Below are 60,948 nucleotides of genomic sequence, written 5' to 3'. Positions count from 1 at the left end.
GTCTCCCAGGGAAGCAATAATAGACATCCCCAGCCTCTTCTCTCCATCCCCTTCTCTAAGGGAGACTATTTTCTGCCAGGAGAAGCAGAGGGTTGGAGGCAGAAATGACCACTTTGTTCTTCTCAGAGAGAGGGACTAGCAGGTTAAAATTGTATCTATCTGCTCTCTTAAGTAGAGAGCATCTAGAGGATGTGATTTTCAGGTTCAAGCTAAATTCCTGATCCTTCTTCATTCATAGGGAAAGGAGGATTCCCTTCCCACCAAATACCAGTTCTACAATGAACACACACAGCAAATAGCAAAGAAACCCATTTGTCAAAGTTGATAGGGGCAGCGAGGTGGCACAGTATATAGAGCATTGGCCCTGGAGTCAAGAGGACCTGAGTTCAAATCCAGCCTCAGACACTTGACACTAGCTGTATGACCTTGGGCAAGTCACTTAACCCCATTGTCTAGCCAAAAAGAAAGAAAATGAAAAGAAAAAAAGAGTTGATAGCAAGAAATCAGAGAAAGTTTACATAGAATACATGCCAGATAATAGATTGAAGAAACTCTCCTGTAGAGAACAAGGTAACTCAGCTCAACCAATAGAGTGTCCCAGATCTCACCCAAGAGGAAATTTCCCCAAGTCTCAGTGTGACAAGCTGGGGGTAGGGACATGATGGAGACTCCTGGCTTCTTTCGCATCAGCTTCTTCCCAGTCTTACTCTCCCTTCAGACAAGCTGAAGTAGGGTCAGAATAGTCCATCTTCTCTCTCAAAGCTGGAAGCCAGAAATCCCCAAAGCAACTGCCAAGCTCGGAAGAGACTGAAGCAAAGTCAATGAATCTCTCACCTCTCCAACTCCACCCTACCCCCTCACCCATGTGCAGGGCGTTGATCTCCACCAGTGAGAAGAGAGTCCCAAAACAATGAGCTTTGGGACCCGGTCACACTGTCAGCAAGGGAAGGGTGAAGCTGCCACTTCTTGGAGAAAGAATTGGCACACCTGGGGCTTCTCATAGACAGTGCCAGGCCCTGGTTCTTGCAGCACTAGCCAAATGAGGCCAAGGACAGTCATATATGTTGAGGAAAGTCATGGTGGGGCAGGCAAGGCTGGCCCCCAGAAACCCTGTGAAAGAGCCTTAGGAAGCCCCCAAATGCCCCACTACACATGCACCAGCTACCGCTCCTGATAATCTCCCCCGCTCCCATTGCAATATCCTCCCTTTTGGATCAGCCCTGTCCTCTCCAGACTCCCTGATCCCAAAACCTGTCCTCATGATGGGTCTCATCATGGAATCTACAGCCTGGGTTAAAGGGGAAGAATCTTGTCAGAGACTTTTTTTTTTTCAGACAAGGGGCCTTAAGGGAGAACAGAGGAGAGAGGGAATTCAAAGCAAGAAAACAAGAACAGGACTTCACAACTTTGCCCCAAGCTAGCCCTAGAGACACACAAAGGTGCAGACCCATACTTAACACAGCATACGCAAATGCATATGGTATATTCCCTGCTCCTTTATGTGCACATACACAAACCCCTACAAATACACTTCTGCAGTGGTCCACTTGTGACCCTGTAGCTCTGGTCTAGGTGTCCATCTCAGGCTACCAATAAGCCCCCCAGTTAGATCGGGTTCAGACCAATATAATCAAGGAAAAGCACAAGGAGATGGACAGTAATCATCAAATACTGAACCCTGGCATGAAATCCTTGGCCTTACTCAAATCCATTCACTCATTCACTTATTTATTCACTCTTTCATCTCTTTATTCATTCATTCAACTAATCTTTATTTAGGGTCTTCTGTGTGCCAGGCACTCGATGAGACTATTTCTGCCACTGTCTCAAGGTCAATTTTATTTAAGGAAAAAATACATTTTGAGGGGGAAAGGAGATCCTTCTTAGCCTAATTGAGAGGGATTATTGGGCAGGGGCTACAGCTTAAGAGATGCCCAGCAATAAACTGGCACTGGGCACAGCATAGCTTGAAGAAAGGCTATCAAATTATTTAAGCAGGCCCCTTCTACTCCTGTCCTGTAATCACGAGGAGGAGGGAGGAAAGGACTCAAGGTGAGGTGGGAAAGGGGAAGGGCAGGATCAGTCCTTCACATCCACGATCAGTGGAGTGAGGTGAGGTGAGTGTTTGATGCCCATCGAGAAGGAAGGTGCCTGGGGCTTATGAAGGGTGACTGTTTGCACCTCATGGGAACCAGGACCTGGGTAGTTTGTCTGGTCATGCGGGTACCCAAAGAGCTTGCCCATGGAGTAGAGAGGGCTCCGGTTCTGGTAAACTGATGGCTCAGGCCTGGTATACGTGGCCGGGCCAGGGCTTCTGTAGATATCCTTGTTGAAATGCCACAGGTCAGAAGTGGTAGCAAAGCTGTAGCATGGGGCAGAATGGTTAACAGGGGTGCCATACCCCAGCCGTCGGGGCTGTGGGTAATAGTTAGGGGCTGGGTTAGGATCAGATACACGATATGGACAGCGGTAGCCTATAGAATACTGAGGTGACCGGCGCTCCCCGGGAGGATGAACCTTCTCCCAGAAGTACGTAGGAGGTTCCGGTGTAGACCACAAACCTAGAAGTCAAAGGGGACACCATTGAGGCAGGCAGGGTTAGCAGTAGGGCCTGAGATGGGAACAAACAGCTGCCTTTATGAAGGGATTCCCAGTTTGCTTTTGTTATTTGTCCCCAGTTCCCAGCCGGGCAGCCTTCTTAGGAGGGAAGTGTGGTCTCAGCTGGACACACAGCTGTCTGCCGATCCTGACACCCAGGTTGTCTCAAACCCTTCCCCAGGTGTAACATGCCTGGCTCTAGAGGAAAGAAATGGCATGGCCACTGTCACAGATTGACATGATCCCTGAGGAGCACCCAGGCCACACTCCCTCTGCCCCCTCCTGCCATTCTCAGCAGGTAGGGTGACCAGCCAAAACACAGACAAAAGGAATGCACAGAGGCTTGCTAAGGCTTCTCAGCTAGCTTAGAGTCCTTATTGACTTTTTTGCTAATCTTAGGACTCCTCAAACAGTTCCCGAGATCATTCCAAGACACCCCTATGTGGGAGACACGTGAAGAATCACTGGGCTTTGGGGAAGGACACCAGAGAGATGCCAGAGACCAGTAAGGGAATATGCTGAGACGGCACCTGGCCATCTCACCTCTGGTGACCAGTCTGTGAATGATTCATCAGCGACTTCATCTATCTGGGAGTTAAAAGGACCCTAAAGAATTTAAGAGGGCAGCAAGTGGCACTTATTCCAGGAGCAAATGGTGGTAAGAAAGAGACCACCCCACGCCTGTTATCTTTAAGACAAAAATGCCTTATTGGGGGGAGTGAGGCGTGTGGTTGTGATCCCCTACCAAGAGAGTCTGTGGTAATGTCTGAAAAACAACACAGGTAGAAAACTGGGCAGCAGAAACTGAAGTTTCAGACCTTGCTGGGAACAAGACATGACCCACTTCTCTGAAGTTTTAAAGCTGATGCCGTTGATGTCTTCTTCACTGTGACAAGAATCCATTTAAACTAAATGTAAATAAGTAACCCTTTCAGGACTCATGCAAAAGGGGAGAGGGTATTTGAATCTCAGTGGAAAAGGGCCTGAGCCATGAGATATTTATGAGTAATTATATTCATGTCCCAATTTGATAGCCAAGGAAAGCCCTGGGAAAAACCAAGGCATTGGGGAACTGGCATTTCATGAAGGCACCAAGAAGGAAAGATTATGGCAGCCCAGGTTTTGAGCCCAGCTCAGTATTCTGACCAGATAATGTGACTCAGTAATTTAACCAGTGACTGAAATAGCTACTTCATTTAGCAAGGCCCAGTGACCAAGCTGGGGAAGCTTAAATGTGCAGGAGCTGTCTCAAGCCATGTCTCCTAGTATTCATACATGAAATACTAATCCTCCTTGTATCAAAGTAAAGCTACTATGTACAATCCAAGACATGAAGGTCCTCCTAATTCTTCATGCAACCCCACACAAATGGGAGCTTGTCATTCATATCATCATACAAAGGTTGGCTTAAGGCAGGAGATGTGAAACAATGAATAGTTTTCAATGCTTGGTGGTCATTAATGAGCCTAAGGACCTATTGTCCTGACCCTGTGAGGGTCTCCATACTAAGATACACATGTGGACCTGGCCCTCAGGGTCCAATAAATGGCCTTTATTCTTTGCCTGTTCCCTTGCTGTTTTTTCCAGTCTCATGATCACAGCAGAATGCTCTGGATTTGGGGCCATAGAATGTGCACGTCTCCTCTGCCAAGGCAGGCAGTCACTAGGGCTTCAGAACGCTGACAAGACAAAGATATGAGCTATACCCTAAAGCCTGCCTGAAATGAGAACTTCCCTGGGGCAACGAGAATGACATCCTTCTTTTAAAAAAAAACTATCAAATAGGTATATATCAAAGTTCTGCTGCAAATGCGCCATAGAAAAGTAACAAATGCAGACCTCCTCCACATGTCCCCCGGCCTATTAAGTGGTAGATGGTTGCAAGGAGCACTTACATTTTTTTTCTTTTCTTTTTTGTAGGCAGTGAGGTTAGGTGACTTGTCCAGGGTCACAAAGCTAGTACATGTCAAGTGTCTGAGGCCAGATTTGAACTCAGGTCCTCCTGACTCCAGGGCCAGTGCTCTATCCACTGCACCACCCAACTGCTCCTTAAATTTCTGGTTACCATTTGGGGGTGGGGCTAGGCAATGGGGGTAAGTGACTTGCCCAGGGTCACATACCTAATGAGTGTCAAGTGTCTGAGGCTGGATTTGAACTCAGGTCTTCCTGAATCCAGGGCCAGTACTCTATCCACTGTACCATCTAACTGCCCCGAGCACCTACATTTCTAACAGAATCTGGAGGGCCTTCCAAAACTTAGCCGTGAAATGCAACCTCTAATTGGAAACAACCTCTGCCAGGAAAAATCACAGCCAGATTTACTCCTTCAAGAACAAGACTCCTATACACATTGCAGGCAATTTCAGGTAAGAAATCAGCGGCACGTATTTGAAAAGTGGCACCTAGTACTATTTCTATGAGACTAGGTCAAAGCTGCCCCCAAATTTAGGCCTGGATGACAATATGGCCATATGGGGCATTGCCAAATGCAGAAGAATTCGAGTCTTCATGTTACCAATTTCAATCACGTTCACACAGAGCATACCAATCATGTATCCAATCCAGTCTCCAATAATGTAGGCAGATCAAGTTGTTCTAACCTCACTCCAAGATGACCTGCACTCAAGACATGATGATGGCTTCTTTTCAACCTTACTTTCTGACTTCGGGCTTTGTGTGAGAGCCAGAGCCCTTCTGGAGGTAATGACTGGGCTGTTCTCAGTTCTATTTTGGTCTCTTGGCTCCTGCTACTTTCTCTGGGTAATAATGAATGTTGTATTATACTAGAATCTCAGGGAAAGCTCAGGCTGGGGACCTGCAGGCCTTCAGTGCACTGCCCTCCTGGTGTGAGCTCTGCAAGTTCCTGGCCTGGCTATGGATCTGAGCAAACACAACTGCAGACTTGCCCCTGGCTGGAGCTCCAGTAGACTGCTTCCAGACTCCATCACCCAGCTGGAAAGTTCTGCATGTTCAAAGTGGCAAAACAGAAGGCTCCCCTATGATTTAGGCTTCGCGACCTGGTTATTCTGCTGCAGGATTCAGATCGGACTAGGGGCTGGATCTGAGACCTTGCACTGCCCTGGAATCAGAGTCATATAGCTTCTATTCACTTCTGTACTTGCCCCTAGCTCAGTAAAAAGCCCGTGACTATTTCATTTCTCGATTTTCACCCCTCAGCAAAAGCCCTTTAATCAGTCCACACTGAATCTATGACCTAGGACTGAGTAATAAATGACAGCTGCCATTTGATACCTGTTACTGCTTCTGGTAATGTCAAGCCCCTTTGTTCCAGATCTTCTCAATTCTTCTTATTCTGGTACACAGCTTCAGCCCTCTTTCAGTCTCTGTACTGGAATGCTCCTCAGTGCCACTCCTGGCTAGACCCCATTTTTAGTGTCTACAGGAACTCTTTTGAGTCTCCCTATGCTGACCTGAGCTGGGAAAAAAAATGACTCACCATGATTTTTTTCTCTTACATTTCTCAATTACAGTCTGGTGTAGTCTCGGTCTGGTGTAATTTTCAAAATCTTTTTGAAATAGTTATGTAGACAGAACTTGGCTCTGCTTCTTCTTGCTACTCCATTATCTTGCCTGGTCCCTAACCATGCTTTCTTATCACTACTCAACAATGCTGACATCATAATAGGACGCCAGGACCTCCAACAGAGAAAAACAAACCACTGCATGCCCTTAAACTCACACTGCATCCCTATAGACCAGCTGAGCTTCCAACCCCAAGCCTCACATGTACTAATTTTTTCATCTCAATGGAACAAGGCTCTAAGCCCCCAAACAACTCTCATTCATACAGATTTATTCTCCTCACTCTATGTTATTTACCAAAACTCCTTCCACACACCAAGGAGCCTCAGCTGCACAGCTGTCTCTCCTTTGCCAGTATCCAAACCACTAAATAAAGCCAACATATTCTTTACTCTAAGCACAAGGATCTCTTCAAAGAAAAATCTCAAAAATAAGAGCATCCTCTGAGCATGGAACCCCAAAGGAACACAGGTCTACTTCAAACAAATTGAATTATTGCAATCAGTAATGATCATAACCAGGGACACGCTAGTAAATGTTTAACAACTGGCTCCAATTTTTAAGTTTCATCTGAATTGTTAACATTTGCTTCATCACTTTAAGTCTAATATAATCAACAAGACAATAAATCAACAAGACCTTGATTTGTAGTATTTCCCAGTTTCCAAGGTATAAATGACCCCAGTAAAAGATTAACAACTGACTCCCGAGAGCTGGTCAGAGCTGGCTCCAGCACACTCCTGAAAGTGACATATCCCCTCTCCAAGTAGTATTGTCAGGGTTCCCAGGGCAGATTTGATGGCCAGCTGTTCCCTGCTTAGCCTAGCGCAATTTCTCTCCACCAGCATTAATTAACAGAAGTCATAAGAAGTTACACATGTTCCCAATTTAGTCCTTCCTCCCTCCCTGACACATCAATGCCACATTCTTGGTCTTGAGCCTCTCCCTCGTCTCCTCCCACCAATCTGTCAAACAGACTATTATCACATCCATTATTTCTTGTCAGATATTTGGAGACCAAAGGCTAGGCTGATATAGTCATTGGTTTCCACAAAGTACAAACCTGGAGGATTTGGGCGATCATAGCTGCTGGGCTTTCACAACTGCCTCCTTCAATGACCAAAGAGCCTTTTCCTATTCAGTTCCCCATTAAGAATTTCTGTCTCTCAATGTCCCATAATCTCTAGTACAGACATGCCAAAGAATAGGAAAGAGGTCAGGAAGCACTGTCAAAAACATAGCTATGATAGTCCTTATGACAGAGTCATCACTGACCAAACCTTCCAATGTTCTCTGAGCCCCAAACCTCAGGCGGGCTACTTATATGATCCATTGCGCAAGACATAATCAGAAATGAAAACAATACAGGGGAACATAAACACAGACAGAAAGAAAAACCTCCCTGGAGCACTATAGTCTGTGAAACCATACCACTGCACCATGAATAAATCTCACTTCTCATGCTCTCAACATCTGTGAACACAAAGATCCTGGCTCTCTCTGCCTATAGACAGCCTCAGAACAGGAAGGATGCTGGTGTCCTCTTAGGATGACTGGCAGCAGGGGCTGCCTTCCTGGTCCCATGGCTCAATTTCACTGACTCCCTGATTCAATCATCAATCATTGAGAATCAAGGAGCAAATGCACGGTAAAAGTTTACAGCACCTCCAATATGCCTTCAATTCTTGACCTCCAGCGATGAATGCTTAGACCTAGGTCTTCTGTCCCAAGGATGAATTTCCAAAATGCCACCTGTTCCTGATAGAAGGCACACTTCTCTAATTTGCATCATAAGCCATGATGAAGTAGACAGGCTATTACTTCTCATACCCGTGGTACATATTCCTATTTCTGATATGAGACAGGAAGGATATCATCCTAACATACTATACAGTTTGATCCAGGAATTCAGCAAGAACATAATTAATTAAATGCTAAAGTATTGCTGGGACATTCACCAATACCCCAGCATTTATCATGCCCAGAATGTTTGTAGAAGACCCATCTTCTGCTGGCTGAAGACATGATTCAGATGAGATTAGAGGACTCCCACAAACCCAATTTGGTACAAATTCATATCCCTCCCACCCTGATCTCCTTCTAAAATGTCAGCAGGTAATGGCTATGAACCATAATTTCATTCTAGCCCCAGTGCCACTGTGAATCTCTCCCTCCCTTCAGGCACCAGTCTCAGGGGTCAGATGAATATATTCCACAGGTAAATTCACCTGAATTTACTCCCTCAGTATCTTGTCTTTTGAGCCCACTTAGTATAAAACCTGCTTATGGAGTTTCAAGGTACCAGCTAGAGATCAGTGAGACAGTCTCAATCGCATTGTAGAGCTAAGTGGTCTGTCCTTCCCTGCTAAGAAATAAACCAAGATGGTTTCCATCTCTTTCCTCCCAATGCCAAGGTGACTGTGCTCAAGAAGGGGCTTCCATGTGTCCTGCCCGGGTGATTCCTGTTTGGGCAAGCTGAATTGATACCAGCACCACTTGATAAAACACTTATACTGGTGCAAAAAAGCCCAAAACACCATGCTAGTAATGGCCACCTTGCACGCACTACCTGTCCCCTATATCTGCCTGCCATAGTAGGAGAAGGGCCTCCTAACCAACCAAACCCCATTCCTCAAGATTGGCCTTCCACTATAACCATTCAACCGTTCATTCAAGGATGTATTTCCGCCAAGAGACACTCGCGAATCTCCTAACCTGCTATTAAACAACACAATCTTCTGAAGCCCTTGTGGACGGGCCCCAGACCCTATGTTGACTTTTACCACGAGAGTCATCATAACAAGAGACTTGATCCTTCATTGTCACTTAAGTCTCCAGTCCTCATCTATTGAACCTCAGTCTGAAAGGACTTCCCGACTCTCCTGGATGACCCTCTTTCCCACTGACTTAACCATGGAAGTTGCTCCCACTAATCCCTGTGCAGGATTAATCCCCATTGGCTAAATCTACTTCCCACTAGCCTGACAAAGATGATGCAAGGTTCCATGTAGGAGAGACCATGAAGATAAATTGGATAACCTCTCCCCCAGGTGGCTGAGATCTCCTCCAGGCTGCCAGCAATCTGGGGTCTAGAGCAGCCTGAGCTCTTGGTCTTCAATGCACCACTTCCTCTTCCTCTCCCATCAATCTCTCAAATGGGCTACCATGTCCACGACTCCCGCCAGACCTCTGAAGACCAAATGTCCTGCTTGGCAGTTTTGGGGTTCCTTTCTCAGACCTCAAGATACATCTACCCCGAGATGGCCTCCTCCCAGATCAAAGTAGCCATTGGCTGATTAAATTTGATGTACAAGCTACCAGTGCCTTCTTGACTCTTTCCCAACATGGTGTTTGATTGTGCCGGGTGCCTCAGATGTAGAAGAACTCAGAAACTCCTGCTTTGAAATGCTACTAACTCTCCAGCAGGGTATCTCTCTTCCTCCATAAAAAAGAATGGAATCACAGACTGTTGGAAAGGACCTCAACAATCCTGAGAAAGAAGCCTAACCCCAACAGACTTAACAAGTGGTCACTCAGCCTGGGCTTAACCACCTCCAGGGAGGGCAAAATGATATTCTCTCAAGCTAGCCCATTCCCCCAGGAGTCAGCTCCAGCCTCAGTTGGCCTTTTCACCACTTCCACCATTGGCCCTGGTTCTGCCTCTAGGGCTAAACAGAACAATTATATACATACGCACACATACGTATATACATACATGTATTCAAACAGAAATACATACACCACTACCATTCTCTTAGATGTCCCCTAAGCCATAAATGCTTATAAATCATGGAGTCACTCCTGCTAATCCCTGTGCAACCTGAACTAGTCTTTCTCAACTTATAGAAGAAGAGAGGGCTGATTTCATCCTGCCAAGGTAGTTGGGACCACAAGGAAGTCAGAGGTCTGGAGCTCTTGCCCATAATCCCTGGGCAGAAATGGAGGGAGAGCAGATGCCAAGGCTGATGGATCGATTGAGTCTTGGGGTCCTGAGCTGCCACAGTCCCAAAGACAATTGTGTCTCCATACTAAGCCTGGTGAGTCCCTGAGTGTGGAGGGCTACCAGGCTGCCTAAGGAGGGGCAAAACAGCCCAGGCCAGAATGAGGCCAGATCAGGTTAAAGCTTCCTTGCCCATCAGGACTGGCATCTAACCTGTGTGTGCCATTGAGCTTCAAGCCTAGGCAAGATAGGGAGACCAAGACAGAAGAAAAAGGGGAAACTGGGGCAATTATCTGTGGCCCAGAAAGTCAGCTCCTAGTGCCAATAACCCTGACAAGGACACCAGTCTCTGCTTCTTAGGTTGACTCCAGCCAATCTGTACAAGTTGAGAAAGTTCAAAATAGTGAACCAGGGTTTCTGAATTGGCTCTCACGCCGCAGAGCTGGCTGCTATGTCAGGAAGAAGTGAAAGAGCCAGATGAGGCCTCCGTGGGACTTCGGGGAGCCCGGTTTCCTGGGTGGCTTTGTCTCTGTGCCTGTGGGTTCCCCTTCTGTCGCACTGGATAGCTTCAGCAAGGGTCTGTGCTGCCCTGCTGATGGCTATACAATGCACATTAAAGGTCTTGGGCAAGGATGACACTGTGTCCCAGTGACTGTTAAGACAGTTGCATCATTGATAGTACTTTCCAAGCCCTTTCCTATGTCATCATAGGCCATGGGTGTCTACAATCACGGTTTATAGGATCCTAACAGGGTAATTCTTACCTCCCTTCCCCTAGGATTTGTTATTCTAGTGGGATAATCTTGCACAATCAGACACACAGTTAATTCTTGACTCTCAGGTTTAGGTCATCACAGACCGTCCTCAGAAGTTAATGTGCCCTTGTCAGTGTGACAGAGTGGTTAAAGATGGGTAAGATCGCTGGCAATCAAGACACAGCCATGCATTCGTTGATAAGGCTCCCAGGAGTGATCTACAGAGCGCGCCTGACGCCTTGGTGGATCAGCCTGTCCTTTCCTCCTGGCGCAAAATCTCATCAGGCAGTATCACAGCCACACCAGCAGTGTTTGCATTACTCCAACCCCAAAATGCCCAAGGAAATACTGCCTGGGTGCTGGTGCAATTACCCAAGTGCCCTCGGTGAGGTGCTAACAGTTGTTTCCAAAGCACCTGCGATTTCTAAAGCAGGGGGAGGTTTAGAAGGTGGTGAAACTGGAGAGTCAGAGCTGCTGCCCCAGCGAATGGTGGGAAGTGGGAGTCTAGGCTAGAAGCAGCTCCTTGCTGCATCTCCCAGACAGGGGGACTGATGGACACACCCTTGTCCCCAGAGGAAGAGAATCCTTTCCTCCCAATCTCACCCTATTCAGATCCCTCCTCCAAGTATGATTCCCAGCACGCTGTCCATTCCCCATCCACACACTCCTTTCTGCCTACATGCTCCCCTCAGTTTCCTGGTCACAGCCCCTGTCCCTCTCCTTCCCATGCCATGGACTACCAGACAAGAAGTGTGCTGCCCAGGATCAGGGTATGTGTGGGGAGACGGCATTGGCAGACGCCTCAAGAGGCAGCGGTACCTAGGTGGTGCAATGGATAGAATGCTGGACCTGCAATCAGGAAGACCTGAGTTCAAATCCAGCCTCAGACACTGACTAGCTGTGTGACGGTGTGCAATTCATTTAGTGGCTATCTGCCTCAGTTTCTTTAACTGCAAAAAATGGAAATAATAAAGTCACTATCTCCCAGGGTTGTTGTGAGACTCAAATAAGGATAATATCTATAAAGCACTTAGCACAGTGCCTGCCACATAGTAGACACTTAACAAATACTTGTTTGCATCTGTATACTGAGAGAGGGAGTCCTGGACACATCATGTCCATGTTGTCATGTCAATGTTCATGATGTCATTACATTGACACTATGGTATCAGCACAGGGGTACTCATGAACATTGCAGTGATGGCATCAACACATAGCTACTGGGGAGGGGCAGCTAGGTGGTACAGTAGACAGAGCACCAGCCCTGAAGTCAGGAGGACCTGAGTTCAAATCGGGCCCCAGACCAAACACTTGACACTTACTAGCTGTGTGACCCTGGGCAAGTCACTTAATCCCAACTGCCAAAAAAAAAAAAAAGACATAGCTACTGGGACATGGGCTTTGGAAGATCAGCACACAAACCCAGATAGTGTCTCAAGAGTGAATCTATAGTTCTACACCTGCATCAGTACAGATGTAGCAGAGTAAGGAGGGAAGATGCCCAGTATGCTACCCATGGCACCACTACCCAAGAGCATCCCCAGACCATTTCTGACTTCTCACGATTTGGTGATATATCCACAGAAATGTGCGTGCAACAGAGTGCAGAGGGGGCTGGGTTAGCGCACCAAGCCATGACATGGTTGATGCAATAAGACAAGAAAAAGGGAGATATTCCAAGCATGCTACCACCCCAAAAGAACACCTTCTCAGGCCAAAGAAGTTATGTGAGACAAGATATCATCTCCCAGATGCTTGCTGCTTCTCTCTGTAACCTGTTATCCCTGACTCTGTGGTAGCTTCTACAGCTTCATAAACCATTACTTTGATTCTGGTTTCTGCCTCCTGACATCTCCACAGCATTTGATAATCCTGGTGAACTTTGGCTCAACACAGCCTCTGGTCCTCTCCCTCTTCCCCTCTCTTCCTCTACTTCTCTCCCCCCCCCAAATGCCTGTCCCATTTCTCCTCCTCCCCCTAGAGGAGAGGACTCGGACTTCCCCCACCCTTGGGACACATCTGGGGTATAACTCGCAGTCCCTCTCAAATCCTCTCCATCTTAAAAAACCTCAATAGAAAGCCTCACCAGCCCACACCTTCCAATCACTAGTGACAGCCCAGCACCAACCCCTTTCACCATCTTACGTAAGCTTGCTATCCTCTCTTCCATTGGAACCTGGGAGCAGCTTGACACTCCAAAGCGGGTGACCCTGGGGTCAGGGCAATGGCAAGGCCCAGGACTGCACGTGTCAGTAATCCCTGTGGAGAGGATGGAAGAACAACATATGTGTCAGACCCAAGGCCAAGCTCTCTGACCAAAGCCAAGGGTTGGGGCCCATAGTGGTAACTTCCACTGACACTATGGTATCAGCACTGAGGCTTGTGATGATGGCATTGATACATAGACTGGACAGGGTCATGGAGCCCACCCCCCTGCCCCACAGCAGCATTTCCCTCCTCAGTGTCTTTAGATCTCTGGGTCTTTAAGCTGGCACTCGAGAGGCATATGGGGGTCAAAATAAAACCTTCCAGGCCATGTTTGACCAAGGCTGCTCCAAGAACCGGTGCCCTTTCTTAGAAGGATTAGCCACCACAAAGAGTCATTGATCTCGGTTTGAGTTCTTCCACAGTTCTGTGTCTTCCTAAAGATAGGTGGTAGGACCAAAAGGCCCCTGGGAATACACTGCTAAGAAACATTATAAACTGAGTTAGATTAGCAGAGACCTAATTTGAAAGAAATTAAACGGAGATTCGTAGAAATACAACTGTAGGCAAATAATAGTTCAACAAATCATGATCCTAAGTGAGGCTTCATTTACAGGGCCCCAGCCTTGTTTTAATCTCACTACAGGAGGCAGAGTTAGCCAGTGACCTCCTCAAAGACGCAGTGACATGTTGAGATAACAGTGGGATCAGGCACCACCATGACTCATCCAGCTCAGAGCTCCTGCCACGAAATCTACTAAAGGTGAGCTCCATTACTATGTCCTAGGGTACTACAAAAGGCTGCAGGCTGGGCTCAGGGACTGGGGTTAGGGGAACAGCATTTGGAAAGCCTGGTCCATAAGGATGAGGTGGCAAGTTTAATCCCACCACCCTCTGGATAGACTTAAATGATAAGACCTTCCCAGTCTGGAGAAAACTAGACTGAGAGCATCCTAAAATCATATGTTTAGAGCAGAAAGAGATCCTTAGATGTCATCTAATCCAATCCTTTCATTTTAAGATAAGGAAATCAAGGCAGAGAAAGGTCAAGTGACTTGTCCACAATTGCATGGATAGGAAGTATCAGTCAGAATGAACCCAGGTCCTTTGACTTCAGCTCTTTCCAGTGGACCATACTGCCTCCCATTTCTTGGGCATTGGTTCATATTTTCAGGATCAGGTTTACTGAAGGGCAATGTCTGCCCCAACAAATGCCCTAAAACCCAACTGCCATACCCACACCCTACAGAAGTGTTTAAGACACTGCCCTGCTCTATTCTCTTCCCAGACAATAGGACTTGCCCAAGTCTGGGAAGAGAAAGTAGCTTCAGCTTGTCCTTAGCATGCCCTTCCCACCCCACCTCCCCCCGCTTGCTCCCATTCTCCAACTCTACTTCTTCCCCAGAATCTCACGCTTCTCTGAGTGGCCCATGTGGAAAGTGTAGGCTGGGGCTCTGTGCTTGGAGATATCATGGCCAAGGTAACCAGTGCAGGATGGACGGAGGTACCTCCCAGGCCCAGGACCTAGCAGGGAGAGAGGAGAAGGCAAGGAGAAACGCCAATCCATCAGAATCTGGTGTGCCTTTGTCTTCCTAGGGATGATGAACAAGGCCATTCTTGGCAATCACTGTGAAGCAACCAGTTCTCAGTGCCGTGTGATATAAAGGAACCAGGAAGACAACCCCATCCTCCCACTTCCCACCCTTTCCATCAATATTTCCCCCATCACCGTGCCTGAAATTTTACCATTAGAGTTTCATTCCTTTGTGTTATGGTCTTGTCCCCTATAATAATACAATCCCCAAGTCCCTGGAACCTTTTTTTAGAGGAGGATGGAGGTCTCCACTCATTTTGGGGGGAAGGGGCTAGGCAAAGGGGTTAAGTGACTTGCCCAGGGTCACACAGTTAGTGAGTGTTATGTGTCTGAGGCCGAATTTGAACTCAGGTCCTCCTGACTCCAGGGTCAGTGCTCTACCCACTATGCCACCTGGCTACCCCTTCCACTCACTCTTTAACAGGGCCATAAGGACTGGGGTCTGCATAATTTCACGCCTCGAGGGTCGTGGTGAAAGACTCTCCTTTGGGTGCTCAGCATAGAAGATGATTTTCTTCAGTTTTTTCAGTTTTTTGGTCCCCATGATGAGGGGGCCTGGGATGCAGGTAGAAGGAACAAGTCGGCAAGAACTAAAGCTGGGAGTCAGGCCCTAAATCAACAGACAGCTAGATTTCTCTGTGGTATGTAGGGGAACAGGGTTTCCCACACACACCTCCCAGAGCTCCCTATCTCTTTCTATTTCACATCCCCTCAAAATTCTGCCTCTGTCAGCGACACTCCTCTGGCCCATTCAGCAGGGCCTGGGAAGAGCCCAAGCCCCTCGCATCACCACTTTCTGCAATTCAAGCCGTCTAGAAAATAAGATGGCAGTTGGAGTTCAGTGAAGGTCTTAGGGGGATGACATCAGATCGGAATTTGGAATCTGGAGGTGTGTTTATTTCTCCGTTGCCATAGAGCCCAGACAATGTCCTGGAGGTTCCTATGCAGACCCCATCTGCAGAACCCTTTGGATTCAGCCCACTCCCTTTACCCACCAATGCCTCCTAGGATAAATGAATAGGGGATGGGGAGGGGACAATGGGGAAGGAAGGGGTAGGGTGGGAGGACAAGGAGGTACCCAGGAGTTAGAAGGGAGATTGGTCATGTTACCAGAAAACTAGGTCATGTAGTTCTTATAAGGTTGGGGAAAGAGTTTGACAGGCAGACAAGCGGAATTATAGAATATTAGCTTGGTTAAAAGACCCTAGAGATATCCCAGGGATTCATTTCCTTGTTTATAAAGTAAAGAGGGTGGAATGGGTGACATTTAAGATCCTATCCAATTCCGACATCTTTGACATTATGAGTCTAGTCCAACCTCGCCATTTTGTTATTATTTAATTAACTAATGACCTTTTTCATTTTTTCTTAGAGTGGTAAGTAAGACACGGCGGAGAGAGTACTGGGCTTGGACTCAGGGAGACCTGAATCCAAATACAGCCTCTGACATTGCCTAGCTGTATGACCCTGAGCAAATCCTTCTATGTGCTTCAGGCAGCTCTCTAGGATTTATCAACTAAACCACAGAGGGGCTGTAATCTGCTACAAGGAACTCTCACTCCCCATGGGTGAAATTAGAGATACTTTGTCCATTCCAATATTATTTTTACAGGATACAGAAAATGGAAGTGAATAGCCTAAGACTGCACAGCAAGGTTAGTTGAAAGGGATGGTTTTGTGCAGTTGTCAGCTTGACTGCCCTTTTAGAGGTCAGATACCAGCCACTTGGGCATCCAACATTGTCAACTCAGGGGTCTATCTCCATTCTACCACGTCCCCTTCCACCCTGCCTCCTCCTCAAACTTTCTATCCTCACCCAGGCTGCCCACTAGGAGCACTGCTTTGGCCAAACAGTGGTATTGTAGACTCAGAAATAGTCAAGTGTCATAAACTGAGTCTTCAGTAACAAAGAGGCAGTGGATAGAGCACTGAGCCTGGAGTCAGGAAGACCTGAGTTCAAATCCTGCTTCAGACATTTACTAGTGGTGTGACCCTGGACAAATCACTTAAACCTCTGCCTGGGAGATGTGTAAAACAACTGTAACATTAAAAAATGAGGATAATAGCCCTACTTCCCTACCTATGGGACCTTGGGAAGTCATTTTCCCCTTTCGGGCTTTAATCTCCTCATGTGTAAGATTAGATGGAAGGGTACCTTCTAGCTCTAAATATATGATTCTGCAATTGGCAGAGGGGCACCAGGAGGAGGCACAAGACTAACTCAGGTCTCCCTCACCTTTGTTTCTCTTAAGGAAGTCACTCTTCAGAGTACTTATCCCCTTTTCTTCCCATCAGCAGCAGTATTCATATAGTGCCTTAATATTTGCAAAGCACTTTACCTATGTTATCTCATTTTTATCCTCACAATATTCAAGATGTTATTATTACATCCATTTTACAGATGAGGAAATTATAGTAGATGGCAGTTAAGTTAATACAAGTTACTATAACCACTAAGTTACTACAACTAGTAAGTGTTGAGGCAAGATCTAACTCAGGTCTTTCTAAGTCCAACGTCCTATCCACTGTACCACTTACCTAATTGCCTTTTCCATCAGGAAAGGAAGCACAGGACCTTAAACCAGAGACTTGACCCAGGAAACTACGTGAATTTGCCAGAACCCTCCAAAATAATAAAAAAAAAAAATTTAAAAAGCACCTAATTTCAGACTCTGTGAAGAAAACAAGGAAGATGAATGTCCTGCTGTGCACTCCTCTGGTAGCTCCACCTCTGAAGGATCACCTTTAGTACTGGGCACATTCTAGGGCTGGAAAGCATGTGACAAACTGGAGCATTGCCAAGGCTGGTGACTAGGATGGTAAAAGATGGAGACCAAGCCTCATGAGGACCGGCTGGCACAACAGCAGCTCTATAGCCTTCAGATTTCTGACAGACTCTCAGAACCAAAAGGAGTCATGGGATAAAGTCACCAGGAGGCAGTCTCAGTATAAGGACTATTTCCTTAACACATAGAGCTGTCTGACAATGGAAGAGGAAGCATGATAGGATTATGAGCTCCTCGTCATTGACAGCGGTCAAGCAGAACCTGGAGGTCCCTCGTTAGGAATCCTGTACACCAGATTCCTGAACGAGGTAAGATGTTGGATTAGATGATGCCTGAGGTCCATCCCTTCCAACTCCCTGATTCTGTGACTTGGATTCATCTTTACAGAATCATGAACCAAAGCATGCTTATTTTTGTTCTCATTAAAAAAATTACCAGATGAAGCCACTTGAACCACTGCCAGACCAACAAATTTTCCTGATTTTCTAAAATAACATAATCACTTGTTGACATGACCAATCTTGGCTCCAGAGAAGCAACAAATAAGTTGTACTTCCCTTGATGAGGTGGGGGACCATAAGTACAAAATGTTGCATTTTCTATCAGATGTGGTCACTGTGTGGTTTGGTTTTCCTTAACTGTTTTTCTTTGTTACAAGGAAAGGCTCTCTGGGTGGAGAGATGGCTTGCCTGTAAATGACATGTATAAAAACAAAAAGCATCAATAAAACTTTAATTAAAATGTTTAAAAAGAAAGGGGGAAAAAATGACTGAACCAAGACCAAACTGAGATCAGGACCAAAGGAGCTCAGCACAGAGAAGCTGCTTCATTATCACTGAGATAGAAAATGAATGAACTAAAATATTCCAGCCCAAGATCCATTTTCCCTAGGACATCCACTTCCCTTAAGACCATCAATCCATTCCAGGCTTGCTTCTGACAGTGCCCTCTGCCTTCCTAGGGAGATGAGAGAGAGTTTGGTTGGAGTCCCAGTTATAGCACAACATTGGTTGGTGCAAAGTCCTGGGCACAGAGCCTCCTCGCTCCTCCTCGTCAGCTTTTCCAATCCACTCCTGAACAGAGGCAGCAACAGCAGGGAGACGGGGGGGGGGGGGGGGGGGGGGGGGGGGGGGGGGAGAGAGAGAGAGAGAGAGAGAGAGAGAGAGAAGGTCTGTGTGTCCCAGCCAATGTGGCCTCCTGCCTTGTTTATAGGCCTCTGAGGTACAGAAGGAGGGCTTGAGGAAAGGGAAATTGGGGAAGGGATGGAGGGTTGGGAACCCCCTCCCACTGCCATCTCTCCAGCTGGCCAGACTCCCTGGCCTCACTCCAGTCCTCATCTCTGAAATGTTTCCACATGAGGCCCCACCCTTGCCCCCTACTTCTCCTCTGCGTCATCCCCAGAGGTTGGTCTCATTTAGGAAACTGAGGCCTGGAGCTTCCTTCACTATACAATCCCACCACACCCTGGAGTCCAGAATGAAATCTAGCTTCCAGCAAAGCTATGGGCTCTGTCTCAGGCCCCCTGAGGAAATGGGTGGCCAGGCCTGGGTGTTAAAGAAAGAACAAAATTCAAATCTGCTTTTCTATCCGCTGCCCTCTCTAGTTACTCAGTAACCTCAATAATTTAATAATTACCCCCTCCACCATGTCTCAGAGTAGCCCCTCTGTCCACACTTTCCATCTCTCTTACTGCTATTCGCCTCTCTATAGGGTGTGGATGCCCCCCTTCTCAGTTACAGAACAAAGCAATAAATGCATTTTCACAAGAGCTTGAGGCAATTTAGGAAAGGGTGAAAATACAAAAAATCAACAAGAGTTCTAGAAATACCAAGTTACAGAGTTTAAGGATGCTACCCTAGGAGACCGTCATCTATTCAGATATGCCTCAGAGAACACAGAGCCTGAACTCATTCCTATTCCCCATTCAGCAATGCCAGGCCTAGCATCTACTGGAAGCCACCATCTTGGCCCCAGAGGATGGTGCAGCATCTGACTAGGATGACCCAATGGGAATTGAGGGGGCGTCTCTTGCCACCAACATCTGACTGCTGTAACTCTGCCACACTAGCATAGCTTCACCCTTTGTCCAAAGTAATGGCCTCTTTCCCAAGTCGAGGTTTTCAGTATAACATGCAATATACAGGTATAGTGGTAGTTTCTATGATATGTTTTATCTTTGTGGTAGGCTAGGGATCCCTTGAAAGTTTCTCAAGTGGGGGGACAGAATTGTTAGACACTGGAAAGTAACAAGATCTGTTTGTGGCCTTGGTTCCCTTTTTTCCTTCCTTTCAACCATGAGAGACACTTGCTGATGGCAGTGTGGGTGGTGGGAGCCACTAATTGCCATTGCTGCCGTGACAAGAGATAGGAGCAACCTTGATCTTAAGAGATGCTTCCTGGTCACCATTCTGGGTAGCAGTCAGACTAGCCTTTAGGATTAGGACTGCGAATAGTGGCAGCAACCATGTTCAATTGCTGCTGAAATATGAGACTTGGTCAGCTCCAGATAAAAAGGAACCAGATACCCATAAAATAAGAGCCATTCCCCAGTTGATAAATGGTCAAAGAATATGAACAGTCAGGTTTTGGAAGAATAAATCAAAGCTATCCATAGTTACATGAAAAAAATGCTCTAAATCACCACTGATTTGAGAAATGCAAATTAAAACAACTCTGAGGTACCACCTCATACCTATCATATTGGCCAACATGACAGAAAAGGACAAATCCTGGAGGAGATGTAGAAAATTGGCACACTAATGCATTGTTGGTGGAGTTGCAAAGTAGTTCAACCACTTTGGAGAACAATTTGGAACTGCACGCAAAGGGCTATAAAACTTTGCATACCCTTTGACCCAGCAACATCACTACTATGTCTGTATTCCAAAGAGAGCAAAGAAAAAGGACCCATGTGTAGAAAAATATTCATAGCAGCTGTTTTTGTGGTGGCAAAGAATTAGAAATTGAGAGGCTGTCCATGAACTGGGGAATGGCTGAAAAAGTTGTAGTATAGGATTGTAATGGAATACTATTGTGCTATAAGAAATTATGAGGGGATGGTTTCAGAAAAACCTGGGAAGACTTATAGGAAACCCATGCAAAGTGAAGTGAGTAGAACCAGGAGAACATTTTATACAGTAACAGCAATATTGTAAGGATAGTCAACTGTGAAAGACTCAGCTACTCTAATCAAAACAAGGATCCAAGACAATTCCAAAGGACCCAAGATGAAAAATACTATCCACCTCCAGAGAGAGAACTGATGAACTCTGAGTGCAGATTAAAGCATACTTTTAAGATTTTCTTTATCTTTAGTGTTTTATTTTGTTTGTGTTTTCCTTTGCAACATGGCTAATGTGGAAATATGTTTTACATGACTCCACACGTACAATCTATGTCAAATTGCTTGCCTTCTCAAGGATGGGGGAAGGGCAAGAGGAAGGGAGAAAATTTGGAACTCAGATTTAAAAAAAAAAAGATTGTTTAAAAAATTTTACATGTAATTTGGAAATATTTAATGAAATAAATAAAAATACTTTTTTAAAAATGGAAAGACCCCATGATCCTTAGAGCGTGACAGCAAAGAAAATGGTAATGCATCTTTAATGCTATTTCCACTGATAAAACTATAGCCATTTCTGTATTAAGAAAAATCCCATCAGCTGATGAGATTAAGGGGGATGATGACTTGTTCCCATCATCACGTTTCCTCTGTTTCTCCTTAGTATAATTCTTGACCTTCTAGAGGCGTCCTAAGCATGCAACATTTCCCTTAATCCTTCCCACAATTTTCAGACAGTTTGAGACTATTCCCCCAAGTCGCTACAGATCTGGGAAGGTAAGTGGGAAGAGTTTCAGAAGGTGGTGGAAGGAGGACAGCTGAGTGTAGGGAATGCTTTTTCTTAAAATTTTGTTTTCACTAGATTTAATAATCTATCTGGCTAAAGTATGCTGAATAGCAACATCTTGCTAATGTAGGGAGGTTTTTTTTACAGTGAGAGGAAATTCCAGATACAGAGTGGGGAAGAGTCATAGATTTCCTATTTTTAATATTAATGTGCAGTATTTCCTATCATCTCCCAGCTAAACCTAAACCCAGTCAGTCAGCAGGCAGTTAACCTGCTCAGTGCTGCCGCTCAGAATTGCACAATGCAACAGTGAAAGAGGTTTTCCTACACATGTGCCAGAGAGACACTTGGCTGGTGGCTAGCGTGGAGCACCACCTAATAGACAAGTCAGATATCACATTCCCTCACTGGATGAGTGATATAATGACAAACCGCCATCCTGTAGGCTTAAGAAGGCTAACACATAACTACCACCACTGCAGTGCCCCAGGTGTCTCATGGTGCACACACAAAGTGGCAAAGGTGTCATACCAGAACCACGTATCATCTCTTCCTCAAGTGACTCAGGAAGAGCAGTTTCGTGACAGGCCTCCCTTTCTTCTTTTCTCATCCACTTCTCTCCTCTCCTCGCCAGTTCATCTTGGACCAGACCAAGTTGAGCCACACCAATTCTGGCTTGAGTCAACTTGGCCTGGGCCGAAGAGATCAGCCCCACCCTCCAGTTTCCCCTAAATTAATTGCATCTGGACAGCTCCTCAGGCATACCAGAAGCACAATTGTCTCCAAGCTATTTCTGAGTGGTGATCGTTATGAGCGTTTCACTCCCTTGTGGACCCCAGGCCAGAATGTCCCTTTTCACCCCTGAAGACTCCCAAACCAATACCCATAAGCATTCTATAGTCTCCAGCTTCCTTTCAGCCAGTCAGCAAGCTTCATGAGTGAGTCAGTGTCAGGCTCGGGTGCTCAATCTTTATCTCTACACAAGGACTAAGGCAACTGTCTGTCTCCCTCTACCCTCAAGGGTGAATAAACCTGGAAAAACCTCACTCCAGACCATTAACTAGAACAATACTTTTCGTCATCATTTTGTTGTTTTTGTTATTTAATTTTTCAGTCGAGTCTGACTCTTCATGACCCTGTTTTGGGTTTTCTTGGCAGAGATACTGGAGTGGTTGGCCGTTTCCTTCTCCAGCTCATTTTACAGATGAGGAAACTGAGGCAAACAGAGTTAAGTGCCCTGCCCAGGGAAGCACAGCTAGACACTGTCTGATGTCAGATTGGAACTCAGGAAGACGAGTGTTCCTGACTCCAGGCCGGGAACCCCATCCACTGGGACACCTAGCTGTCCACCAGAGCAATACTTATCCAAGATGAAATGTAGTGAACTCGTTCCCCAAACCTGCAAGAGAGAGATAAAGAAAATGCTTGTTGAATTGAATTGGAGATGGGGCAGGTGTAAGAGTGGGAGGAAGGAGAGATCCTGGACTCGAGGGCAGAAGGAAGGTAAATGGCCACAGCCCCTCTAGCTGGGGCATTCAGGCCCAACCTTTGTCCAGTCTGCCATCTACTCCCAGCAGGCCGTTCTCACCCCCGGACTGAGGGAAGGGAAGGAAGGCAGAGCCAAGAACCTTCGCCCTGATTCCATGGGACAGGGAACCGGGGCTAAGGAGGAGGCGATGCTGGAACCTCTGATTCAAGGAATTCATAACCACTTACAGGGAAGGGGACAACCTGACTCCCAAACCCCAGCCTTGATCAGGGAGATCAGGTAGCCTGAAGGGACTAAGAAACGGAACCTTGGGTTCCCAACCATGCCAGCAAAAGGCTTCTCTGTGGCTGTTCACACTGTCCCCTCCTCCACCAATCTTTGCCTGTTACTGGCTTCAAGTGACTGTGCCAAGACAACTCCTCCAAGAAGTCCCCCCTGACTAACCCCACTGAGTTCTAACAGATTCTCTACTTCACTGGGTCTTAGACTCATAGACCCACAACTGGAAGGGACCTTCCACCATCAAGTCCAACCCCTTTGTTTTACAGAGGAGGAAACAGGCCCAGAGGGGCAAAGTGACTCATGGTAAGTGGAAGTCCTTTGACCCTTTGCATACAGTCTGGACAACTGTATACACTTACTTGTACCCTGTCATGTCTTCCAGGGCTGGCCCATCACCTTCTCTTGTTTTTGTTTTGCCCCAGGACCTCAAACAACCCAGCCCTGTAATAATCTCTCTCTGGAAAGCAGAGATCATTCTATTAGGATCATATCTTCCTTCAAACCATTCATTCATTCATTCATTCAACAAGCAAACATTGAGTGCCTATTGTGTATATGATACTCATTTATAGCCTTGTATCCCCAGCTAGACTATAACAACAACAACACTAACAGTAATAATGATCGCTATGGCCAGGCACTGTCCTAGGCACTGGGGATACAAAGACAAAAACAAACAAGCCTGACTTTCAAGGGGCTTACTAATAAGCTCACATGTATATAGGACTCCAAAGTTTATTAAAAAAATCATAACGCATATTTATATAGCCCCAAAGGGTAACAAGGGGTACCGAGGTGGCGCCATAGTGCACAGAGTGCCAGACCCGGAGTCAGGAAGACATTGTTCTGAGTTCAAATGTGACCTCAGACATTTACTAGCTGAGTGACCCTGGGCAAGTCACTTAACCCTGTTTGCCTCAGTTTCCTCATCTGTAAAATGAGCTGAAGAAGGAAATGGCAAACCACTCCAGCATCTTTGCCAAGAAAACCCCAAATGGGGTCACAAAGAGTGGGACATGATTAAAAAATGACTGAACAACAACAAAAACTAACAAACACTTGCCTCACAACAACCCTGTAAGATGGCTAGCCTAACTGTTATGCCCATTTTGCAGATTTGGAAACCAAGGCTGAGAGATATTATGGGACAGCTCAAATCCCACCTCCTGCAAGAAGCCTCACCTGATCTCACTTAACGTGAGTCATGCCTCCCCTTTGTGATTATTTCCCATTTATCCAGTATATATCTTGTGCGTTCATGGTTGTTTTCAGATTGTCTTCCCTGTTAGATTGTGTACTCCTTAAGGGCAGGGGCTATTTATTTCTTTGCTTTATTTGCATCCCCAGCACTTAGCATGATGCCTGGCACATGGCAGGCATTAAATAAGTGTGTGGTGACTTATCTGGGGTCACACAAATGGCTAGTGTTGGAAGCAAGATTCCCACCCAAGTCTTCTGATCCCAAGACCCTGATCCTTCAAGACAGGCAGGGACCAGGTCATAGAAGCATACTTTATATTCATATAGTCCTTTAACAAACATTCTTAACTTACAGCCTCATTCTACAGAGGAGGAAACTGAAGCCCACAAAGGTGAGGTTGCTTGTTCAAATCCTGCTGCAAGTTAGTGTCAGAGTCAGTACTAGGACTTCGCCAGGAGTCCTGACGCCCCCCTGCTCTGGACTTTTTCCATTACCAATTTTTACACTGGAACCTATTGCTGTACCTAGCGCCCGTACTAGCCACATAAAGCACGCACCACATCAAAATACTTGTTGAATTTCATTTAAGCCTGCTAGTGGAAATATATGGCTTTCCTTCTTTCAGCCTTCATAGCTTCAATCATCCCTGGTAGGCTGCCAGGCATAGCAGAGTGAGGGTTAACAGCCTGAAATAATATTTAGAAATCCTCTCCTTCTCCCTCTTCACCCCATAAAAAAAGAAGAAAAAAGCAATGAAAAAATGAAAAAAACACATGGTGAGTACAGCCATATCTAACCATGTCCTGGTGTGCTAAGGCCACGTTTACATACATCACACATGTACACACATATGCACACCAATTTCTTGCTCACTGTAGGTACAGGGAAGAGCAGATGTTACAAGGGGACAGGCCCACAGGGTTTGGACTTCTGTCTCCATTACTCCCAGCTTGGGAGGAACTTGGAACAACTCTCTGGCTGGGACTTCCATTCCTCCTCCCCCCACCCCCCAACCTCATTGGCTTCCTGGTCCCAGCCTGGGCCCCCGGAGTGTAGCAAACAGAACCCATTTGCTCCTGAATTGTGTAATTGTTGGGAATAAATAACCCTGTTGAAGCCTTAGTCCCCCAGCATCACCCCCCTTCTCCAGGCTGACTGAGTGAGGGATTTGTGTCAAACTTGGAGAGAGCCTCCTGTGGTAGCTTCCATCTGAGAGTAGGGTGTTGGGGAAACTGAATACAGAAGCCTTGCTGGCCTCCAGGGTCTCTTGGCCCTGCTTCAGAGAATTCCCAGCTAAAGGGGTCCAGGAAACGTACTTGGATTCAAGCCATCCTAGACCCCCGCTCTTCCTCTATCCAGGCCTTCCTACTCCATACTCCAAGACTTCAGTCCCACCCCAGCCTTTTGAAGCCTCCAACTTCACTCTACCACAACTCCAACTCAACATAGCTCCCAGGCCTTTCTATACCCCATCCCCAGTAGGGGATCACAGCCTTCCTTCTCCACCTACCCTTGACCACCAACCAGCTGCAGCCCTTCCAAACCAAGCTCTTCCTACCTCTGTCCCCAGCCCTTCGTGCATCCAGCCCCAATCCTTTGCCCTGAATAAGAACAAAATGAACACTTGATATTTCAGCCTCTCTGCCCCTCACAGGAAGAAGGCACCGGTCATTTTATGTGTTGATCCCACAAGTCTTTGCTGAGCCCTGAGCCAGGTACCGAAGAGGATAACAAAAGAAGAGTAAGACCCCATCTCTGCCCTCAAAGACTCCACAGTCTGGCTGGGGAAACAGCATCAAAACACAGCCCACATCCCCAGCCTGGGTGTCCTACAGGCCAGAAGGGGAGTGTAAATACTAAAGGTTGTGGGAGAGCAGAAAGGCGGAGATCCCCGAAGGCTTAGATGGTGAGGGAAGTCTCCCAGGAGGAGACAGGGCTTGAGCCGTCCTCGAATGCCATTGTCCCCTTCTGGAGGATGGAACAGAGGAGGCAGAAGGGCAGGGCCCAACCAGTCCAGTCGCCACCCCACCATCAAAGTGCTATTCAGTGAAATCCAAGGGATCCTTATTCTCTCAGGAAACCTTCCCTAACATCTCTTAATTTCAGTGTTTTCCCTCTTAATTATTTCCTTTTTATCCTGTAACTAGCTTTCTCTGTATAGACTTGTTTGCATGTTGTCACTCCCCATTCCATTGTAAGCTCCTTGAGGGCAGGGACTGTCTTTTGCCTCTTTTTGCATCCTCAACACTTAGCACATAGTAGGCACTTAATAAATGTTTATTGAATTGAATTGTTGGCTTTTAAAGCCCTTCACAGATGGCCCCTCTCTACCTTTTCAGTCTTCTTATACTTTACTCCCTTCCATGACCCACCTTCACTGGCCTCATTGTTCCACACTCCACCTCTTGGCTCCCAGCATTTTTACTGTCTAACCCCACAGCCTGGAAAGCTCTACCTCCTCACACCTCCTCCTGGCTTCTATAGCTTCTTTCAAGTCTCAGCTAAAATCCCACCTTTGGCAAGAAACCTTTCCCAGTTCCTTTCACTGTTGGTGCCTTCCCTCTGAGATTACCTCCAATTTATGGTGTTTGCACAAGACATAGTTGTTTGCATATCATCCCCCCCCCCTTAGATTGTGAGTTCATTGAGGGCAGGGACTATATTTGCCTTCCTTTGTATGGAGGCACTTAATAAGTGGTTGTTTACCTGAGTCACCAGATTCTAGAGGAGGAAGCATTTATATGTTTCTACATGTCCCAGGCACCATGCTAAGTACTTTACAAATATCTCTCTGATCCTCACCACAAATCTGCAAGTTAGCATCCCCACTTTGCAGATAATAACTATAAAGTTAACATCCCCACTTTACAGTTGAGGAAAATGAGGCAAACAGATTAAGTGACTTGCTCAGGGTCACACAGCTAGCATATGAGGCCATATTCCTGACTCCAGACCCGGTGCTCCATTCACTGCTGGCTACCATCATCTCCATGTAGCAGAGGGCTACTCTTGGTATGGCCCCTCTCAACTACTCAGTTCTGCTGTTCAAATTCATACCTCTGAGTGACTATAATCAATATAGGTCTTTATATTAGGCTGAGGCAGAAGACACACGATTTCAAAACAAAGAATTAACACAGTCCTGCAATGTAATGACAGGTATCCAACATCCTTGGCATCCATTTCCATGTCACCACCTCCAGCGTGTCTTCTGGGCTTGCTAATCCACTCTTCCAATGCCACTGTGCCCCAGCATGGTCAGATGAGGAAACACCAGTTGACTGGAGGAAAGGAACTGGTGCATCAGGCTGATCTAGTTACTTATCTTTATAACTCTCCACCAACAGCAGTCTTGGGTGGCACATGACCCAGAAGTACCATAGAGAGCAGAGCCCTATTGATCTTCCTCAAGCAGCAGCTGAAGGCTAAGGCTTTCCCAGCTCTCGCACACTGAAGTCTAAGATTTGGGGCTCGTAGATTTAGAGCTAGAGATAGCCTAATTTGCCAACCTCCTTTGACAGAGCAGAATGCTGAAGGCCAGAGACAGTAAAAGAGAGTGGCAGAGCTGATCTCCCTTGAGAGCTGGAGGTGAAGCCTGAATCTATGCCTCACCAGCCCTTGACTGATGCCCCTTCTACCGAGCCCTAACACAGGCAGAGTCCAGAGGGGACTCTTGTTCTCTTCACACTTCCCCTCCTACTTGGTAAGGCTCCGACCACCATTTTTAAATGGCACCCAGTGGAAGCATTCCTATCCAATCACAGGATGTACTAAGTAACGTCGCCACACTGGGGAGCTCATGAACAAGCTTCTGAGATGTAGTACAAAGAGAATTTCCTTTAATTAATGAGACTTTCTTGGCCACAGCCTTGTGGGAATGTTGGGTCCATGAATGAACACACATCCTTATACAGCTATACAAGGCTAGTCACATAGTCCAGTATCGAGAGATAGCAGAGTACAATTTACAGAGGATGTGGGTTCCAGTTCCAGCCACTGACTGCTTGTGTGACCTTGGGCGGGGCTGTTACCCTCTTTCTCTTCACACCTTATTATTTCTCTCCTCTAATAAATTTGTTTGCTCTCTCCCGTCGTGATTGGCTTTCCTCAGTTAGGTGGTGCAGTGGAGAGAGTGCTGAGCCTGGAGTCAGGTAGATGAAAGTTCATATCCAGACTCAGATACTTACTAGCTGTGTGACCCTGAGCAAGTCATTTAACTTCTGCCTCAACTGTAAAATGGGAATGACAGTAATAGTGCCTACTTCCCAGGGTTGTTGTGGGATTAATGAGACAATCTTTGTATAGCACTTGGCACAGTGCCTGGCACATAGTAGGCACTTCATAAATGCTTGTTTCAGGGGCAGCTAGGAGACACAGTGGATAAAGCTCTGGCCTTGGAGTCAGGAGGACCCGAGTTCAAATCCAGCCTCAGACACTTGACATGTACTAGCTGTGTGACCCTGGGCAAGTCACTTAACCCCCATGGCCTCACCAAAATAAATAAATAAATGCTTGTTTCTTGCCTTTCTTCTTTCTTTCCTTCCTTCCTTCCATTCTTCCTCTCTACCCTCCTGCTTGGTTTTCCTTCTTCCTGATGATAGACCTTGGGGTTCAGATCTTCATGGCAGCTGGTAATCTGCCTGCCAGGCCTAAACTATATGCAGGTTGTAGTTGGTTATATGTTTTGGAAAGCCCTCTGTGGAGCACAGAAAAATCACCAGGGTGATCTCTGCTATTAGGGGATTGAATCTATGTGGGATGATGAGATAAGGAGAATGGCAGATTTACTACAGAAGTTTTCAAGTTTCAAGGAGGCAAAACCCTGAGTTTTCCACTCATATTTTTTTTAATTCCTAAAAAGAAAATTATTTTGGCTTAAATGCCTCATCCCACTAGCCCCCGCCCCCAACTCTGCTCCCCTGAGCCCAAACTTGGCTGGTAATTAGCCTTTAATAAAGACCATGTGCCTGCTGACATGGAAAGAGGGAAAAACAACTGGAGAATTGTGGAATTAATGAAGTTATTGATGCACTAGCCTGCCATGTGCTGCTGGGCTGGGGGAAGCTCCAGTTACACATGTTATCCAGATGGGGATGCTGGGTGACCCTGGGACCCCTGTCAGGGGACCCACCCAGTTTTGCTCAGAGCCTGCCTCTTCATGGCATTAGCGAGAGCTCTATTCAAAATTAATTACTGACATCTACATAATGTTGGGGAAGATACCAAGAAAGTGTGGCGTGAGAGATGAAAAAGCAGACACAGGACACTGTTCTCCAGCTGCCATCCCAGAACAATTGGAAAGATACAGACAGAGAGACAGACACGCCCTGGCCATGGAAATGTCCCAGGGAATTTAAGAAATGCAGACACAATCTAGCACCTACCTGGGTGTCCGGAGCAAGATCGTAGGCAGCTTGATTACTCACCAATAACTGAGGATAACCCTTCCTTCTCCTAAAAGACCCCCAGCTAGTGCCACCTCTGCACACCGTGGACAATTGCTGGCCATTGATTTCATCTTTTCATCCCTATAGGGCTCCTTCAATTTCACTCCTAACAAACATGACAAAAGCAGTTTCAGAATCATGGAATCTCAGGGGTGAAACCATCTAGTGTAAAGAGCCAGTGTGAGGTAGTGGAGACAGCATGCTGAATTTGGAGTCAGGGAGAACTGGGTTCAAATCCTGCTTCTGGTATTTAATGGCTGTATGACCTTGGACAAGTCACTTAATCTCCAGGCCTCAGCTTCCTCTTCTGAAAAAGGAGGGAGTTATACTTGATGAACTCTAAGGTGCCTCCTAGCTCCAGATTTATGATGTATAGTAATTCATCCCCACATAAAAACTCCTACAATGTAACCCAACAAAGGGTCATTTAACCTTTTCTTAAACGTTTCTACCTCGGGGCAGCTAGGTGGCACAGTGGATAGAGCACCAGCCCTGAAGTCAGAAGGACCTGAGTTCAAATCTGGCCTCAGATCAAATACTTGCCATTTACTAGCTGTGTGACCCTGGGAAAGATGCTTAACCCCAATTGCCTAAAAATTAAAAAAAAATTAAAATTAAAAAAAAATTTCCACCTCCTAAAAGCCACCACCTCCCAAAATAGCTTTGGGTTAATTCTAATTATTAAGAATGTCCTCCTTCCATTAAGTCTAAACCTATGCCTCTGAAACTTCTACTTATTGTCCCTAGTTCATTTACTATAGCCAAGGAAAACAATTCTAACCCCTTTGCTATATGACCACCCTTCGAACACTTGAAGAAAGCTATCATGTCCACCATAGGTAAGTCTCTTCTTTATGCTAAACATCCCTAGTTCCCCCTGTCATGGCACTGCAGTGAAAAGAGCATTGAATTCAGAGTCCAGGTAACTAGGTTCGAGTCCTGACTTCGCTGTTTCCTATTTGTGTGACCATGGCTAAGTCACTTAATTTTTCTGGGCTTTAATTTCCTCATCTGAATAACAGGGGTAATAAGAGGAGCTCCCCTCCTCCTCCTTCCACCTCCCAATCTACGGGACTTGAGCCTGCAGGGACCATCCCATGGAGCATGCATAGAATGGGTCCTATTTGTGCCTTGGGCCACTTTTGGAGAAACATATGCTCTGGCTCAGTGCAAAGGGAATTGTGCCTTGGGAAGACAATCAGACCCATTATTGTTCCCAATGAAATTGTGTCTTGGGATGACTAAGAAATCCCTAAATGGTACCTTGGCTCCCATGACAGAGAAGGGAGGCTGTGCCAATGAGAATTAGCCCCTGAGCCAAGAGGAGCTTCCCACTCAGGAAATTTTGAGAGGAGTGACTCCATCTTCTCTTGTCCTGTTTCTCTGTTTCTCCACCCCTGTCTGTCTGTATTATCTCGATCTCTGACTATCTATCTGTATCTGTCTCTATCTCTCTCTGTCTCTGTATCTCCCTCTGTCTCTGTCTATATCTCTATCTCTGATTATCTGTGTCTGTCTGTATGTCTCTCTGTCAAGGCTGCTAGGACACTTCAAGCTCGCTCTCTCTCTCTCTCTCTCTCTCTCTCTCTCTCTCTCTCTCTCTCTCAGACTTTCAGTGAGAGGGGGAGGAGAATCTTCCTTCCCCCCCTTCCCTCCTGTACCTACAGCAGCTGTTCACACATGCAATCAAAATTGTGTGTCTGTTTAGGTGAGTCTAAGACTGGATCTCAAGGCTCCAGGTATCTCTTCAGTTTTCTGTTTCTTTCACTAAGCATGGGTGACTGAACAGCAATCCTGAGATGGATATACCTAGCCTTAGCAGCAGATAATCTGTTCAACAGACTAACAAACTGTTTCATGTTTTAATGTGTTGAGTGTTAAGCACCTAGAAGAGTACAACAGGAATTATAAGTTACTGTTTCATGTTTTACATGTTTGTCAATGAATGCTCCCGAACCTTTTGTGTTCTGGAATTTATTTTGTAGTAGAGAAAGTTAATGGCTTTGCTATAGCTTATCTGCATTGTACATTGAGTACCTTTCTAGATGACCCCTGTTGATCCACCTCACCCAATACTTATCTAAATAAGAATGTTCTCTATTATGTACCCAACAACTGATCTCTAAGCCTTTGCTTCTCCATAAGGAGATAATTCACTAACCACCAAAGCAATCCATCTAATTTTTAAATAGTTCTGATTGTTAGGAAGTTTCTTCCTTCCCATCAAAACAAAATTCTACCTATTTGCAATTTCTACCCCACTATTCCTGGTTCTCATTTTCAGAAATGGAAGAGATTGGTGCAAAGGAAACTGAGTAACAGTAAGAGAATATAACTTGCTCAAGGTAACCAAAGAAACAAAAACTATTCAATAAGGAAGGTGAGGACAAGTCTGTAAGGTTTCCTGATTTCCAGTTCTAAGCTTCAAGTGGTAAAAGAATGTCCCCAAAGCATTTTCTCAGAGGACAAGAATGGTTGAGAAATAGATGGTAGTGTTATTATAATTCCTTTCAGCACTGTCAATAAAAACATTTTCTTATTGACAAAATATTTCACCATTGCACTTTCTCCTAGGCAAGTCACTTAACCTTGTTTGCCTCAGTTTCCTCATCTGTAAAAGGAGCTGGAGAAGGAAATGGCAAATCATTCCAGTGTCTTTGCCAAGAAAACTCCACATGGAGTCACAAAGAGTTAGTTAGACAGTACTGAAAAATGACTAAATATTAAAAATTGTACTTTCTACAATTATAATGATTCCATCAGATCTGAGGGTCCACTTACCCACTTCAAAAGCAGGAATAAGTATGAAACCAGGCTTAGAAGGATGTGTACAGATCAGAAACATAAATTTCACTCCTCAAAGATGATAAAAAACTGAGACCAGTAGCCAAGTTAGCCTTTTATGACACTGAGGTCTTTATACATAGACTATTTGCCCTCCTAAACCTGCTTTCTAATTTTATCATGTCATTTAATTCTCTTCACCACCTGTCCTCAACCTGCTTTTCTAGCCTCCTTTCATATCATTCTCACCCTTACACACTACATTCTGGCCACACTAGACTAGGAGGTGTTTCCCAAACTCAGTATTTCAATTCTCACCTCCATGCCTTAACACAACCCCGCCCCCCTGCCAAGGATGGACAGCCTCAGCATCTCTGCCCCCCAGAATTCCTGGGGCAGCTAAATGGTGCAGTGGATAGAGCACTAGCCCTAGAGTCAGGAGGACCTGAGTTCAAATCTGGTCTCAAACACATGATACTCACTGGCTTGTGTGACCCTAGGCAAGTCACTTAACCCCAATTGCTTTGCCCCCCCAAAAAACCCAGAATTCCTCTGTTTCTTTAAGGCTGACTTCAGACACTTCAAGGTGACTCTACAGAGCTTTCCCCAATCCTCAAACTTTGCGTCCATGTTACTTTGTTTTTCCTTATCTGGTACAGGTTGCATACACTCCATAGAATGTAAGCTCCTTAAGGGAAGTGACTATGTCATTTTGCCTTTGTATTTCAAATGTCTAACATAGTGCCTTGCTTAGAGTGGACACTGCCTGAACCAGCCCAGCAAGCTGATAAAACTCAAACTCCTAACCTAAGCCACCTACCTGTCTTCTAAAGCTTGTACTCTCAACGGCTATGCCAGCAGAGGGCAAGCTCTGGCAGATTGTGCCACGCTGGGATGCCATCTAATGCTCTCTAGGGATGGCAATAGACAAAGCTCCCTTATCAAGAACCAGCCTAGCTGAGGAGAGTAAGGCTCATCACCAATGGGCTGGCCCAGGGCTGGATAGACTCTTCAGCCATGGCAACCCTTGTAGCAACAACAAAAACACAAACGGGCCATTGGTCCTGTGTGCCTCCCTTCTGATTCTGCCATGATGGTGGCGGAGTGGTGGAGAAAGGAGGCAGAAAATGCAAAGGATCACACAGTTTTTAGGGCATGTGAGCGTCTTGTCTAGTGACTGAGGAATTGAGTTGCATTAGGTTCAGTGTTCTCACTGTCATTAAGCATTTATTTATTTTCCTTGTTCACAAAAGACTTTATTATCTAATGAGGCATATGAAAACATACAGAAATCTACAAGGTCCACTTTACATACAGCAGAACAATATTCACTTTGTGGTAAGTGAATGTCAGCTGCTTTATATAATAGGCACACTGAGATCTGGGAAAGGCCTTGATTTATAAAGACCAAGGTCATCCACTGCATGCTGGGCCATTGCCAGCCGTCCTGACTTGTGTCTCGCCACAGGAGCAGAGAGTGAAGCTAAAGACTTTGTGCAGCCCTGCCTCACTCAAATCCAATTCACTCGAAAGTCAAGACGTCACTCTCATGATGCCATTGGTCCTTTTTAAATAAACTAAGGACTGAACAACAGCACCGTGTCTTCTGTTTCCAGCTTCATATACTATGGATCAGGTAAGATACAATAAGAATGTAGCCCAGATAGGAAGAAGATAAGAAGCTTACCCTCTCAACATCTTTGTTTGCTCAGGTAAATGTGAATGAGAAGACGCCAGAGATGAAGAAGATGAGTGAGAGAGACAGTGGCTCCACACAAGCAATTCTGTGGGGTTTCCTTAGCAGCCCCTAAAAATGGGTTTGAGGGCACAGGATCCTTATAATAAAATAATGTGGGAGTTGATGAGGTAGAAAAGAGTGCTTGAGGCAGATGGAGCAAGCTAGGAGGTAAGATGCAGGATGTGATCAGCCAGAAAAGTGATCAAAGAAGCCATGCGTCAAAGCCCTCATCTTAGACTTACCTGTGTGCTTTCACAAAGCACCCTCAATTCCAGAACAACTCTTCCCCTCCTCTTTCCTGTTCTCTTTCTTCATCACCTCTAGAGCACCTGATATCCCAGGCATTTTGGAGCCATGCTTGTTCCACCCCTTCTCTTGTCCCCTTCCCCCTATTCCATAAAACTGCGTGTAAACCATACCTTTGATCTGGCTAACCACCTTTGCCTCCTATGGGAAGCAGGGATCACTCTGCTCCCTTAGGAGAGCAGGAACTGCAGCCTATGCTCTGCCTTCCATGTGAAGTAGAGCCCGCTGGGGCTCTGCCTCAAGGACAGCATCATTCCAATAAATGCCTTTCTTTAACTTGGAGACTTTCCGCATGAATTCTTTCAGGCCACTAGGATCTGCACGTCTACTCCTCCTCATTTCAGGTAGCGCTCCAACGTTCTTGGGGTCTACCCTGAACTCATCACCAATGGCTACAGAGGTCCAAGTGAGTTCTTTCACAACTGAACTGCTCTCCCAAATCTGACCTTAACAGAGTAACAAGGGCTCTCTAACCCTAACTGAAATAGAACCTTGGGATAGAGAAGTGGCTTCCCTTAACAGGAGAACATAAATATAAAAACTAGACATAGGACAATTTGACTTAGGCAGGTCTCTCACCAAGTTTTCTGGCAACTTGTTTTCCCTTCATTCCTTCTCCCTATTTTTTAAAGTTAATGCTGCTCTTAATCCTTCACCATCTTTCTCTGCACCATTTCTTTCAATGACTTTATATTCTAATCTGGTTTGGCTCTTGGCTGTCATATCTCTTCATCTGCAAAGGAGATTCAACAATTATTTATTAAGTACATATTTCAAGATGTGTGCTAGTTGCTGGGTGCACAAAGGCAAAACCTTAACCATTCTTGCCCTAAGGGAGCTTACATTCTAACGGACATCCATTACTTCCTGACGGGGGGATCTTGATCTCCCCATTGTAGCAGCTGCTTTATAACAGTTAAACTGAATTTTGGGTACACCATAAATCCAACTCCTTCATTTGCCTCTCCAAGGAGAATTTACCAGTTGTCCTTTCATTGAGCTGTCCCTTCCTTTTGTTTTCTGGGATTTACAGTAAAAAATGACAAGATTGATATGATTCAGGTCCCCCATGTGTGGTCATTGGACAAAGAGCTCGCATTCAAAGTACCAACAGTTAGTAGGGCTGTGAATGGTCATGACCATTCTGGAGAACAACTTGGGATGACACTCTAATAATAGACCTTCAGTCAGCCAACAAACATTTATGTAAGTGCCTTCTATGTATGAGGCACTGTGCTAAGCGCTGGGAATACAAAGACAAAAGACAGTTCTTGCTCTCAAGGAGCTTTCAGTGACTAAAATGCCTATGCCCTCTGAACCAGAGATCCCAAATATACCCCAAGGCATAGACCCCCAAGGAGATCAAAGAGAGAAAGCAAGATCCCATATACTCCAAAATATTTATAGTAAAACATATTTACTATGCTATACTAAATATAATATACTATTAAAAAATTTTGTGTTAACAAAAAGTTGGAAACAAAGTAGATGTCCATCAACTGGGGAATAACTAAATTAATTATGGTATGTAAATATAACGGAATATTACTGAACTGCAAGAAATTATGGGGGCAGCTAGGTGACACAGCAGATAGAGCTCCAGCGTTGGAGTCAGGAGGACCTGGGCTCAAAACCAGCCTCAGACACTTGAAACTTACTAGCTGTGTGACCCTGGGCAAGTCACTTAACCTTGATTGCCTCACCAGAAAAAAAGAAAAAAAGAAATGATGAATGTGAAGAATACAAAGAATTATGAGAAGGAAGAGGAGGAGGAGAAGGAAGAAGAAGAAGAAGAAGAAGAAGAAGAAGAAGAAGAAGAAGAAGAAGAAGAGAAGAAGAAGAAGAAGAGGAAGAGGAAGAAGAAGAGAAGAGAAGAGGAAGAGGAAGAAGAAGAAGAAGAAGAAGAAGAAGAAGAAGAAGAAGAAGAAGAGGAAGAGGAAGAAAGAGACAGAGGAGGAAGCAGAACTAACATTTATATAATGCTTTAAGGTTAGAATGACATTTTACAAGTTTTATCTCTTGATACAACAATCCTGGGAGCTAGATGCTATTATTATCTCTGTTTTACAGATGGAGAAACTGAGGTTGAGAGAGATTAAATGATTTACCCAGAGTCACACAATAGTAAATGTCTAAGGCAGAATGTGAATTTGGGTCTTCCCAATCCACCCACCCACTATCCCCTATTCCACATTGCCTCTAGAAACATAAGCTGGCAGATTTCTAAGGTGCCTTCTTGATGCAGCTGTCTATGAATCTATGAATCTCTGCTCAGCTGCTTCATTCAGCACCAAGGGGCACTTGAAAATGCTCACCAAATGTTAATCAAGCAGTCAGGCCATGGCCAGATACTGAGCTGAGACTGCCAGCCTGACAGCCTGGATAGAGAACACCTGAGCCTCACTCTTCCACACAACTCTGCTTTCTTTAAAGCCTTCATTTACATGTTTCCCCTCATTTGCATATTGGTTTACATTTTCATTCACTTGTCCTTCAGTGCCCAGAAGTCCTAACCTTGTCTCCTTGTGTCTGGTTAAACAAACTGGCCCAACCTGGAAAAATAACTGCTTGGGATTTGCTGAAACATGAGTTCCTTGCCTTGTATCTGGCCCCCAAGGCTAGCTTTAAGTACGTCATGTAAGGGGCACTGGGGCGGCTCCCCTTCAGTATAGATGTATCACCCCTTCCATTGTCACACTGCCTAACCTGCCAACATTAAAACTCCATTGTGTCACCAACCCAGAGAAGCATTACTGATCATTAACTTATCTCAATTACCTTCCCTCCAAGACCCTGCATCACAAAATTCGCAGGTCAAGCCCTTAGCACCAGGTGTCTCTGGGCTCAGGAATCTGCTTCTCCCTATTGTCCCCCATTATATGCTCACTGGGAAGGGTCTTCCTTTGCCACACAGGTATTCTTCCCAAGACTTCGGGAAGAAGGATGAGCAGCAGCTGAAGGTATGGAGGCAGAAAGGATGTCTATTTTGGGCTTGGAGTATATGACCTCTTGGGGAGATTGTTACTCAGACTGCCTGGGTTTCCCCAGGGTCCACCAGGTTTCAGGTATCTGATTATACTACCTGGGGCCCAATGTGGAGAGGGAGCACAGGAAAAGATGGAAGTAGACTCAAGGTGGAAACCTCACCAGTGCCAGCCAAAATCCGATTCATAGTCCTAGGATCATAGGTCTAGAATTGAGAGGGACCTTACAAAAGAGAAACTAAGGTATGGAAAAGTAAAATGACACAGCCAAGGTCACCCAGATAACAAAGAGCAGTCAGGATGTGAACCCAAGTCCTCTGACTTGGTGCTCTTAGCACTACTCCACAAGTGAGAATGTGAGAGTTCTACAGGACCTTAGAGATTGTGGGGTCTGACAGTCTATTCTACAGAAGATAAAACTGAGGCCCAGAGACAGGAAAGGTTTGCTCAAGATCTTACAGCAAGTTTGTGGCAGCTCCCTGATTCCAACCCAGCACTTTTCTCCCACTGATCCTCCCACTGACGTGTATGAATTCATTCATTAGTTCCCCTTCCACATCACCCAGAGTCCTAAGGGATCAATCAGTCAGTCAGCAAGCATCTATTTTCTTGAATTGTTTTCAATTCTCTTGTGTTTATTTTTTTCTATCCCACATCTTTTCCTTCCCAAAGGAAAAAGAAAAAAACAAGACTTCATAACAAATAAGTGTAGTTGAGCTAAACAAATTCTCGTACTGGCCATGTCCAAAAATGTATGTCTCAGGGCAGCTAAGTGGCGCAGTGGATAGAGCACCAGCCCTGGATTCAGAAGGACCTGAGTTCAAATCCAGCCTCAGACATTTGACATGTACTAGCTGTGTGACCCTGGGCAAACCCCATTGCCTAGCCCAAAAAAAAAAAAAGTATGTCTCATTCAGCATCCAGAGTCCACCACCTCATGATCAGAGAGGTGAGTAGGATTCTTCATTAAGTGCTGACCAGATGCCAGGCACCAGGCTAAGTGCCAGATATACAGAGAATGGCAAAAATAGTACCTGCCCTCAGGAAACTCACATTCTGTCAAGAGAAAAAAAACATGAAAATAATTAAGTGCATCCAATATATATACAAAACAAACAGGAGGTAATCTTAGAGGGGAAGGCACTAGCAGTTGGCGGGGACAGGAGAGTAAGGTTTGAGCTGAATCTTGCAGAAAGCCAGAGGTAAGCTAAGAGGCAGAGGTGAGGAAGCTAAGTGGTCCATTGGATAAAGCACAGAGCCTGGAATCATGAAGGTCTGAGTTCAAATCTGACCTCAGACACCAGATGTGTGACCCTAGACAAGTCACTTCACTGCTTTTTGCCTCAGTTTCCTCACCTGTAAAATGGAGATAATAATACCACCTACCTCTCAAGGTTGTTGTGAGGAGCAAATGAGATAGTTGTAAAGCACTTAGCACCTTGTCTGGCACATAGTAGGAGCTATATAAATGTTAGCTGTCATTATTATTATCACGGGGTAGGTTAGGTAGTGAAGTGGATAGAGCGCCAGGCCTGGAATGAGGAAGACCTGAGTTCAGATTCAGGCTGAGACACTTAACTAGCTGTGTGACTCCAGGCAAGTCACTTAACCCTGTTTGCCTCAGTTTCTTCGTGTATAAAATGAGCTGGGGAAGGAAATTTCAAAACACTCCAGTATCTTTGCTAAGAAAACTCCAAATGGGCTCACAGAGAGTCAAACACAACTAAAACGGTTGTTGTTGTTGTTATTGTTGTTGTCGATGATGATGATGATGTTCCAGGTCTGGGGACCAGTACAAAGGCACAAAGCGTCACGTTCTAGGAACAGCAAAGAGTCCAGTGAGACTGGACCATAAAGTATGTAGAGCAGAAGCAGTGTAAGAAGACCGAAAGGTAGGAAGGAAAGGACAGGTTGTTAAACACTGAAATGCCAAACAGGATTTTCTACCTGACTTTGGAGGGAATAGGGAGCCAATGGAGTTTATTGGGTCTTTAGGAGTGACATAGGCAGACTTCCACTTTAAGAAAATCAATTTGGCAGCTGAGACAAAGAAGGGAGTAAGGAGAGACTTGGGGCTTGAAGGGTCCCCAAAGTGGGGCTGGCTGAGAACCAAGGCTCTCCCCTCTGGCACCTCCACCCCACCCCTCACACAGGACAGGGACTTCATCTCCACCAATAGAGAGGCCCATACCAATGGGCTTTGGGGCAGGGGTGCCTCAAGCATCCGTGTGTATATACAACATAGATAGGAGATAATTTAAGAGGAAGGGTGAGCAAATGGGGGGTCAGAAAAGGCTTTGTGCAAAATAGGGGTTTGAACTGAGTCCTGAAGGGAACTTTGGGGTTGCAGACACAAAGAGATATGGGGAGAATGAATTCCAGGTATGGGGGACAGTCAGTGCCAAGGTGGAAGATGGAATGTGATTTAGGAGGAACAGTAAAAAAGCCAGGTTGTCTCCATTGCAGTGTCCATGAAGAGGGTCAGTGTGTAATAAGAAGAAAGAAGGATTGTGGCCAGGTTGTGAGAGGTTTGGGCACACGCGCACACACACACACACACACACACACACCCTCACACTAATATGCCCATACTTTGGCTAGCACACCCAGATGGGAACACATGTACACGTTCAAGGCTAGGTTCATGAGCAGACACACAGACGTGTGGAGGCTTTAGCTCCTGGTGTATAACCAGACTGTTGCAGAGAACATAGCCGTTCACACACATTGCCCAGGTCCAAGGAGGGGCTGATTGAGTCGAGGCACTGGCCAAGCCGATCTTTTTGGCTGGCAATGGTGACCCAGACCCCGGACCTAAATTACAAATAGAGTCCTGGACCATCCTAGCCTCCTTAATCCCATTCCCTCCCCCATTCCAGATGCGAACTAGGAGAAGGAACCCCAAAGATCTTTAGATACCTTTTGAGTGGATGGGTGAGGGTAAATCAGAGTATCCCTGACAGAAAGATTTCCAGCTCTAATCCAGGTTAAGGGGAACTCAGCCCAGAATCCAGACCCCAAGCCCCGAATACCTTCAGGAAAAAATTGTATGGAACCAGTGATGATGTTGGAAGGGGGGCACCTCTAAGGGTCCTCTCCTCATTAATCCCACACACACCCTTCCCAAGTCTGGTCTCAGCCAGGAAAGAGGGAAAACCTTTCTCTGTTCCAACTGGCAAGCCCTCACCTCCCAGGGGAAAAGAAACCGAATTCTAATGTCAAGCTCTACACTGGCCCTTTAAGAAGAGTTGATGAGGGAGGGGGGAGACCCAGCCTGAAATCTGAGAGGTGCTTGTTTGAACCCAGTTTGACTAGCGGGTTGCTGGCCCCTCCTCCTTGCTCTGAGAGCTATTAAATATAGTAGTAGTCAGGAGGGGACCCACTCCACATCTTGCCTCTCCTGAGTTCTCACTGGGAAATGCTCCGGGCATTGATCTGAGACACCCAGCAAAGATGCTTCTAGCCCTGAGACCACCCCAGCAGCGGCCGCGGAGGGGGCCGCTGATCCAGCTTCTCATCTCTCTGCTCCTATGTGCGCTACTGCCCGGCCCTGTTTCTGGAGGTGAGTCTTTCAGGGACTGCTCCCCTCCTCCCGTGGTCCCACTAAAACTAGCGCCGTTTTTGCGGGGAGAGGGCAGGAGAGAAAGTTGAGGCTACGGGGACCAGAGGGAGGCGATGAGCAAGGGATAGGGGGAAGCAGAGGAAAGAGTCCATGTTGAGACACATCTCCTCTGATTTACAAACACCTTGCTCCCTAGACCCCAGGTCCCAAGCCCAAGTAAGTAAATGGGACCCAGGCCTCCTCCCATGATGGGCACGGTTTTCAGGTGGGTGATTACCCCCTCACTGCAAAGCCCAGTCTTATATTGTGGAACATCTGGACTTGGAGAGTGCCCTCTTAGGGGCCCACCTTGAGGGGTGGGGCACAGGGAGAGCTGTCTGGAGCTCATCAGGTGCTGGAATCCATGGAGGGTGGGCTGGGCAGGGTGCCCTTGGGACCAGCCTCAACTCCAGGGCTCTGGGCCAGGACCACCAGGCAGGAATTGCAGTCTACACAGCTCTGCTCCTGTCAGGGCATCCACTGCCACCGCTACCCCCCACCTTTACCCCACCCGAGCCGAGCCGTGCCCCACCCCCAGCCATGTGGAGTTTAGAAACGGGACTGCCAAGCCCCAGAAACAAACAGATGTCCTTCATTGCTCTCTCGTATTGACAAGCTGGGTTGCAGCCCGCACTGAGGTCAACTGGTTTATGAATGATCCTACTTGGTCCCTAGGACAAGGGTCTGAATGGCGGTCTCTCTGGGGACAAGTTCTGCATACTGCTGGAGATGAAATGAGTTAAGAGTGTCTGCTGATTCCTAGGACAGCGGTACTTGGTGCTGTATTATCCAGGTTGCAGTTTGTTCAGGGCGTGGTTTGTCCAGTCTGTGGCTTATCCAGGCTGAGGATTGTCCAGCCTGAGGGTTATCCAGGCTTAGAGTGAATCATAGCATGAGAGGGATTAGAGCTGGAAGAGACTTGGGAGGATACCTGGTCTAGCCCTCTCATTTTACAGGAGAGGAAACTGAGGCAGGGAGCGTGGAAGCGCATGAGGTCAGTGTGCCGTCCATTCAGCCTGTGATTTAGCTAGGCTGTGGTTTATCCCAGCTTTGGGACAGTTTCCAGTTCTGCCACCCGCCTCCTCTTCCCCAGCTTGTCCTCTGGCCTCTCCCCTCTAAGGTCTAGGCATTGGGAGACTGAGGAAGCAAACCCTAAACCCCAGAGCCTTAACCTCTTCTGTGTCATGGGCCCTTTGGGCAGTCTGGTGAAGCCTATTCTCAGTTTTAGATGCATAAAATGAAATGCAGAGGTTAACAAAGGAAACCAACTATGGAATTATTAAAATAGTTTTTAAAAAATAAGTTCACAGACCCCAGATAAAGAACCTCTGCCAATCTAAGGGAATTGTGAATTTACTGGAAGGATTTGGAGGAGAAGGATGTTGAGGTGCTGAGGACCAAAATTCTGATTATCCAGGACCCCCATCCCTCCAAGGCCACGGATAATGGGGAATGACTGCCTCCCCCCTCTCTGCAAGAGGGGTGGGCCTGGGACTGGTGAATGGTTCTGGAGTCCATTGGGCCCAATGTCCCAGGTGGTTCACAGGGTTCCCTGCAGGGACTAGACCAGGGGAGGGGCTTCAGGGCACTTCAGAGAGGATGTCAAGTGGGTGCTTCCACCAGCCATCCTCTGAGTTTACTGGCCTGGTAGGTGTCTGATCCTGAAAAAGTAGCCTCAGCAGCTGCCTAGCCTGACAGTGGTCCCTTGGCCCCACCCACCACCTCTCCCCTCCCTCAGTCTCCCAAGTCTCACTCTGCTCACTCCATGTGTCTGTGTCTGTCTGTCTCCCTATGGCTGTCTGCCTCTCAACTGTCTCTATCTCTTCTTCCCTTTCTCTCTGTCTCTGCCTCTCCTCCACTGCATCTGTCTCCGCTTTCTGCTACTGTCTGTGTCCCTCTGTCCAAATTCCACCTTCTCTGGCTCTTCACTTCCTCTTGTTCTTTGTATACCTATCTGCGTCTGTGTTTCCCAATGTCTCTGCCTATTGCTACCCTCCTGTCCTTCTTAACTGGCTGCCTGCTTCCCTCCCCCATCATGCTTTCTTTAGGATAGCCTCTCCAAAGCAGGAAGACAGCCTTAGTGACCTAGGAGACCACCCATTCAGCAACCCACTGGGTGGTTCTAACTTCCTAGTGCCCTCAGGCAGGACCCTGGACTCCCCACACACCAACCCACATACCAGTGAGGACTCACCTTGGAGGGTGCTGGCCAGCAACCCCTACTCAGAGATCTACCCCCACCACCATCACCATCCCCACCCCCGCTCCCAACTTCCCAACCTCTGGCAGTGATTTTTGTATTTCTCAATCCCCGGTGGGCGGACTGCTGTGTGCAGAAAGAGATGGGACCACACCTCCCTCAGACCACAGCAATGCCTATGGTGCCAGTGACCCTGCCAGCCTCACCCTCAAAGCCCAGTTCTGGATGAGCTCTGGAACTCATCCCATCATAACGTGATACAGGAGGCTCTGGGAAGATTCTTGTGACCCCCCCCCAAATCTCTCCTCATTCCACCCTTGCAGCTTCATTTCTTTTGAGTATGGCCTTGGTCCCCTCAAGTAAAACAGAGGTCTACACCACCACTACCACCACTCTAACTGTGATACCTGAGTATCAATGAGTTTTCTATCCAGACTAGCTCTGATGGGTGGAGTTGGGAGCAGGCTTGGATAGAGGACCTTAGAGAGACAAGAAGGTGGCACCCAGCCCTGGGCAGTTAAGGAGTGTTAAAACAATGTCCCTCCCACCAGCCCCAGGGTAGGAAGAACCACACCCTTATGCCCACTAATCAGATGGGGAAGCCTCAGCCCCCTGAGAACAAGAGAGGAGAAGGGAGAAACATCATGAGTTTCCTCCAGGGGAAATGAGTCAGGGTAGGATACCCCATGAGTCAGGGGTAGGAGAGCCTTGGGCTTCTGTCCCAGGGCTTGGGTCCTGTTAAGGAACCCCATGCTTGTCTCATAAAATCAGATAGGGACAAGAGGAAAGAAGATGCTGGGTTCTGAAATTAGCAGGTATGAGTTGGGAGTAGGTTCAAAAAATCGTTTCACCCAGGCCCCTGCTTTTGATAGAAAAGTAAGAGGACTAGGTTAAACAAGGGAGGGACTGAAACTCTATAATCTCCCTTTTTTCAGTTCTGATATTTGATCCCTTCATCAGTGAGATGGAGGGATCTGACCATAATGCCCTTGCTTTGGTTTAGACTTGTTTGCTTTTATCAAAATGTGATTTTAATTTTATTGATTCATTGTTTTTATATCACCTGTGTCACCCGAGGTGTCCCTTCCCTCCACCCCATCACAGAGAACAATCCGTTATAACAAAAAGAAGGAAGGAAGGAAGGAAGGAAGGAAGGAAGGAAGGAAGGAAGGAAGGAAGGAAGGAAGGAAGGAAGGAAGGAAGGAAAGAAGAAAAGAAAGAGGCTAGTTGAGCAAAACTAGTCAACAGTTGGAAAAAGTCTGACATTATTTGTAGTTTTCCACACCCATAGTCCTTCACCTTTGTGTATACACACACACACATACACACACACACACACACACATACAGTTTTTAGATTCTTCAATCAATATTTTATTGAGCATCTACTCCATCTCTACTTCTCCCTCTTTCTGTCTCTGCCTCTCCTCCACTGTCTCTGTCACCATCTCTGTAGCTTTCTTCATCCAGCTCTGTCTTCATTCACCTTGTCTGTCTCTTCTGACATAACCCAGCACCCCACCCACTGGGATCCCAGAAGGATTTCAGACCATCCAGACCATTCCAGACCATGAGTTTGCCCTATCTTTCTATGTCTCTCTCCTCCTTTCCATCCATTCCATGATGGAATTCGGAAAACTTCAATGTCATGCAGTATCCTATGAGCCTTGGTCCTCCACCTCATCACTGCCTCCTGCCCCTCTGATTGAAGGGTGGAGCCATGAACTCTAAGCCTGCATTTAAGGGGGAGCTCATCTCTCACCTGGCTGCCCTGCTCTGGAAGAAGCCTCCCCTTCTCCACCCTCCCCCTGCTCTCTTTCCCCATCCCGTTTCTTGAGGATAAGAACTTCTTTTTTTTTTTTGTATTTGTATTTGTATCCACAACACTTAGCACAGTGCCAGGCACATCATAGGTGCTTACTTCATGTTTACTGACTAATATTATTGACATGGTCCACATAGCTGATCCTCAATCTGCTCTTGGCTCAATGGATTCCTCCTTTCCTACAATTTACTTCCTCCTCGTCTTAGAGCTCAAAATCCTCCTCCTCCTTCTAGGCTTAGCTCAAGCCTTAGCCCCTTCCAAAAGGCTTCCCAATTCCTCCCCCAACTGAGCTGTGCATTCTCATCCTTCAGTTTGCCTGGAGTACTCTCTCCAGTCTTCTCCTTTACCTCTGGGTCATACTACTCTGCTAACCTATAGTATATTTCTATACACGTGCAGACCCATGTAAAGGTCCTGATGGGAGTCACCGAGTTGTTCTTGTCTTCCCATCCTCTGGTACATAGTAGGCATTTAATAAATGTTTGCCTAATTATTCAGTCAAAAAGGAATTATTACATGCTTGCCATGGGCCAGGCACTGTGGTGGGCCATTATTATAAGACCTTCTCCACCATTAAATTTGTAACATGCTTAGGAGACAAAACTTGAATGTGGAAAGCCCAAGACTGTGTAGACCAAAAACTGAGAGGTCTGAATGCTTCCAGGTATAGGAGCTAGGAGGAGGAAGAGATCATCACTGCGGGCTGAGGAAATCAGGGATGGCTTGCTAAAAAAAGAGGACCTTATTTAGACACACACACACACACACACACACACACACACACACACACACTCACTCACTCACTCACTCTGAACAAAACGTACCCAGCATCCACCAGATACAATCACTGTATAAACTTCAAGTCAATAACAGTCAGTCATCAGCCTCAGCACTGTAACAAGGGCCAGGTAGGCAGAGCTTTGGCCCAGGGTACCAGAATTTGGAGTACCTGTACTTTGTGGAAGCTGCCACATGGTGACTACCTCTACTTGTTGGCTGTGCCCCGAGAGGAGCTCCTCTCTACCCCCACCCCAGCTCACTCCCTCAGAGACTGACCTCAATCAATCAACAACCATTCCTGAAGTACCTACCTTGTTCAGGCCACTTTCTAGGTGCTAGATACAAAGACAAAACAAAACAGTCCTTGTCTTCAAGGTGGCATGGTGGAAAAAGCAATGGATTTGGAGTCAGAGGAGGCAGGTTCAAATCTCCCCTCTGCCATTCACTACCTTTGTGGTGTTGAACAAATCATGGCACCTCCTTAAGCCTCAGTTTCCTAATCTGTAAAATGAGGGGGTTGGTCTGGATGGCTCAAGGGCTCTGTCTGGCTCTACATCTATGATCCTTTCACCATTCTGTCAGCATCACCCAAGTGTTCTGGGGTCTCTATTTCCTTCCAAAGGGTAGTCACCCTCCCAAAGGATCTCTTCCATACTGGACCTTGTGTCCAGTGATTTCAGGTCTCTCCCCATACCCTCCCCTTTTCCCAGCTGAATTTCTCTTTCAACATCGATTTGGGGGTGCTTTTTGTCCTCCTTGCCCCAGAGCCAGGGGACCAGCATTGCTATTTTGGGTTTGACTCTTTTCAGCCAAGTAATCTCCAGGCCAGATGCCTCAGCTGAATTGTCACTCCTTCCCCTTCTCCCTTCTCCCTGGGATGAGGGTCTCCCAGGCCATTGTGTCTTGGATAGGGAATGTGGACAGAGGTCTCAGGATGTCTATTATATTTGCCCCAGGTTGAGAAGAAGAGAGCTGAGCATGGGAGTAGGTCCTAGGATCCTAGCATATTAAAATCATATCTCTGGAGCTGGGACCTCATCCAGTCTAACCCCCTCATTTAATAACAGAATAATAGCTAACATTTATATAGCACTTACTATGTGTCAGGTACTGTGCTAAGCACTTTCTAATTATTACCACATTTAATCCTCACAATGACTCTGAGAGATTAGATACTATTGTTATCCCCATTTTGTAGATGAGGAAACAGACCTAAAAGGGTTGATGGACTTGCCCAAAGTCACACAGCTAATACGTTTCAGAAGGAGATTAGGTTTGGGAAGATCTAGAGAGGAAAAAATAAAAGGAAGGACAGTTGCAAAGATAAAAGTTTTGAAAACTGTCGGGGGGGGGGTGGAGTGGAAGATTCTGATTCTCTTTTAGGGCTGTCATCTAGGGGGTTTTGCATCAGGCAGGAGATTGGACTAGATGACCCTCTTATTCTTATGAAGATCCCGTCCCTACCCCTAAGGGTTTTACAGTCAGGCTGTGGAAACCTAAGAGATACAAAGACCCATAATTTGTTGGAATAGAGCGAACACCAGTGGAGGAGCCAAAAAACCTGGGTTCAGGTCACTTATAGTCATGAGCCTTTGAGCAGGTCATTTCACTGCTCCAATACTAAATTTCCTAATCTGTAAAATGAGATAATATCCATGGTGCTGACCTCACAGGGCTGTTGAGTTGTAAAGACCAAATGAAAGAAGGTGCTTTGGAAACTGTAAGCTTTAAGAATGTAAAGGATTCTTACTATTTAAACAGACCAGGGGTACAGACAGTGAGGACTGCTGGAGGTTAGGGCAGGGAGAAATCCCAGAGGCACTGGAGGGAGTAGAAAGAGAAATGGATTTGGATGACCTTTGTTATTGTTCAATTGTTTCAATCATGACTGACTCTTAGTGACTCCATTTGAGGTTTTCTTTGCAAAGATACTGGAGTGGTTTGCCATTTTCTTCTCCAGCTCATTTTACAGATGAGAAAACTGAGGCAAACAGATGAAGTGACTTGCCCAGAGTCACCCAGCTAGTAAGTGTCTGAGGCCAGATTTGAACTCACAAAGATTAGTCCTCCTAGATTCAGGCCCAGTGCTCTATCTACTGAGCCACCTAACTGTCTGAGTTAAGATTTAAGCTATGCTCCTTGCTAACCATGTAGCTTTTGTTAAATCACTCAACCTCTCTGGGCCTCAGTTTCCTCACCTGTAAAATGAGGGGTTAGGACTAGATGAATACAAGGTCTCTTCTAGCTCTAAATCCATTGGCCTGTGATCATAGGGTTGAGATAATGAAGGAAAGCTTCCTGGACCTTGAAGGATAGCAAGGACCTGAAGCAGCAGGAAGAAAAGCAGAAGGTCACGTCAGACAGAAAAGATGCTGAGGCAGGAATGAACATGGCTTGGGCAGGTGATAATAAGGAGAACAACCTGGCTGGAGAAGAGGGTGTGTGCAGGGGCGTAGCAGGCTATGAGCTTGGAAAGTTAGACTGGCACCACTTTGTGGAAGGCTTTGAATGCCAAGTTAAGGAATTGGAATTCAGTTTTCTCGGACCATCTTCATGCACCCCCTTACCCAATGGGTAGCCAGTCTAGAACAAATAAAGAGTTTTGAGGCCAAAAGTGATGTTAGGAAGAGTAATCTGGCATTAGTATGCAAGATGTATTGGGAGAGAATTTGGAGATTAATGGGGGAGGGGGGTGTCGGAAAGGATAAAACCTTAGGATCTGTAGCTGGGAGGGACCTTAGACATGTTCTAGCCTAACTATTTCATCTCACAGAGGACAGTAAGTCCCAGAGAAGCTTAGGGATTTGCCCAAGATTACACAGCTGTTATCAGAGCTGGACAAGTTGGCTTGGCTTCTTAGAGGACTTTAGGATTAACCCTTTCTCCACGGACCTGTCAGCCTGTAGTTCCACCTCCTGACCTCTTCCTCCCCACAACCAGCCCAGACTCTCTGCAGCTGTTGTCCTTCCCCTCCCCTCCTCTCCCCACTTCACCCCACCCCTACCCTGGGGGTCAGAACAGAGCCTCCTTCTCTGTTGGGAAAAGCCAGACTTATAAGGAGCTCTCCAACAGCACCAGGCCACACACTCCCCCCTGCCCAAAAAAGCCTACACACCAGAAATAATTTGTATAGAACTTTATGGTTTGCAAAACCCTTTACAAATATTATCTCATCTTATTCTCAGAACAACTCTGAGGTTCTATTATTATCTTCATTTTACAGAGGGGAAAACTGAGGCAGGCAGAATTTAAGTGACTTTACCAGGGTAGAACAGCGCTAGCTGTATCTGAGGCTGGATTTGAATTTAGGTCTTCCTACCTGCAGGGATGGAGCTCTATCCACTGCCTCACCTAGCTGCCTCTAAATGACCTGAATGTGTCATCAAGTCAAACCCTGCTGCCTCTGAAGCCTCACTGAAATCATTCCAGAGCTATCATTCCACCCTGGCTCCTCTCCCTCACTCCATTTTGCTTTCACAGAATCTTAGGGGTGGAAGGGACCTCAGAGAACCCACTGAAAGTTATCTTTCAGCTCTTCTTAGCCTGACAGAACTAGCTCCTTGTCAACCCACTGAAGCCCCTCAGGCTCAATTGGGTTGAGGAATACGGAAATTTTAACAGGAATATCCAGAGTACTGGAAAGCATGGTGCAGTGAAAAGAGAACTGGATTTTGATTAAGAAAATCTAATGTTAAGGTCCAGCTCTGCCATTTACTAGCCTCAGTTTACCCATCTGTGAAATGAGTGAATTGAACTAGATGATCTCTAGAGTACCTTCCAGCTTTTTTTTTCCCAATTTTTAACATTTTTATTTAAACTGTTGAGTTCCAAATTCTATCCCTCTCTCCCTCTCCTCCCCCCTTCCTGAGATGGTAAGCAATCAGATATAGGCTATACATGTGAAATTATGTAAAACATTTCCATATTAGTCATTTCGAACAAGAAGACTCAAGAGGAAAAAAAAAAGAAAGAAAGTGAAAAATAGCGTGCTTCAGTCTGCATTCAATCACTATCAGTCCTTTCTCTGGAGGTGGAAAGTATCCTTCATCCTCAGTGCTTTGGGCTTGTCTTGGATCATTTTATTGCTGAGGATGACTAAATAGTTCTTCATCGAACAATGCTGTTGTTACTGTGCACAACATTCTCCTGTTTCTGTTCACCTTACTATGTATCAGTTCATGTAAATTTTTCCAGGTTTTCCTGAAATCATCCTGCTTGTCATTCCTTATAGTGTAATAATATTCCATTACAATCATATGCCATTCTCCAATTGATGGATATCCCTTTGATTTCCAATTCTTAGCCACCACAAAAAGAGCTGCTATAAATATTTTCATACAAATAGGTCCTTCCCCCTTTTTTGGATGTCTTTGTGACATAGACCTAGCAGTGATATTGCCGGATTGAAGGGGATGCACAGTTTTATAGCCCTTTGGGCATAGTTCCAATTTGCTCTCCAAAATAGTTCAATCAGTCTACAACTCCACCAACAATGCATTAGTGTTCCAGTTTTCCCACATCCCCTCCAACATCCAACATTTTCTTTTTTTTTGTCATATTAGCCATGCTGATAAGTGTGAGGTGTTACCTCAGAGTTATTTTAATTTGCATTTCTCTAATCAATAGTGATTTAGAGCATTTTTTTCATATGACTATAGATAGCTTTGATTTCTTTGTCTGAAAACTGCCTGTTCATATCCTTTGACCATTTATCAATTAAGGAATGGGTTGTATTTTTATGAATTTGACTCTGTTCTCTATATATTTGAGAAATGAAGCCTTTATCAGAAATATTTGTTGCAAAAAAAGAATTTCCCCAGTTTTCTGCTTTCCTCATAATTTTGGTTGCATTGGTTTTGTTTGTTAAAAATTTTTAAATTTTATATAACAGAAATTATCTATTTTAAATTTTGTGATGCTCTCTATATCTTCTTCAGTCCTAAATTAGTCCTAAATTCTTCCCTTATCCATAAATCTGATAGATAAACTATTCCATGCTCTCCTAATTTGCTTATGGTATCACCCTTTAGGTGTAAATCACGTGCCCATTTTGACTTCATATTGGTTTATGGTGTGAGATGTTAGTCTATATCTAGTTTCTGCCATACAATTTTCCAGTTTTCCCAGAAGTTTCTGTCAATTAATGAGTTTTTTCCCCAAAAAGCTTGGATTTGGGGGTTTATCATATATCAGATTACTATGGTCATTTACTGTAATGTAATTTGTACCTAATCTATTCCAAATGTTTCTTAGCCAGTACCAGATTGTTTTGATAATTACTGCTTTATAATAAAGTTTGAGATGTGGCATGGCAAGACCACCTTCTTTCACATTTTTTTTCATTGATTCCCTTAATATCCTTGAGCTTTTGTTCTTCCAAATGAAATTTGTTATTATTTTTTCTAGTTCTATAAAAAAAAAAGTTGTAGTTTGATTGGCATGGCACTGAATAAATAGATTAATTTAGGTAGAACTGTCATTTGATTATATTGGATTGGCCTATTGATGAGCAATTAATATTTTTCCAATTGTTTAGATCTGACTTTATTTGTGTGAAAAGTGTTTTTTAGTTGTGTTTATATAGTTCCTGGGTTTGTCTTGGCAGGTAGACTCCCAAGTATTTTACATTGTCTGCAGTTATTTTAAATGGAATTTATCTTTCTATCTCTTGCTGCTGGACTTTGTTGATAATATATAGAAATGCTGATGAATCATGTGGGTTTATTTTGTATCCTGCAACTTTGCTAAAGTTGCTAATAATTCCAAGTAGTTTTTTTAGTTGATTCTCTAGGATTTTCTAACATCATATCATCTGCAAAGAGTGATAGTTTTGTTTCCTCATTGCCTATTCTAATTCCTTTCACTTCTTTTTCTTCTCTTATTGCTGTACTAACATTTCTAGTACAATATAAAATAAGAGAGGTGATAATGGGCATCCTTGCTTTATCCTTGATTGTACTGGGATAGCTTATCCCCACTACAGATAAGGTCTGCCGATGGTTTTAGATAAATATTACTTATCATTTTAGGGTAAGCTCCATTTATTCCTATGCTCTCTGGTGTTTTTAATAGGAATAGGTACTGTATTTTCTCAAAGGCTTTTTCTGCTTCTATTAAGATAATCATGTGATTTCTGTTGATTTTGTTATTGATATGCTCAATTATGCTGATCGTTTTCCTAATATTGAACTAGTCCTGCATTCCTGGTATAAATTCCATCTGGTCATAGTGTATGATCCTTGTGATATATTGCTGTGATCTCTTTGCTGGTATTTTATTTAAAATTTTTCCTCAATATTCATTAGGGAAATTGGTATATAACTTTGACGATTTTTTTTAGGAAGTTCATTGATGGCTTGTTCAACTTCTTTTTCTAAGATTGGGTTATTTAAGTATTTTATTTCTTCTTCTGTTAATCTGGGTAATTTATATTTTTGTAGATATTCATCCATTTCATTTAGATTGTCAAATTTATTGGCATATAATTGGGCAAAATAGCACCTAACAATTGTCTTAATTTCCTCTTTATTGGTGGTGAATTCACTTCTTTCATTTTTGATACTAGTAATTTGGTTTTCTTCTATCCTTTTTTTAATCAAATTAACCAATGGTTTATTGATTTTATTGGTTTTTTTTCATAAAACTAACTTCTAGTTTTATTAGTTTGGTGGTTTTCTTACTTTCAATTTTATGTATCTCTTCTTTGATTTTCAGGATTTCCAATTTGATGTTTAATTGGAAATTTTTAATTTGTTCTTTTTCTAGTTTTTTTTTTAGTTGCATACCCAATTCGCTGATCTGCTTTTTCTCTATTTTATTGATGTAAGTGAGTAGAGATATAAATTTTCCCCTAAGTACCACTTTGGCTGCATCCAATAAATTTTGGTATATTGTCTCATTGTTGTCATTTTCTTTAACGAAATCATCAATTGTTTCTATGATTTGTTCTTTGACCCACTGTTTTTTAGTATTAGATTAATTTTCAATTAATTTCTAATCTCTCTTTCCATTATCCATTATTGAATATAATTTTTTATTGCATTATGATCTGAAAAGGATACATTTACCATTTCTGCTTTCCTGCATTTGGTTGTGAAGTTTTATGTCCTAATAGGTGTAGGTGCCATGTACTGCTGAGAAAAAAAGTGTATCCTTTCCATTCCTGTTCAGTTTTCTCTAGAGATCTATCATATCTAACTTTTACAGAATTTCATTCACCTACTTAACTTCTTTCTTGTTTGTTTCTAGGTTGGATTTATCTAGTTCTGAGAGGGGAAAGTTGAGGTCCCCCAGTGGCATAATAGATTCTGCTCTAACCCCTTACCTTTACCCTGTGTGTATCTCTCTGCTTCGAATGGGTTTCTTACAAACAACATGCTGTAGGATTCTGGTTTTTAATCTATTCTCCTATCTGCTTCTATTTATGGGTGAGTTCATCCCATTCATATTTATAGTTATGATAAAAATGTATTTCACTCCATGCTATTTTTCTCTTGTTTATCCCCCTCTCTCTTACCCCTCACCATTTCCCTCCTCACAAATGCTTTACTTCTGATTACTGCCTTCCCCAGTATACCCTCCCTTTTATCAGTCACCCCTCTCCCTTCTATTATCCCCATCCCTTTTTTACTTCCTTATAAGGTAAGATAGATCCTAATATCCAACTGGGTGTGTATGCTATTCCCTCTGTGAGCCAATTTTGATAAGAGTATGATTTAAGCTTTGCCCACCACAACCCTCTATCTCCCCCTCCGTTATAATAGCTCTTTTATGCCTCTTTTATGTCAGATAATTGACTCCATGCAATCTCTCTCTTACTTCTTCTTCCAGGGCAATTTTCTTCTCACTCCTTTATTTTGTTTTTTGGGGCATCATGCTATCAAAGTCACCTTATGTCCATACCCTCTGCTTATATATACTCCTTCTAATTGCTCTTATAGTTATAAAGTTGTTAGGAGTTACAAATATCTTGCCACATAGAAATATAAACAGTTTAAACTTATTAAATTTCTTATGTTTTCTCTTTCTTGTTTCTTTTTTACCCTTTTATGTTTCCCTTGAGTCTTGTATTTGAAAGTCAAATTTTTTATTCAGCTCTGGTCTTTTAATTAGAAATGTTTAAAAGTCCTCTATTTCATTAAATATCCATTTTCCCCAAAAAAGATTATATTCAATTTTGCTGGGTACGTTGTAATAATAAATCCTTTGCCTTCCAGTATATCATATTACAAGTCCTCTGGTTCTTTAATGTGGAAGCTACCAAATCCTGTGTAATTCTGACTGTAGCTCCACAATATTTGAACTGTTTCTTTTTAACTGCTTTCAATTCTTTCTCCTTGATCTGTGAGCTCTGGAATTTGGTTATAATGTTCCTGGGAGGTTTTAGCTGGTGATTGGTGGATTCTTTCAATTTCTATTTCGCCCTTTGGTTCTAACATATTAGGGCAGTTTTCTTTGATAATTTCTTTTTTTTTTTAATTTTTAGGCAATTGGATTTAAGTGACTTGCCCAGGGTCACACAGCTAGTAAGTATCAAGTGTTTGGTCTGAGGCCAGATTTGAACTCAGGTCCTCCTGACTTCAGGGCCAATGTTCTATCCATTGGGCCACCTAGCTGCCCCCTATAATTTCTTGAAAGATGTTGTCCAGGCCTTTTTTTCTATCATGGCTTTCAAGTAGTCCAATAATTCTTATATTATCTCTCCTGGATCTATTTTCTAGATCAGTTATTTTTCCAATGAGAAATTTCACATTTTCTTCTACTTTTTTTTACTTTTTTATTGTGTTTTATCATATCTTGATGTATCATAGAGTCCTTATTTTCCTCTTGTTCAATTCTAACTTTTAAGGAATTATTTTCTTCAGTGGGCTTTTGTACTTCCTTTTCCATTTGGCCGATTCTATTTTTTAGGTAATTATTTTCCTCAGCAAATTTTTGTATCTTTTCCCATGCTATTGACTATTTTTTCATGGATTCTCTTGCATTACTCTCATTTCTTTTCCCAATTTTTCTTCTACTTCTCTAATTTGCTTTTTAAATTCCTTTTTAAGTTCTTCTAGGAATTCTTTTTGGGACTGAGACTGAGTTACATTTTTCTCTGAGGCTTCACATGTAACCCTTTTGATACTATTGTCCTCTTCTAAGTTTATGCCTTAATCCTCCCTATTACCACAGTAACTTTCTGTAGTTGAGCTCTTTTTTTTTGTTTTTTGCTCATTTATTCCTGCCCTTTTTGTGATTTGGTGTTGTTACGTGAGAGTTGGGCTCTGGTCCTGCACTATTCCAAGCTTTTTGTGCTGGGTCTCTGGGCTTTTCCCTGGGCTTCAGGGCTTAGCTGCTTATTTTCTCTGGAGGATAGGCTTCCCTTCTGACTTATACTGGGGGGGGGGCCTCAAAGTTGGCCTCCCATGGGCGTGGGGTTTAGCTGCTGGCCTGCTCCAGGGGTGGGGCCTTGCTGTTAGGTTGCTATGGAAACAGGGCCTCTCTGCCAGCAGGCCCTGGAGGAGTAATTTTGTTCCTGATCTGCCCAAAGGGTGGGGCCCTGCTGCTGGGTTGCTATGGAAACAAGGTCTCTTTGCTGGTAGGCTCCAGGGGCAGGGTCTACTGTTGGCCAGCTCCCAGACAGGCTTCACTACTGGTCAGCAGTGGGGTCAAGGCCTGCTGGTGGCTTGTGCTGGGGGTGGGGTCTCTGGGGTGGGGCCTTGCTGCCCTGCACAGACTGATCACTTGCCTAGGGGGATGCTAGCTTGTGGGAGGGTGGGGCCTCATTGGTGGATTGCCCTAGGCTTGGAGCCTTGCTGCTATAAGGCTGGTTGCTGCTGCTGATGCTCTTGGACCTCTTTCCCCTCCTGCCCCAGTGAGACTGACCTTTTCTACTGAGCTGGTACTGCTTCCCTGCTTCTAGAACAGCTCTGAGGTGGTTTTTTTTCTGGTTGTTTGGAGGGGAATTTGGAAGGGCTTCAGAGGGTTCCTTCCTCACTCTGCCATCTTGGCACTGGAAGACCCCTTCCAACCTTGGAAGTCAATTAATTTTGAGAAGCGTAGAATGCTAGAGCTGGAAGTGACCACAGGAATCATCCTAACTAAGTCTGGCCTTCTCATTTTATAGGTGATGCAACTAAGACCCAGAGGGAGAAAGTTACTCCCCCAAGGTCACACAATTTGTTAGCGTCAGAGCTGGAATTAGAATCTTGGGCCCCTAACTCCCAATTCGGTGTTTTCTCAACATCCCTTGTGCCCCCATCTACATAGTGGGGGAAGTAGGAAAAGACAACACTATTCTTGCCCTCAGGAAGTTCCCAGGCTTACCACTGCAGAATTTACCCAACAGCCCCAGATACTATAGAAGCATGTAGCAGAGTAAGGTACTGATTATCTAGTGCAGCAGGAGGTCAGAAATGTTGTGGATTTCCATCCTACAATATTTGGGAAGAGAAGTGGCCAGAGGTAAGGGGATAAATGAGTTGGCCCTTACCATCAAGGTGATCCAGTCACTCTGTCCTACATGTGGGAGAGTGGTAAGTCTAGGGTGAGATAGTGTGGAATTTAATGCTTACCCCACTTCTAAGCAGTTCAATAGCTCAACTCACTGTACTCCCACTACTCATCCTTCACTCTGGCCCCTTAGCCCTCTAGCCTACCAAGGGTTGACAAGGAGGGGCCTTTTCAGTTCTAGTATGGGGGAGGGACAGCACCAGGTGGGGCAGGCAGGCAGGAGTTGAGGACAGGCAAGGAGCATGGCTTGTGCTGAGATCACAGAGGAAGTGTATATGCTTGGAGAACTGGGCGTGCTGCCACAGGGTCGGGGGAGAGGTGGGAGGGAAAGGGAGAGGGAGGAAGGAAAAACTGGAAATAGACATGTATACACAGAGAGAGAAAGAGAGACTTAGAAACCTTGGCTCCAGAGGTGGGGGAGAAAGGGGTTTTGAAAGATTCTTTACCCAGTGTTGTGAATATAAGAGAGGAACCACTCTCCGCCACCCAGAGTCAAGGCTACCCTCTATCTGAGATCTCTTGGATCTGAGCCTGGAAAGATTTTGGGAGACCAGGAACGGGAACAGTCCAGGGACCAAGGAAGTCTTTTGCCACCTCACAGGGCCTTTATATACAGTAGGAACTCAGTAAATATGCGTCAAAATAAATGGACTACATGAGAAGCAGTGCAATGCCTTGCAATTAGGAAGACGGGGTCAAATCCTGCCTCAATCACTCACTTACCAGCTGTGACCCTGAATTTCTCTTTGGCTGTCAGTTTCCTCATCTATATAAAATTAAGAGGCTGGACTCCACAACTTCTGAGCTCTAAATTTATGATCATCTGGCGTCAGGCAAGGCACTTTCATTCTCTGCCCCTCCATTCCTACTCCTTAAAATGAGGAGGTCACACTAGACAATGGCTGAGGGCCTGTCCGACTCTGACCTTTTGGACTTCTATGATACGGTCCCCTAGAGATGCATTCTTTCTCTCCTATGTCTTTCAGGAATCAACCCAAAAACCCCCTTCTTCAGGAAGAGTTCCCTGACCAACCCAGACTACATTCTCTCTCCCTTCTTGGGCTTCTTCCAGCCCTTTACTGTCTATAGCACATAGTGTCTACGCCACATAGTCACCTACTCAATCATATATAGTCTTGTATTTTTCTCTAATGTTTCATGTGCGGGTTTCCATTCCCCTCCTCCAGTTGTGCTATATCTTCTTCTCTCATCTCCCCCCTTTCATTGGTTACTCCCAGTGGCCAGTGTTTCCAAGAGACCTTCCCGAAATGATGAATGTCTTCTTGCCTTTTATTCTGACATCTTCATTGATTCTCAAGTTGGGAACTTCAGGCAGGCTAGAATAGAGAGTGGCATCAGAGAAGCCCAATAAGGAAGGCATGTGGGAGCTGGTTTATCGGCACATTTCAGAGCCCCTCAGCTCAAACTATGTAGGCAATCTCCTATTCCACCTATTAATGAGACCACATGATCCTCCATTTAGAGCTAAGAGGGACCTCAGGACCACTCAGGCTTTAGCGCCCATCCAAGATCAAGTTTGGGGAAGTAAACCCCCATATTCTCCTTGCCTATTTCCACTTCACCATCTTCCCTCCTGCTGGTCCTTCTACCCAGAATACCCTCTCTTCATGCAGGTCTCTCTAAATCTCACCCATCTCTCAAAGTCGGGCTCTTGTCCCAAGACTACCACAGCCCCTGAAGGCCAACCAAGCAAAACAAAATTGCCTTAATTAAAAGGCTAGGTTCTGGGTGCAGGTGCTGAGAGGAAGGGGATAGGTTGGGATGGGGAGATAATCATGGCTAGCAGAGCCTTCTACTGCATCGCAGTCAACAACGGGTCTGGCCTACTCTGGGATGGGATATTTGTGAATGGCTTGCACTTCGCTCTCCCCACCCCCATTGCCTTGGCAGGCTCCCAGATGTGAGAGTAGCCTGGGCCTTGTCCTCACTGAGGTCTGTTCTTCATCAGATTAACTGCCTTTATCCACGGTTTAACCATTTCAGTGTGGGGGGTGTTTCAAATGCCCCATCTTTCCCCATATGCTTCTTCCTTTTTGAGGGGCAGTATTCACCAAAGAGAAACCTCCACCATCCAGGCATCAAATCCCCTCCAAGGAGAAGATGAGGCAAAAGAAAAGGGGATAAGTGCCTGTGCCCAGCAGGATATGATGAATAAGAGGGAGCCCCAAATTCTAGTCTGTTTAATTCCACCCAAATTCATTCATCACATGCCTATAGGGCTTTGCGGTTTGCAAAGCCCTTTAAACACCTCCCTGTGGCATACTGGAGAGAGAGCTGGCTTTTTGGTCAGGCAACCTGGTTTGTCTCCTACTTCTGACACTTAGCACTAGCTGTGGGACCTCAGGCAAGTCATGTAACCTTTGTGTAAAATGAGGGGTTTGGACTAAATGGTCACTACCAGCCCTTGCAGTTCTGCTCTTCTGATCTTCTCCCCTTATGTGATGCTGCAACCTCCCAAGAGGCCTAATCTTGAGAGCCGGGAGGTTCCCCTTGGCAGAATCCGGCCAGAATTGAATACTATAGAGGGAGGGTTCTTTCTTTTGGGCTACTTTGGAAAATCCTAATGGATTTATCTGTTGGGTGGTTAGTGATTCTGTTCTTCCTCCTTCTCCCCCCCGCCCTGGTTGGAAAATACACCCCGTGTGTCCAGGCCAAAATTCTGAGCTACTTTAAGAGTTTCCAGCTGATGAGAAAGCACCAATGAGAGCTCCATGTGAGCAAAGAAGGGAAGGACAGAAAGCCCTGAGCCGTGGGAATCACACAAGGCCCAGGCTAGCCCAAGTCAGTATTTATAGCTCCCACCCCCTCTTCCTGGCTGAGGTTGGGCCTTGGGGTCCTGATGACATTCCTAAATAGGGGAGGCAGGGCAGGGCTCTCTCTTCCTCTGCCAGCATCTGGGACTTCATTCCACCAGGGTCTGTTTTCTTAGGGTCTCCATGCCTGGTGGGAACGGAAATTGTTCTCCTTCCCTGCCTTCCTCCTTTCCACTCTGACCACCCTCCCAAGGGGACAAGCAGACCCCAGACAAATGTCTTTGACCCCTCTTCTGTCAAACAGTTCCCCAGGGACCAGCCCAGAAGGAGCAGGGAGGTACCCTGGATTCGAATCCCAGAGACAAAGATTAATCGTAGCTCTGCTGGTAACTAGAATGTTAGGGACAAATCACTGCCCTCTGGGCCTCAGTTTCCTTCAGGTGAGAGGATTGCACTCACTGAGCTCTGAGACTCTTTCCAACTCTAGCATGCCACTATCCCTTTAATTCAGCCCACCAGTTAGCTGTTCTAGGCTCCTGTTAGGTTTGAGGCCTGAGGGAAAGTGAGAGAATTTCTTTGGAATGGGTTTTGGCGGGTAGGTGGGTGGGGTCCAGACTAGACTTTGAGATGGGAAGCCCCCACCCTCAGCGGGCTAGGCTTGATTCCAGGAAGGCAGGCTTCTGACTGGGCTGATTGTATTGGGGTTTAGGCCCCTGCAGCTTCCTTCTGCCCTCCCCAGCTCCCCAGGTCGGACAGGTGAGTAACCGCTCTCCACCCATTCCCATTACAAAGGCACTTTTCTTCTCCCTGTTGGGGAGGTCCAGATCCTAAGCCATTTCCCCATACAAGGCAGAAACAGCTCTAGCCCCTGAAGTCATGCATTCCCCAGGACAGGGAGAAAGTTTGTCTTTTTCCTTCCACCGCTTACCCTTTGACTCGGGCAGGGTCAGCTCAGACTCAGAATCCACTTGTTCCAGGGATGTTGGTCTATTTTTAGGGCAGTCATGGTGACTTTTCCCCTGGATTTCTTTAACCCCATAGAAAGACTCTCTGTCACCCAGGAGGGAGAGGTCTGGCTGGATGATTCCAAACATCTGCCCAGAGGATGTAAGCAAATGGGACCCAGGATGCCTGGTGGGAGTACAAAGGAAATCGCTTTCGGCTGCGACCCAGAGTGTTTGACAGCCTCTGCCTCCAGCCTGAAGGAGGCCAGAATGGAGACCAAGATTCCATCGGTTGCCCCTTCTCCCATCCCTCACAGACTGGGGAGGCCAGTTGGCACGACCCCCTGCCTTCAGGTGACTGGCCAAGCCCTCCAGAGCAGAATTCAGTCTTCCAGCATGGAGAGTCCAAAGCCCTCCCAGTCACCTATCCTAATAATCAATCTCCCATCAGAGTCAGGAAGTTAGTTCTTCCTTATGGCTGATCACAATGTCCCTGACTTTGAACTTTAACTCCTTTGGTCATCATTGATTCCCTATGATGTACCCACCTCTATAGGGGATAAAAGGAAAAGAGCTGCCATTTATAGAGCTTGAGAGGCGACATAGAGCTTGAGAGTAGCTAGAGACCTGGTCTCAAGGCCAAGAAGAAGATGCGGGTTCAAGTGCCGCCTCTGAAAGATATTGGCTTTGTGACCCTGGGCAAATGGCTTAATCTCTCAGTGCCCTGGGACACTCTCTAAGGAAGAGCTTCTTAACATTTGTCAGTCTGCTGAAGCCACTCAAAAGTGGATTTTTTTAAAATTCCCAATTGGAGAATCTGTTAGATAGTGG

The 60,948-nt window shown here is 45.4% G+C and overlaps 2 protein-coding genes across 2 annotated transcripts in view; one reads left to right on the top strand and one right to left on the bottom strand.

Annotated features, from left to right (window-relative positions):
- Window positions 1-1,762: 1,762 nt before the first annotated feature.
- CIMAP1C (ciliary microtubule associated protein 1C) lies at window positions 1,763-15,506 on the bottom strand. Its single transcript, XM_020994431.2, has 4 exons — window positions 15,050-15,506; window positions 14,455-14,565; window positions 12,982-13,095; window positions 1,763-2,561 (listed from the first exon to the last, which is right to left on the bottom strand). Exons 1-4 carry the CDS (start codon window positions 15,177-15,179, stop codon window positions 2,080-2,082), a joined length of 837 nt encoding a protein of 278 aa, XP_020850090.1. The 5' UTR covers window positions 15,180-15,506; the 3' UTR covers window positions 1,763-2,079.
- Window positions 15,507-40,861: 25,355 nt separating this feature from the next.
- Window positions 40,862-60,948, top strand: part of CSPG4 (chondroitin sulfate proteoglycan 4) — a 99,559-nt gene continuing 79,472 nt past the window's right edge. Inside the window, exon 1 of the mRNA XM_020994659.1 lies at window positions 40,862-41,062. Coding sequence (XP_020850318.1) covers window positions 40,954-41,062 — 109 coding nt within the window. The 5' untranslated portion in view covers window positions 40,862-40,953. The remainder of the gene's footprint in view (window positions 41,063-60,948) is intronic.

Source organism: Phascolarctos cinereus, unplaced genomic scaffold (genome assembly GCF_003287225.1).
Source record: "Phascolarctos cinereus isolate Bilbo 61053 unplaced genomic scaffold, phaCin_HiC Scaffold_3;HRSCAF=262, whole genome shotgun sequence".
Lineage (NCBI taxonomy): Eukaryota > Metazoa > Chordata > Mammalia > Diprotodontia > Phascolarctidae > Phascolarctos > Phascolarctos cinereus.
Note: the sequence above shows the minus strand (reverse complement) of the source record. Positions and strands in the feature narration are given on the sequence as shown.

Coding starts and splice junctions, on each gene's coding strand:
- CIMAP1C (XM_020994431.2), bottom strand. CDS start 15,179: ATGGGGACCAAAAAACTGAAAAAACTGAAGAAAATCATCTTCTATGCT. Junction 14,566..15,049: donor CCTTATGGCCCTGTTAAAGA/GTGAGTGGAAGG, acceptor TCTCCCTGCTAG/GTCCTGGGCCTGGGAGGTAC. Junction 13,096..14,454: donor CATGGGCCACTCAGAGAAGC/GTGAGATTCTGG, acceptor TCCTCTCCACAG/GGATTACTGACACGTGCAGT.